Source organism: Quercus robur, chromosome 2 (genome assembly GCF_932294415.1).
Source record: "Quercus robur chromosome 2, dhQueRobu3.1, whole genome shotgun sequence".
NCBI lineage: Eukaryota > Viridiplantae > Streptophyta > Magnoliopsida > Fagales > Fagaceae > Quercus > Quercus robur.
The window spans coordinates 80,642,465-80,709,093 of NC_065535.1; the positions used below are offsets into that span (position 1 = coordinate 80,642,465).

Below are 66,629 nucleotides of genomic sequence, written 5' to 3' on the forward strand. Positions count from 1 at the left end.
ATAAAAGATTGTTATCATATTCTTCCTTTTGTAATGTACATAACATTGTATGAGGTTGTCAAAAGGAGGGCCAGGTGAAGGCAACGAAGGAACCTGTTGCTTCTGGTGACCCGTGATTGTGTGTCCGAAAGAAACCCCTACACATACAATATATGATAGTATTATCTTAAGGACCTTTTCTTTTATATTTACAATAATAATATATGGTTCAGCTTCAGCATTAGAGATTTTATTTTGTGATAGCATGTGCTTCCCTTATATAAATGCCTTTGTTCCTTCTTGTGTGGGAGCTTTTTTTTCCTTTTTTTTATTTATTTATTTTTGTAATTCTTTTTATCTGGCATTCAACTAATCATTATTAAAAATGTCTCAATTATAGTCAATCATTTGATTGTCTCTCTAATAACCGTCCTCTCAATAGAATACAAAGGGGTTGCACGCTTTAAGTATATTAAAGAAAAATAAAATAAAAAAGTGTTTGATTCGTTTTTTTTTTTTTTTTTAAATGTTTTATTATTTTAACTTCTTTATGTGGAAGTCAGGTATGGTAAGTGAGCTGGCATTAACTAGCCTGTGTTTTTGGTAGACTGTTAGGTTCGTAATATTCCCGTTTATAATTGTAACGAATACTTTGTCAGGTTAGGTTCAATGATTTAGAGTTGTTTGTTCTCACGTGCCGACAGTTTCTCAGATAATGAAAAAATAGAATTAAACCCATCTCTTTTATGTTTTTATCTTCTTCTTTCAGAATCCACCTTAAATAACAAGTTAATAACCTTTTTTTTTTTTTTTTTTTAAGAATAAGTTAAGAACTGAAGTTCGAAGATTCCAAAAAAAGTAAGATGCTGGTGGCCTTCAACATCCGCGATAGTTTTTGCTATAAACAACCAATGCAATCTTTTGGAAAGAATATAATCTCTCTGTTGCAAATTGGTCTCCACGCCCCACGGTGCTTTATTGTGTGGCTTTTTTATTGGGGTTTAACATTAGTAACACCCAAATGTTGGACTTGCTTGTCGTTTCCTTGATATCAGTCATTCACCAAAATAGCCTCTACTGTATGTCGGTGAATGCTAATGAAATGAAGAGGAGTTCATGTTTTTGTATTGTGCTTGAGAGAGCACGTAAGACTTGGAAATGGTTCGAAATCTGTAAGGTTATGATGACTGTCACCATACAAGGACCATGGTGGGCTTTTTGTGGGGGACTTTTTGTAGGGAAGAGGAGGATGGTTATATTTTTAAGTGAATGGAATAGTTTGGAGTGTCAAAATCAGTATCTTATAAAGGCCAAATTGGATCGCAATAATAAATAGGGTGTTCGGACACAGAAAACACCAATGGCATCACAGGAAAACCTGGGTCCTTTTAACATAAAGGAAAGGCATTTACCTTATCTCTATTGGTGCCAAGTTCTTGATAAGATGAGACTCCAACGCATGGCACCACACAGGCACTTGAATTAGGGACCACTGGCTCTTTTATCGTCTCATGATTTGATACTCATCTCTTGCCTTTGATGTTTCTTTTGAAATAGGGAATATATATTTTAGTGATGTTGCAAAAGGCACAATAATAATAATCTATTTTTTTGCATCAGCTCGGGGGAGAATGTAATAGAGGTTGGGCGGTTGGGGGGAAAAAGTATTTCTAATACTATTAGAATATGTATTATGCGGTCAAATTTCACTGTGTGGGTGAGGGATTTTGAGATGGGAATTTTCAATGTTTTTCCCCTTGTCAGTTTGGGTAGACAAGAGAGCTAATTTCAAATTTTTTTAAAAAATATTAACATTCAAATTCAATAACAAAATATGTGTAATTATTCAGATATACCAAACAATATTGATCATCGCATACAATCCATAATTACTCTTCACACTATCACCACCATTGTTCTTACAATAATCATTAATGTCACCTCCACGATCACCACCTAGTGTTGCCACCAACACCTACTATTGTAGTAGTTGTTGCCAATATCACCACCACCTTCATCAATAGCACCACCATTGTCATGTCATCACTGTCATGCAACATTACCTTATATCGCTAATCGGCATTACCGCCACAACTAATCACTACTATTACTACTAATAATTACCACCATTATTAGTGCTCACATCACCAAATCATTACGAGTATTATATCCAACATCATTTTAAAATGTAAAATATTATTATTTCTGTGGGGACAATTTTTGCTTCAAAGGCCAAGGGCTAGACCATGTTGGAACCTTAGGCAATTTTTGTTGTCCCACATTGGAAGGAAAGCCTTCCTCTTCATGCCATATAAGGGATGACCAATGGTGATAGAGTAACCAAGCTAGTGGTACTCTTTGAAGCAAAAATTGTCCCCACAATAAAAGGATCCCTTATATGGCATGAAGAGGAAGGCTTTCCTTCCAATGTGGGACAACATAAATTGCCTAAGGTTCCAACATGGTCTAACCCTTGGCCTTTGAAGCAAGAATTGTCCCCACAATTTCTTATTGAAAATTTAAACTAGCAAATTCGTACTATAAAATTTGATCATTTTTGAAGTTATTAAGAATTCCTCAAACTCTCACTAAAAATAAATAAAATAAAATATAAAGATTATAATGATGTACAAATAAATTTTATGTGTAGGTTGTTGGGTATATGTTGACCTTACTCTCTTATTCAAGCATTCACCACTCATCCAAAGTGTCCTTGTCCATCTTGAAGTGGATGACACCAATTGTGATGCACCTCTACAATACAAGAAAGGCACAATCTTCGAATTTGAGAGAAATATCCTTGTGCCACTAATTCAGAATCACAACAATCACATTCCCACGAACACAAATCCCAAAATTTATGGCACGAGCACAAATCCCAAAATTTATGGCTATGATATGTGTGTTATACCTCCCCCACCTTAACTAAAAAAAAAATAGTAAATTTTAATTAGTTCAATAAGTAAAGTATTTAATGGTTCAATTTCTATTTACACTAAAAATTGATTGGTATCTTAGTCGATGATAAAAAGTACAATCATAAAAAATACATACAATATAGGTTGAAACTCTATCCTAAAAAAAATTAAAAATTAGAAAAGGTGGAAGGAATTAATGAGATGATAGTCCGACTTAGGCTCTATATAAGCATTAGGCCACACAAATTACAAGATATGAGAGAAAAGCCTTAATTACTTTACTATTTTTCATTATTTTGGGTTAGGAGAGCTCTAACCTAAGTATTGGAGAAGTTTCGATTGGCAACATACCAATTAACTGATTAAATATTCTTGTCATTTGCAGTGCCGGCTCAATGGGTGAGCTAAATAGGCAACTGCCTAAGGCCCCCAATGAAAAAGGGCCCCCAATGAAAGGGTTTATTACTTGCTCCACGACACTAACTGCCGTATGCAGTTTTGGTGTTGGCGTGTGAGTGTATTCCCTTATCCCATCCCCCTTCCCCTATATGTGTGTGTGTGTGTGTGTGTGTGTGTGTGTGTGTGTGTTTGTTTCTCAAATAAAAAAAGATACTCAGTGTTGTCAAGTTATCCCACATCGGTAAGGTGTGATATTGAAAAAGGGTTTATCACTTGTTCCGCGACACTAACTGCCGCATGCAGTTTTGGTGTTGGCGTGTGAGTGTATTCCCTTATCCCATCCCCCTTCCCCTATGTGTGTGTGTGTGTGTGTGTGTGTGTGTGTGTGTGTGTGTGTTTCTCAAATAAAAAAAGATACTCAATGTTGTCAAGTTATCCCACATCAGTAAGGTGTGATATTGAGAAAGGGTTTATCACTTGCTCCGCGACACTAACTGTCGCATGCAGTTTTGGTATTGGCGTGTGAGTGTATTCCCTTATCTCATCCCCTTCCCCTATATATGTGTGTGTGTGTGTGTCTGTGTGTGTTTCTCAAATAAAAAACGATACTCAGTGTTGTCGAGTTATCCCACATCGGTAAGGTGTGATATTGAGAAATGGTTTATCACTTGCTCCACAACACTAACTGCCACATGCAGTTTTGGTGTTGATGTGTGAGTATATTCCCTTATCTCATCCCCCTTCCCCTATATATGTGTGTTTGTGTGTGTGTGTGTGTTTCTCAAATAAATAAAAAAATAGAAGTATTAATTAAGTCCTAAATATTCACCAAAAAATAAAAAAGTTGTTGTTTTTTTAAAAAAAAAAAAAAAAAAAAAAAAAAAAAAAAAAAAAACTATTTAAAGAAAATATTTTCATTGAATGGGTCAATCAATTAATCTCTCACACATAAATGTTAAAAGAACTCATTAATCTTACACTAGTAAATAAATTTATACTCAAATTCTATTTAGAAATATCAAATATATAACTTTATTAAAATTTTCGATCATAATTTTTTAGTATTTGGTTACTTCATTCAATGAATAGTGTTTATTTTAGTTGTATAGTCATTGAATAATGCGATGAGTTCGTTTTAATTTGTAATTTTATTTCTAAAAAAATAGATTTTAAATGAAAAAAAAAAAAAGCAAAAGTTAAATAAATATTCAATTAATATTGAAAATATAATAATAGACCTCACTTGAAGTTGTTGCCTTAGGCCCCACAATACCTTGAGCCGACCCTGGTCATTTGCAGGTCTTTTAAAGCTTTTTTTTTGATAAGTAACCCATTGTGATCCACAACATCACCATAGATAAAGAAAAAGGAAATTCACATTTAACAACACTAAATAAAAGTTCCAACATGAGGGCTTGGAATTTGGAAGTTTGAAGGGTGTTCATTGTTGTACTTTTCAAATGAGATCATATCTTCTGCAATGGTGAAGGTGGGTAACACGCTCTCAAACAAATACAGCACTTCAAATGTGCTCATTTGTGAAATATGCATTCATTCTTTTCTTAGAAAATTGAGTTTTGTGTTATATTTTTACAAAACCCTCATGTATAAAACAATTTACTTATTCAGATACACAATTTCACACAACTAAATAATAAATAATATGTACTAAGAACTTTATAACTCAATTGATCAGTAATTCTTGATATTTTTATTAAAAAATAATTAGAATTTAAATCTCCCGGTTGTAAGTGTCGAATTATCAAAACAAAAGGCAAATAGTAGGTATTAAGAACAAAAAAAAATGAACACTAACAAATACGATGTGCATATTAACTTCTTTCCTATATATTTTTTTAGTGGTCGTTATTACCAGCTACCCTCTAGTTCCATAATTCAACCATATGCGCGATATGCTATACCCTGGACTGCCTTTTTGTACACACAATTTTTCTAAACTCCTTTATTGCTTTTTGTTTTTTGTTTTTTTTTTTTTTAAATCATGACTTTTTGTTAACAGAAGAAAAGCGAGAGACAGAGAGTATTTATTGACAGTAACAATCCAACACGTAGTGAGCACGAAAACACAAAAACAGAAGCACAGTCAGTACATATATAAATGTTAAAATGTAGAATGAATGGGGCCCACGTTTCATGGGGGAAGCATGGGCCCCACATCTGGAGGTCATATGATTTTCTTATGGTTCTTGATCTGCGTGAGTGTGGGTCCCATCGAATTAAAAAAAATTTGTCCCAAAACCCATTTTAAAAATCTGCCGACGATAATGCAAATGCAACAAGAATACCGTGCATCACTTCCTAAATTCCGGATAATTTCGTCCGTAATTGCCGTGCCTAAGGTGCCTTCTTTTTTTTCTTTTTCACTTCCTTATTTTATTTTTTTTTTTTTTTCCTGAAACTTCTTTATGGGTTAGGACAGCCCATATCAAATTTTACATAGAAAAATGCTAACAAGTGTCCTTAGAGTACTGATTAATAATCCATATAAAGAAAATTTTTATGAAAAATGAAAAAAAAAAGTAATTAATATTTTGACAGTTTTTTTTCATTTCTCATAAAAATAGTATTAAAACTTTCTTAAAGTAGATTATTAATGAATGCTCTAAGGGCACTTGTTAGCAAAAACCCTTTTACCTATTGCTACCCTATTTTGGAGTTTTGTAACAGTAGCTTCCTCTATTTAAGAAGTTCGATTCACTCCCTATTTTATATTTCTTTATTGTTTTGTGTGTGAGAAAAAATATGGTATATTTTGAAAAATGAAATAAATAATACTTAAATAAAATAAGATTTAGAATAGAAAATCAAGTGTGGGTGAAAATGAAAAATAATTTCCTAAATTTTTGTTAAATATAGATTTTTATATTAAAATAATGAAAAAAAAAATTAAGTATTCTAATAGCAGGATGGTTATTTATTCTTTGGCTAAATAAATTTGGAAAAAAATTGTTGCATATTAATATGCAGAAATTATTACATAATAGGTTATGTGACAACCAAAAATAAATAACTTATATCTGAGGATCGTGTGCAGCAATTATTATATACTTACAACGTACTAGTCGTAGTAAAATAAAACATTTCTCAATAAATTTATGGGTGGGTTGTTCTATTTCTCTGTCCACGCGTTTTTCTTTTTCAGCTTTTTACCACTATTCCCTGTTCCCTCTAATACTTCTTCTTCTTTTTCTTTTTCTTTTTCTCTTTTTTTTTGTTTGTTCTTTGTATCTTAAATGCTTTTTGCTTACAATACGTAGCACCCCTGTGATTACAGCTAAAAGTTTCCTACCAACCAAAAAAAGACCACCAGCCTGCCAGAATTGAGTTCTTTTAAACATATAATAGAGATTATTTTTCTTTTGAAGCGACTATTACGGAGATTATTACAAACGTTTATTGCCCTAATGGTGCCTTTAACTCTCCCTAAAGGGGTGTGCTCCCCAAATTTGATTCATTGGCTCTTTCTCCAAGGTGAGTTTGACTTCCGCTAAAAAATGTGAAATAATTCTTGTGCCAAAGTGGCACAACAAATGCCACAATTGACGAGTTATGGTATTTGTCTTTAGGTGGCACAAGATATATTCAAAAATGTGATTATGTTTAGAAAAAGTTAATGAATGCAACAAGGCATTAATTTATAAATTTTTTTATAAAAAATAAAATAAAATAATTAACTTCTTTGACAATTTTTATAAGAGTCATATTAATGGATACCTTTAAGAAAATTGTTAATAAATCAGAATAGAAAATTTTTTACACTAGTTTCATGGGAAATATAAAAAGTTGTCTAAAAGACCCTTGTTGGTATTATTTTTTATAAGAGAAATCCTAACATATACCTTTAGGGCAATGGTTAACAATTTATTTAAAGAAAATTTTTATGAAAAAAAAAAAAACAATTAATATTTTGAAAGTTTTTTTCATTTCTCATAAAAGTGGTATTAAAATTTTCCTAAAATGAATTGTTAATCATTGCCCTAAGGACACTCGTTAGTATGACTTTTTTTTATAAATATGATAAGATTTGAACTTATACTTGCTTCGTAATCAATCATTGTTCTTTATTATCAAATCAAAACACCAAATGATTTGTTGGTCTAAATAGGATTTGAACTTAAGTCTTTATTTAATTGCAAGAGACCTTACCAATTGCACTAAGTCAAACCCTTTTTTTTTTTAGAAGATAGAATTCTACTCTACCCTAATCTAAGTGTATATATGTGTGAAGCTCCCTCCTGGAGACTTAAACCCCAGCCCTTGCCCCCCACACTCCACAAGCACTTATACTTGTGGAGTGACCATCACACCAAGGATGTGTGGTGGTAAACCCATATTGTTATTATTATTGAATACATGTATAATTAAAAATGAATATATGTATATAATACTCCAATTAGTATAAGAATCAGTGATGGCCCTAGGATATATTTTTAGGGGGTTAGTAAGAAGATGCATTTTGGGTAAAAAAAAAAATGAATCTTATCCATAGTAAGTACAACCAAGAGAATAAAGGATAAGAAGTGTTGCGTTCACAACATTTTCACAACATTTTTCCAACAAATCTTAGGTGATAAGTTGTTATTAGTTATAATTTAAACTCACTACTGAAATTATTTTTTTGTCCATCAGTAATAGTCAATAACAATCTGTCACTTAGAATTTGTTATGAAAGTATTGTGAACATAACGTTTCTCATATAAGATAAATTCTAAGTTCATTGTCCACCAAAAAAAAATATATATATATATATATATATATAATTTCATTGCATATTGTTTCTTAGTACAATAAACATACTAATTATTATTGCTAAGATTGAAATTTTGAAATAATCTATTATTTTTAAATACAAAAAATATTTTAATTATTGCTTTTAAGTGAACTCCAAGCGAGATCTAAATGGATTTTTTTTTTTAAAGATTTAAGATGATCAAATTTATACTTTTGTTGTTAGACTTAAAATTTTTTCCCCCATATTTTAGATCAAATTGGTTTGTTGTGGGTTTTTTTTTTTTTTTTTTTTGTATTTAATAAGACCAAGATATTGTCAAGATGGTTGTATTCAAGTTTATTTCAATTAGGCTTAAAAAAAAATTTAGGTTCAAGAAGTTCAAAATTTTATTCTAAGAGGGTCAAATAAAAAAACTTTATATATAAATTTTTTTTTGCCCAACTTAAGGCGTTCATTTGAACCCCCTAGAGTATACTTTGAGCCGCCCATGATAAGAATGTGTATACTCATATATGCCTTCAACTCATATATTTTTTTTATGGATACAATAAAATTTGAATTTATAGTGAGATTCAATTCTAAGTCATTTTTTCAGTAATAATAAATTTTACCAATTAAGCTAATTGAAACATTTCTTAATATTTTTAATAAAAAAAAAAAAGTTACACCAATAACAAATTCAAAGCTCAAAATGGAAATTTCTTTTTCTCTCCATTTTTTTAACCAACTTTGGGGATGCCAAAGCTTCCTAGTTGTTCTTATCTGCTAATGAACAAGATAAAACAAAGATTTCTTTCTTTCTTAAATGAACTAAATTCTAAAGTTTGTATAAGTGAAGAACAAGATAAAACAATTATTTCATTATTTCTTAAATGACCTAAATACTAAATTTTATATAATGGAAATTTTATACTAAAATTTTCTCATATACTACATTTTACAAAAAATTGCAATTGTTAGTGAGCTTTAATTTAAAGTTTTAAACGACATAATGTGAAATAAGTTTGAATCTGTTGAATGCTTATATAAGTGTGTGGATTCAAAGGGATGAATTGCAACAACAATTTCAACTTAAAATTGTGCTTGGATGGACCTACTCAGCCGAATCGATACCCTACTAAGAAAAGGGAATACCTCAGTTCATCCAAATCCAACTTATGGGATTGGCTAAGAAGATTTTAATGGTTAAGTCTAGGATTGTCCAAGCCACCCGAGAACCAAACCCACCTGCCTCACACGCCCGGATCCTAACCGATCACCATCCGAACAACCTACTTTGGTGGTTGGCATCGAGTTCCCACCCTTAGAATCCGAAATTAGCGGCTTGGTTGGCGGGTTTCCTCTTCCAAAACCCAAGCCACACGACCCGACTATAAAAACAAAACATTTTGATGAAATTTGACATTTTTCCAACAATGATTTAATCAAAATTCACTAAATTCAACAAGATCGCTGTCGGATCTTTGCAAATCTGGTGGACATCTGGCCAAATTCAGCCAGTTTTTGCCACTACTCTACTGTTACTGATTTCAACTGACCCAACTACCACCTAATGCATTATCCAACCAATCTGAATCGAATTCCTGGCCAATCAGCTGTGAGTTTGGAAATCATCAACCAGATTTGGTCAAGTCAATTGCACATTGGACACAAACCCGACCCAAACCAACGGCATAATAATAGAGAATATTTTACGCATACCTTTAATGTGTGAGTGACGAGGCATTTATAAAACAAGGGATTATGTGAGTTTTAGTGGTTGGATTGTCAATAGATTATCCCCTTATGTCAATTGAGGGATGCTAATTAAGTCTGCTAGTGAATAAAACAAGTCCAATTGCACTTAATGCAAATGATGGTTGGTGAGACATAATAAATGTTGATGTAAGAGAAACACGATGACATTCAATCCCTCAACCTTGGGAAGGGTCAATCATATCGATTGACTTGGAGATCAATCCTCGTGTTCCCATGGACAAGTCATTGCTAAGGTAGTCGATCAATGTGATCATGGGAGCCACCAACCAAAGGAGGTTGTGGGTGCTAACTTCATAGGCCGAGTCAGAACAATCACATTAGTCCTTAGGGGAGTTTGTTCCATCATGTGCCTTAACTGGCATTTAGGTTAATATTTTGCTAATAAAATCATGTCAACTCAATAGCTTTTAATATTTTGCTAATAATTTTTTTATTTTATTTTATACAAGATAGAAATTTTATTCTAGCCTAATCTAAGTGTATGTGTGTATGAAATTCCTTCCTGGAGACTTGAACTCTGACCATTTCCCTCCAACACCCCACAAGCACTTATACTTAATTATTGTACCAAAAATGTGCGGTAGTGCTAATAAGTTAACACTTAATATTTAATAGAGGGGTTTAATGACATTTAGTCCAAGATAAATATTTAATCCTTAAAAAATGCTTGATTGACAAATTACCTTTCCAATTAATTGACTTAGTACATTGATTCAGATGAGAATCTGAGCCAGATGAATCCAAACAAGGCTAATTGAATATCTGGAAACTATATATTCTTGTAGTTTAGCTTAATTCCACTACTAAATCTCCTTTTCCAAGTATTCAACAAAAATTTAGGCCAAGAATAACTAGATAAAGTCTCCTTCGGGTCCGGGCAACTTTAGTGAGGAATATACCGTGTGTGCATAGAAGAGTTTGCCACATGTCTTGACTCAGAGTCATCACAGGCTAGTGTTTTTACTACACGAATCACATCACCATCTTCTTATTATTATTACTAGTTCAAAACTCATGCGTTGCACAGTTTTATCATAAACTTATAGAATATATATTTTCATATATAAAAATTATGTTTCTTTTGTTTTTAGCTAAATGCTAATTTTAGATTTGGGGGAAGGGGTAGCACATATCTTTACACCCGGGGGAACTTCAATCATAAAATACCGGGTCCTTGTAATATAAGTACACAATTCGTAAAAATTCTCAAAGCTAAAAAAAAGTATCAATATTAAATTTAATGATATAAGCATATTTAATTATTGATTCTCAAACGATAACCATATAAATTGGATAAAACTTAAGGAAATTAGGTTAAATAAAAAACAAAAATACACAAAATCTATTCAATTTGATGGAAAAAATATTAGAGTAAACAAATACATGCCTGCAAAGTTATAGGTAAAAGAAGAGAAGAATAGCCACATTGAAGAAGTTGATATTAACAAAAAGTCTAATGTTAGTCTGATGATAGCTCTTTATCATCAAACCAAGACACCAATCAATTTTTGGTGTAAACAAGGATTGAACCCTAGATCTCTTATTCAACCATCAGAGACTTTACCAGTTAAGTTAATTGGAACTCACAATGTGAAGCTGAAATCTAAATGTTAAAAAATGTGGTGTGTGAATAGGAAATCCAAAGAAAAAAAAGTCATGGTGAGTGAAGAGGAAATCCAAGGAATTAGTTATTTATTTAAACACTAAAAGTAGTTGAATAGAATTTTATAATAGACATTTTTTTACATGTAATTAGTTGTTGTTTTTGAACAAATAGTCGCTAAAATTTCTGTAAAAAAAAAAAAAAAAAAAAAAGAGAAGAAGAAGAAGAAGAAAATGTATGCATGTGTTGAAAACTGAAAAGGAAAATAAGGAACTCACTATTGGCTGCTCAGGTTTAGATTTGTGGTTTTCACTCTATTTCTTGGTTGCAAACCTGTGTAGTTCTTCACTATGTCTCTTTGATGTTTCATGATTGAGATTCGTGGGTTTCATTTCTTTGATTTTTTTTCTTATACGTAGAGTAGTAAAGTGAAAGAATAGTTAAATAAGGACCCTAGAGTCTAGAGTGAGATAAATTTTAGATCTTTGTTTTGACGAGGTTATAACTTCTTAACTCAGATTAGAGGAGCAAATGTGGAAACAAAGAAGTCATGTTCATTGGATGGTATCCGGGGATAGAAACTCAAAATATTTTCACAATCGGGCTTCTCAACAATTCCAACGAAATAATATCTGTGAACTCCGAAACTCTGAGGGTCAACTAGTTTCTGGTGAAGAGAATATCTCAGCCATGGTGACAGATTACTACTCAAGGTTGTTCACTTCATCAGGTCCAGCTGGGATTGAGGAAGTGGTGCAGCTTATTAGACCGGTTGTAACACCTAAGATGAATGACAACCTGACTGGGTCTTTCTCTAGGGAGGAAGTGGAGCTTGCTTTAAGGCAGATGGCTCCCTTAAAGCTCCTAGACCTGATGGCATGCCCCTTATATTTTTCCAAAAATTTTGGAATATTATTGGAGATGATGTGGTTGAAGCAGTCCTCTCATGTTTGAATACTGGAACCATCATGCCAGGTTTGAATCATACCTTTATCTCTCTTATTCCTAAAGTTAAAAACCCTGAGTATGTTACTGAATTTCGCCCTATTGCTCTTTGTAATATTTTTTATAAGCTTGTGTCAAAAGTGCTTGCTAATAGATTGAAAAAGGTTTTGCCTCATATCATATCAGACTTTCAAAGCGCCTTTCAATCAAACAAGGCAATATCTGATAATATCCTTGTGGCCTTTGAATTACTTCATCACATGACGAGGAAGAAATCAGGAAAAATGGGACATATGGCTCTAAAGTTGGATATGAGCAAGGCGTACGATAAGTTGGAATGGAGTTTCCTTCAACAGACTATAGAGAAAATGGGTTTTCACCCAAGATGGGTTGGTGGATTATGGAGTGCATTAAGTCAGTTACCTACTCAGTGTTGATAAATGGTGAGCCTAAGGGCCACATTATTCCGACTAGAGGTATTCGCCAAGGGGATCCCCTATCCCCCTACCTCTTTCTTTTATGCTCGGAAGGTTTGACTAGTCTCATTGAGCAAGCGGTGAATGAAAGACATATTGAGGGTTTCTCTCTTTGTAAGCATGGGCCAAAGATCTCTCACCTTTTCTTTGCTGATGACAACCTCCTGTTTTGTCGAGCAAGGGTGGAAGATGTGATAAAAATTCAAGAGATTCTAGGAAAGTATGAAGTTGCATCGGGTCAAAAAATAAACTCTGATAAAACTACCATCTTTTTTAGCAAGAACGTTCCTATGTCTACCAAGGAACAAGTGCAAAATTTGTTGAGGGTTCCTGAAATCAAAGAGTATGAAAAATATCTAGGTTTGTCAACAGTTGTGGGGCGTAATAAAAGGGCTAGCCAAAATTATATCAAAGACCGAGTGTGGGGAAAGTTACAAGGTTGGAAGGAGAAATTGCTATCACAAGCCGGTAAGAAAGTTTTGTTGAAAGCGGTAGTACAAGCCATTCCGACTTTTGCTATGAGTTGCTTTCGATTACCGGTTGGCCTTTGTCAAGATATTGAAATGCTCATTCGTAAGTTTTGGTGGGGTCAAAAGGGTGATAGGAGGAAAATTCTTTGGAAAAAGTGGGAGGTGTTGTGCAAACCAAAAATAGAAGGAGGGATAGGCTTTAAGGACCTATGCAAGTTCAATGAAGCAATGCTAGCTAAGCACGTGTGGAGGTTGCTGCATGATACGGAATCTTTATTTTTTAAGGTTTTCAAAACAAAGTACTTTCCAAACTGTTCTCTGTTTGAAGCCAAATCTTCCTCGGGCTCCTTCACATGGAAGAGCATTCTATGGGCAAGAAAGTTGGTTCAGAAAGTGGCGCGGTGGAGAGTGGGTGATGGGCAATCAATTAGGATTTTCCAAGATGCTTGGTTACCATCTGACAGTGGCAAGGTTTCCTCTCCTCCATCTGATTTTGGTCCGGATGCAAATGTAGCAATGCTCATAAACCTGGTCACCGGGTGGTGGAATACCCATCTCATTGATCGCCACTTCTACCCACCGGATGCAAAACTCATTAAATCCCTTCCTCTGTGTTCAATCCCTCAGTCTGATTTGTTGATCTGGCCAAAGGAGAAGACAGAGACTTATTCAGTTAAATCAGGTTATAAGTTTCTATGTGAGTGGCAAAATGAGGAGCTGAATCAACCTCGAATTTCTGATATTGACAGGAACTTTTGGAGTAGTATTTGGAAGATAAAAGTCCCAGGAAAGATAAAGCATTTTATTTGGAAAGCATGCTCTAATTCACTACCGACAAAGGAAAATTTGCTGAAGCGGAAAATTGTACAAGATTCAATGTGTCAACATTGCTCAAATGGCTCAGAGGATGTGGTACATTCATTGTGGAGCTGTGATGGTTTAAGGGAGGTTTGGAACGGGGAGTTTGGGTGGGTGTACGGTTCAGGAGTTCAATGGACCTCTTTCTTTGAGATTTTGAAGTTCGTTCAGACAAAGCCACACTTTGTTGCTCTTTTTGCAACTACAACATGGTCCATTTGGTATCATAAAAACAAGCTCCAGTTGGGTGAAGCTTCCATCCCGTTAGGACAGATCAGGAGATTCGCTCGTGATTACATCCGTGATTTTAAAAATCTGACCAGTATGCCTTCTGCATCAGTTCGCACTGCTCCTCGAAGATGGTGTCCACCTGCAGATGATGTGTGGAAGATAAACTTCGATGGCGCAATGTTTGGTGAGTCCGATGAAGTTGGAATTGGTGTGGTTATTCGAGATTGCAGGGGTGAAGTTAAGGCTGCTCTGTCCGAAAAGATAAAAAAGCCTCCAACCCTAGATGTACTAGAATTGATGGCTGCTAAAAGAGCGATGACTTTTTCCCTTGAAACAGAAACTTCTAGAGTTGTGCTCGAAGGAGATTCTGCTTCAGTGATCAAAGCAATTCAGCTCGGTGGCTGGGAGTTCGCACAGGGGGGTCACCTCATCCACGACATCTCTACGTTAAAAAACTCTTTTCAGAGTATTTCTTTCTCTTATGTTGTACGGCAAGGCAATGCAATTGCACATGCCTTAGCCCAAAGAGCTAGACATTCTTTTCCTTTATCTGTCTGGGTGGAGCATGTTCCACAGGACATCGTTTCTTTCTTTTTGCATGACCTTGGGTTTTCTTAATATAAAGCAATGGCATGGTTTTCTTTCTCCAAAAAAAAAAAAAAAAAACTTCTTAATTTGTTAAAGTTTATTAAGTAAAGTTATATGTAAATTTAAAAATATTTAAAAATAAGGATTAGATAAAGAATTTGGGTTGTAATCAAATTAAGATTTTTTTTATCAACTTAGAAATTATAAGATAAGAAGATAAGAACAAAAAAAAGTATATATATATTTTTAATTCTAAAAAATTAAATTTCTGTAATTTGGTGAAATCACTTGGCATAACTATGGCTTCTACGCCCAAATTTTATTATATAGTATATTGTAAGGATTGGAATTTGAACCACAACCCACCAAGAACAATGGATGATGGCCTAACAAGCCCAAAACGATATATTTGTAAGAGAATGAGTTAATTCAGGGAACGATCTTACAAAAAGAGTAGATCACAGTTGACTGGATTAGACAGTAAGACAAATTAATGGAAATAGAGCTCCTCGGTCAAATCTGAGGATGAGATGTTCTTATATTAACTCAAACTTGTTTGAACACAATGTGTTCTTATTTTTTTCTTCCTTCTCTCATTCGATGCCCACTTTTCATGGTGATCCCTTCCTTATATAGTCCTTCCACTCTTCATCTCAGCCGTCCACCTATTGATTTAGCAGAAAATCCCTTGGATGCTTGTCCCATTAGGACCTCCTGGAAGCTTTATTAGTAGTTGTAAGCTGAATTGTCGCTGTTCAAGTGCCATTTCTCCATAAATGCGGCCAGTTCATTAGGTGCAGTGCATTTAATATGGTGGTGACAGCCTTCTTCCTAGATATTTCGTCTATCATGATTGACTGAGTTTTTCGTTACTTTCCCTGAATCTCTCTCGAAGTGGTCTAGGTCTTCGGAAATTAGAGCTGACCCATCATTCTTTTCCTCTATCCTCGACTCATTGGCCTAGGCCCAGCAATCCCATTAACCATCCTTGAGCGCATCATCGTCCTCGGGCATGGGCCATAGCCCAATATGCCTGCTCGGACTTTACAACCCCACATATATGATTATCATTATTATTATTTTGCTAATTGAAAATTGATTAAGATTTTACTATTATTTATTAATTGCATTACATCCAATAAAACAACAATGGTGAGAAAATTAGACCTTTTTCTTTGTTTGAAATATTGCGGAAATTTATTTAGTTTAATGATTATGTAAGAAAAAACAAATAGATTGTATAATCAAGAACACAAACAGACCTAAATTTTGCAAATTGAAAATTTATTAAGATTTTAATTTTATATATCGATTGCATTACATCCAGTAAAACGACAACAGGGAGAAAATCAGGCCTTTTTTGTTGGAAATATTTCATAAATTAATTTATTTTAATGATTATGTAAAAAAAAAAAAAAAAAACTAAATAGATTGTATAATCAAGGAACAAATATGGTATAAACATATACCATGTCATGCTTTAAACTCCCAAAAGGCCTTATAAACGAAATTGAGTCTTTGATTCGAAAATTTTGGTGGGGGTATAGGGGAGAGCAAAGGAAAATCCACTGGGTGAGTTGGGAGAAACTGTGTCTCCCAAAGAATGAAGGAGGTATGGGATTTAGAGAGTTGAGCAAGTTTAATGACTCTCTCCTCGCAAAACAGATTTGGAGATTGGAAACTTGTGAGAATACTTTGCTGTATAAGGTATTTAAAGCAAAAAATTTTCCAAACTGTTCTGTCATGGATTGTGATAGTTTTAACAAGGGTTCTTTTGCCTGGAAAAGCATCATTCAGGCAAGGCATGTGATTGATCTGGGGTTGTGTTGGAGAATTGGGGATGGTAAATCTGTATGTATTAGGGAAGACAAGTGGTTGCCAAAAATACCAAGTGCTAGATTAATATCCCCTACTGGATCTTTGCCACAATCTTGTAAAGTGAGTGAACTTATTGAAGAGGAGGCGCATCTTTGGAGGTCTGATCTTGTTAGGAGTGAGTTCTTGTCCTTTGAGGCATCTATGATTCTCGGAATCCCCCTAAGTTGCCAGGGACAAGCTGACAAGCAGATCTGGCTTCCAACTCAGAATGGAACTTACTCTACCCGGAGTGCTTACAAGTTGTTAGCTGGAGTGGACAGAAGTACAAAGCCAAATTGCTCAAGTTATGAGAAGACTCATAATCTGTGGAGTGGTATTTGGGGCCTGCAGGTCCCTCAAAAAGTTAAGTATTTACTGTGGAGAGCTTCTTACAACTCACTCCCAACCCTTTGTAACTTAAGGAGAAGGAATGTGGTGCAAGTGGCAGTCTGTCCAAGGTGCAAATCTGGCGAGGAAGACACGTTACATGCCCTGTGGTATTGTCCATCCCTGTTTGAAGTCTGGTTTGATGATGCAGAGATTAAAAAAGCACTCAGGTACAAATTTCAGGAGTTCTCGGATTTATGGGGTATGGTTCTCTTGTTGAGAGAAAGGATTGACTTGAACTTATTAGCTATTTGTTTCTAGATGATATGGACAAAAAGAAATTCTGACAGAACTGGAGAGCCCTTTGTTGAGTTCAACATGATCCAAACAAAAGCCAAGTTGTTGCTTCATGATTTTTGCACAGCACAGCAGCCCAAGAATCCAAGTCAAGTGGTGGAATCTCGTGTTGTCAGGTGGATCCCTCCTATTCCTCCATCTCTTAAGATAAATTTTGACGGTGCTTGTTTTAAGGAGTCAGGAACAGCTGGGTTGGGCGTGGTCATTCGGGACTGTGCAGGGAGTGTGCTTGGAGCTTTATCTCAACGGATTCAGCTCCCTTCTTCAGCTATAATTGTTGAGCTCTTGGCCTGCCGTAGGGCAATGCTGTTTGCAAAGGAAATGAGGTTCACGCACTGCACTTTTGAGGGTGATGCTGAGGTTGTTCTTAAAGCAATTGGGAGACAAGACTCGTCGCATCCAGTATATGGTCATGTCATCTCTGATGTACTGTCACTAGCTACAGATTTCCAGTTTTGTAGTTTCTCTTTTGTAAAACGTATAGGCAATGTAGTTGCCCACTATTTAGCCAGAAGTTCTAAGTCTGGTAATGAGCTTCAGGTTTGGTTTAATTTCATTCCTGTGGATATAGCTCCTCTAGTTGCTCGGGATTCTTTGTAATTTCTTTGTTTTTCCCATTCAATAATACAGGGCCTTTAGGTCCGGTTTCTCAAAAAAAAAAAAAAAATATGGTATAAACAATAACAATAATAGAATCTGTATACAAATACAATAAATTGAAGTTTGTGAAATTAATTAAAAAAACTCATAGACTAGAATCTGGATGTGTATAAAAATGAACAATGTAAATTATGATGAAGGCTTGTGTTTGATACAATTTCATTTAAACGTATTTCGTTCATCACAATCAGTGCTTTGAGCCTATTCAACATTTCTCTTCCAAGATGCAACAATATCATCAAACAAAAGAAGCATAACAATCTAAATACTCAACACACAAAACTCAGTATGTGCATCTCTCTCTCTCTCTCTCTCTCTCTCTCTATGAATATGAATACAAATTTTTTTTTTTTTTTTTTTTTTTGGAAATAAATAAGAGACTCACTATTTATAATGGTGCAACATGGACAGTCACATTGTTCTAAATAAAATTATTGTGCAATAAACAAATACCCAAATAAAATAATAAGTAACTATTTAATACTAAACAACCAACTTGGACTTATGCCTACAACTACAAGTATACAAATTTATAAAATGTCCAATTTTGTTTCCTATGCAAGACTCACAGATTTTACCACTTTAGACCATGTTCAAGTGGGTAATTTAGGAGTCAATTTTTCATTCACTCCTTAAATGATTTTGGGCAAGTAACCACATAACATTAATCTCCTCTCGAAGAAGAATAAGTTCCAATTTGGGCCTATCTCAAAGGGCATGTGGACCCCACTTTTATTTTGCCTAGAATGTAGTCACCCAAACACCTTTTAATATCCCTTTTTCCCCAAAAAAAAAAAAATAATAATAATAATCCATCCAATTTTGTTCTTAAGTCTTAGTCTTACCTTAACGAGAAATACTATAATTTCTCCAATCATAAAAGTTCAGTATGGATAGGTTATAATATAGTATAATACCTATAAAAAATAGTTAGTTTAGTAAAATATGATTTTTTTTTTCTCTCTTTTATTATGGTTATAGACATTTATTATGTTGTGTATGTATATGAAACAATATTCCACCATTTAAAGAAACTACGATGGGTAAGATTCTAATTAAGATTTCAAATTTAAATATAGAATTTGATTTAAAATCAATTAATATATATAAAAGAATAATTATGTAAAAAATTGCGAGGTATGAAAAGCTTATGTAGCACAATATTAAAGTGACAATTAAAAGTCAAACATTTTCGGTTTTATTTATATTACTATAAAATTATAGATTTTTTTTTTTTTTTACAAGAAAGAATTCTACTCTAACATAATCTATGTGTATATGTGTGTGAAACTCCCTCCTGGAGACTTGAACCCTGGCCCTTGCCCCCCACACCCGACAAGCACTTATACTTGTGAAGTGACAACGCACCAAGGGTGTGTTATTGTACAAGATAGAAATTTTACTATAACCTAATCTAAGTGTATATGTGTGTAAAGCTCCCTCCTAGAAACTTGAACTCTGGCTCTTACCCCCCCCCCCCACATCCCACAAGCACTTATACTTAGAGAATGACCATTGCCCCAAGGGTGTGCAATAGTAAAATTATAGATTTTTAAATACTTGTGGCCATTTGACATTAGAGCGCTCACAATGGTGGTACCAAAAAGCTAAATTGCTATTTTTAGAACCAAAATACTAAAAAAACATGCTGCAATGATGATGCTAAGTTAAAAATTTTGACATTTAAGCTACAGTAGCTATAAAGTTATAAAAATTATATATATATATATATATATATATTCCCATTCTTTCTCTTCTTTCCCAACTGCTTCTCTCTCTTTTTTTAAAAATTTTTTTTTCTCTCTTTTTTCTCCTCAAACTCAAATCCCAATCACTTCTCTCTCTTTCTTTTATCTTTTTTTCTCTCTTTTCTCCTCTCTTCTTCTCCTCATACTCAAATCCCAAACGCTTCTCTCTCTTTATTTTTTTTCTCTCTTTTTCTCCTTTCTCCTTCTCCTCAGACTGTAATCTTTTTTTTTTTTGGCTCTCTCTTTTGTGGTGGGGATGGGTTTTGCGGTCAATTGTGGGTGTGGTGATGATGTGTTTTGTGACTGGTTATGAATGTGGTTGTGACTATGGTTTTGTTTGGGTTGTGTGTGTGTGTGTGTGTGTGTTTTTAATTTCTCCCAGTGGTGGGCAATGGGTTCTTGTTTGTGGTTGAATTTTTTTTTTTTTTTTTCACGGTCATGGTGGTGGTGGTGGTGGCTAGCAGTGGGTTGTGGGTTCTTGTTTATGTTTTTTTTCAATCGGTGGTGGTGGTGGTGGTTGGTGGCAGTGGGTGTGGGTGGCAGAGAAGAAAGAGATGTTGGTAGTGAGTATGGGTGAGAAGAGAAAGAGACGGAGAAGATGATAGAGAAAGAGGAGAGAGTAAGAATAAAAAAAAAATTAAATGAAATGCCCAAAAAAATAGAACTATTGATGTTGGGTGTGTTATAAAATGATGTGTTAAAATAGATAAAGTGAGTTTTTGATATGCTAAAAGCTAAAAAATTTAGTTCCACCATTATGAATACTCATAGGGCTGTAATAATGCCAACTATAGAGCCAAGTATTAAAAGTCCATAATTTTACATTTAATTTTATTTTGAATATGAGTTGAGTTCAAACTCATCACCAAAATAAATTACATGCTAAAGTTTGATTCATTTTCTTTTCGAACAAGTTCATGGCTACTTGATTAAATTCATCTCTTTCCATATATAGTAAGGGGCTACAACTAGAATTTATTATCCCTTTACAAATTAATGCTAATAATGGATAATTATATTTTAGTTAAAACTATATTATTTTAGTTATTTTAGTTAAATACTTAATTGCATATAACAATTTTAGTTTATAAACTTATAAAAAATAGATCCACCAAATTTGTATTGTTGAGAATTATATATAATTTTAACCACAAAGTTAATTACTTATATTATCAGTAAATTACAAAATAATAATTTGAAATCTAATAAATTTATTTACAAAATTCCACAATTAAATGTAAGTCTTATAAGTATATTTTTCAACATATATACATATAAATATATAATATTATATATATTTAAATCGAGTCACATACTCATAAGCTTGTTCATGATCCTATTATTGTGTTTGGAGTTTGATTGGTTTAATAATTGATTTATATATAAGATAAATAAGTATAAACAAGTTTTTTTGTTTTTGTCCAATCAAACCCAAATTGTTCACTATCAAATTGATTCATTTACGATCCTATTTGACATAAAAACTAACGTTACAGTAAGTAAGCCTCATTTCAATATCTATCTTGGACTTTTACCAAAGATAAAAATGCACCGTGACATGGAGAACATGATTTGATTTATGGTGGGTGCAAATTTTTGTAGATGATAAAGAAAGTTTTATATGCTTTGAGTTAAACATGTTACAATTCCTTTTCCTGAGTTGGGCTTAAAATGTACATGATCAGCTCAATTTATTTTCATAATTACCTTCCTATTTAACATTAAAACTAGATTCCTTTCAAAGTCTCTATCACGGACTTTTAATAAAGATAAAAATGCATTGTGGCATGGAGAACATGATTGATTGGCGAAAATGGCAAACTAGCCTTAAAATTGTAACTATCTAGTTAGTAAGCGCTGTTTAGAAACATATTTTGTTTATAGCATCTCGAGTCTTAAAAACTCGATTTTGGGCTTCAAAATCGACTCTTTAAGGCTCGATTTGTATGCTTAGACCAGTTCTGATCTGGCACTTTGTCCACATGGGTGTCCACCTGGAAATCGAGTCTTAGAGACTCGATTTCCAACCCAAATTTTTTTAAAAAAAATGCTAAGTTTTACATGCCGAAATACCCAAAACAAATTTCACCGCTACGCAGATCAGATCAGATCAGAGGGAGAGAAAGAGAATCACACAACTACTCAGATCAGATCAGAGGGAGAGAAACAGAGAACCTCACCGCTAAACCTCACCAGCGCGGCCTGGGGCTAGCGCCGGCCAGCGTCGCGCGCGGCCAGGGGCTCGCACTGGCCTGGGGCTCGCGCTGGCCTCAGGCCACGCGCAACCCAGGCTCGCGCGAGCCCCAGGCCGCGCGCGACCCTGGCTCGCGCGAGCCCCTGGCCGCGCTCGACGCTGGCCGACGCGAGCCCCAGGCCGCCTGGGTCGCTGGTCAGTTTCTGGTCATGCCGCGCGCGCTTGGGTCTCCGATCTCGATCTTCTCTCCCTCTCTGTTTCTAGTTTTCTTTTCTTTTTTCTTTTTTTTTTTCTCTGGGTTTTTCCTCTGATGCTCTGGTGTTTGGTTTGGTCTGAGTGTTATATATAGGGCTTAGAAATCGAGTCTTAGAGACTCGATTTCCATGTAAATGCCATGTGGCAGTTCTGCCACATCAGAGTTGGTCTAAGCATACAAATCGAGCCCCAAAGACTCGATTTTGAAGCCAAAATCGAGTCTTTGGAACTCGAGATGCTATAAACAAAATATGTTTCTAAACAGCGCCTACTAACTAAATAGTTATGATTTTAAGGCCAGTTGGCCATTTTCGCCTGATTGATTTATGGTGAGTGCAATTTTGTAAAATAAGAAATAAAGTTTTGTACTTCACATACTAAGAGCATTCCTTTTAGGAGAATGTAAAAGCAATTAAAATGCAAAATACATATTCAAATACATAAAATTACACCCACATCCAGTTCTTCATCGTTATTCAAATTCTTACAACAAGCTACAGTAACATCTAAAAATATATTACCAATGTAGTACGTGCAAATATTTTGCCCTCTTATTTTAGTCACCCCCTTTCTCTCTCCTCTCAAAAACCCAAACACTTCCTCGCTCTCTCTTTGCATCCACGGTTGTGTATGTGGGTTGTGATGGCAATTGGTCATTGAGTTTTGGTCTTGGGTTGTGATTTGGATCAGTGAAGCAATGTTGAGTTTTGGGTTGTTGCAGAGGCCACAGCTTGGCTATGATGGTCATTGTGGATGAGGTGGGTCATCAATGCTGGTGTTGGTAGGTTTAGTGTAGGTTTAATAGATTATTTAAATGGGATAAATTGTAAAATAAAGAATAAGATGTAGAATATGTTGTTAAAGTGGATATGTAAAATAAATAAAGTTACTTTTTGACGATACAAAATGTTTTTTATTTCCCATTTCTGGATGTGGATGCTCTAAGGATATAAACATTTTGCATTTCACTTATTCTATTTCATAATCACAAAGTTTGATTTTAATAATTGACTCCTTAATTAAAGTACACATTTTAGTTTTTTTTTTTTTTTTTTTTTTTTTTTTTTTTTTTTTTTTTGAGAACAACATTTTAGAGTCATAATATAACAAAATCAATCAAGATAAAAGGTTAGTAGATTATGCATGAAAATATAAATCATTAAATACATTAGTTGTAGGGACTCAATTTGTAACGACCCCAAATTGGTTTATTGGGTTCGAACGTTAAAGGCTCAAACAATAAATTTGTAGAGAGTGGGCTAAAAGGCTAGGCCTTGGTTATCGGACAGTAGTTAGTCATGATGTTCATGATTATTGCACGGGGGTGAACTAAGTGTATCCAAGAAGACTTTCTCCTCGGCATGGCCTGAGTGGCTCCAGTCCTTGGACCTCGTCCAAGGAGCTTGATGTTCTTATTATTCCTTTTACACTAGGTTACAATGGTCCAAGAGACGATACATAATGCTCTTTTTTTTCGTCCCCCCCCCCCCCACTTTGGCGTGGATGAATTCTTACATTATATAGCCCCTCTCAGTTGATCTTGACCTTCCATCTGTTGATCAGGCAGATAACTACTCGAGTGCTTATCCCATCAGCCGCCTTCCCCCACTTTCTGTTAGTTGCAATAACCGAAACCACATTGTTCAGGGGTCTTTTCCGATCAATGTGGCCAGGACGTTTGTTGGCGCATTCAATGCGAAGGTGACAGCTTTTCCTTGAACCGCTCCCACACTGTACCCTCATGCGAGTTCTATCATACTCGTCTTTTCTTCTAGGAGCACTTTGAGGGCTGCCTTTGATGAAGTGTCGTTCTTCCCTTCTAAGTTTTGGGATGCCGAGGACAGGATCGTCCTCGGCTATATCTCTTGGCCATTTGGATTTCTATTGCATGTCCTCAGCAACGCCTCTCCTCGGCGCGGGCCTTAGGCCCTAATGTAAAGTGAGCCAAGATCACAAATTCTCTGGCCCCACATTAGTCAATCATAATAACAATATTACCTAAATGAATGAATGTAACCTAATCATTGTTTTTTTCCCCTGGCTTAATTGCTTGATTTTCACCATTGAGATTTTTGTTTACCCTCTCACTGTCTCACATACATGATAAGTACTAGAGATGTTAACAATTGGTGATAAACAAACCTTTAGTTAAAAATACAATGCCATTTGTTTTACAGATTGTTGCTTTTTTTTTACTACGTTATTTACTTATTGCTTCTACACCTTTTAACCACAACGTAATCAGTTTCATTATGCCTCCTTCAAAATACCAAACAAGGCACTGAATCATACATGTCTATCATAAAAGCGATGAAAATTTCGAAACTCATATGATTCCCATTTTTCTTTGTTTCTCATGGTTGAGAACATAATTTCCAAACCATTTTTCCATCGATCATAACTTATCCTTTCTTATATCTTTGTTTTTGAGCCTTTACCTCAACAAGTTTTTACCATTTGCAATACTTCAATCCCAATGGACCTTTATATTATTGGCAATAGTAGCCGATGTTGGTCATAGTTGCCAATGTGCATTTGAAGCACCCCAATTGGTTCATATCAGGTCTCAAATTTGTTGGCTCATTCTTGTATTAAAAAACTGTATAAACTACTTTGGAAGATGTACTTTCAAAAATTAGATTAGTTTTTGCAAGTTGCCCACTAAATTGAGGCTTACATTACATGTACAAAAATAAGTTAAATTGATTTAATAGGCAAATACTAAGTCCAAACTTAAATTGATTGGACACAAATCTTTTTACTTTTTAAATGTTCTTGATCTTTTCAAGTTCTCAACTGTTAATTTAACAACTTCTATAATTCGAAAATATATCTTAATTTTTTTTTTTTTTTGATGCAATGTCCTAATTTGAATAAATTAAAAAAAAAAATGAAAGGAAACAGAGGTTGCTTCCACCTCCAACCTTTGATTAGAACACATGTTACAAGTAACATCACATCTAATGGAACACAGCAGTGATTATCAGTATCACAACAACCGCAACAAAAAAAAATATAAAAAATAAAAAATAAAAAAGAAAGAAAGAGAGCAAGGAAGGAACACAGCAGTGCCAGCATGGAAAGTAGCCATCACTCCATCTACTCTTTTTTATTTTTTTCCAAATGATTAGCAAAGCAAAAGCGCGTAAATCGATGGTTTAGTACAGAAGATACTAGTACTTAACAGTAGGAAATGGGCATTTTAGTCTTTTTACCCAGAAAACTGTCCAAGCATTGCTGCGCGTTCACACTGATGCGGACGCGGACGCGGACGCGGTGCACCACACTAGAGTGGGCCCTTTACTCTCTCTCTCTCTCTCTCACTCTAAACGCAGACGATCCAGCCGGGCCGGACGTGACGCGTGGGACCCCCACACATTGGTATCGTTTTCTTGCCCCTGGGACAGTTTTTGCGGCAACGTTTTTTTGGGGGACCCACCGCCGCGCTCAAAAGGCTCGAAGAGTAAAATCCGCTGATTCATCATTACGATGTTGACGAGGGAAAAATCAGCATCGACTCTGATGCGGATGCGTAACATACATGCATGCATGCATTACTGGAGGGTCTTATCTTACTTTTGCTATAAATGTTATGATCGTTTTTTAGGATTACTTATGATGTAACGCATGTCTTAAATCCATGCAATATGTTAACATTAAGAGCATTAGCATTTTTCATTAGCATTGGAAAATGCTAATGCCATCCTATTTTACCATTCTAAAAACTCACTTTATCATTATACCATCTTATTTTACAATACCTTCACATCCTAAAACTCTATTCTTATTAAAATATTATTTTTTAATCTTTCTCTATTATTACTTTCCAACCGTCACTTTTTTCCAGATTCCAACGGCTCCACCATCATCAATCACCACACCACCACCTCCACGGCTCCACCATCATCAATCACCACACCACCACCAAAATGCTTCAGCCTCTCATCATACACATTACACAATTAGAAAACCCAAACCTATTTCAACAGGCCCGCAACCATTGATGAACACAGAGGAACTCATGAACCCAGATTCCGCCGATCAACCCTGATCACAATAGGACCAAAAAAAAAAACCCAGATCAACCCCGATCAAAACCCAGACACCACCGCATTGATCAACCCAAATCAACCACCAAAATCCCACCGGAACAAAAACCCAGACACCGCCGATCAACCCTGATCACAACAGGAAAAAAAAAAAACCAGATCAACCCGATCAAAACCCAAACACCGCCGCGTTGATCAACCCAAATCAACCACCAAAATCCCACCGGAACAAAAACCCAGACACCACCGATCAACCCCGATCACAACAGGAAAAAAAAAACCCATATCAAATCCGATCAAAACCCAGAAACCGCTGCCACTGCCGCCGCTAGATCAACGTTTCCTCCATCATTGATCAACGTTTCCTCCACTGTGATGTGTTATGTTGATGGTGGGAGGAGGAGGATGTTCGGTTCTGAAGAGAGGAGAGAGCAGATGAGAAAGAGAGAGAGAAGATAACAGAGTTACAGAAATAATGAGGGACGAGAGAGAAATTTCGGGGGAAAATGAGATTTAGAATTGCACTGTAGCAAGTATTGTAAAAAATTTACAATACTTGCCTTTAGCATTCCGGGATGAGCATTAGCATTGGAAAATTCCAATGCTATTCTATTTTACCATTCTAAAACACCATTTTATCAATATACTATACCATTTTACAATACCTCCACATCCCAAAACTCTATTTTTATTAAAATATTATTTTTTAACCCATTCTTTATTATTTCTTCCCAACCGTTCAGCCTCATTTTCCTGGGCTTTTCAACAGCCATTTTTATTCCTCTCTCCCAGCACCGGTTCAACACACAACACACACCTATTATACAACGATCAACCTATCCAAACCCATCACCACACCCACACACACAAACACAAACATCAAACCAGCAACAAAGCCACGCACAAACACAACCCAGCAACAAAGCCACACACAAACACAACCCAGCAACAAAGCCAAGCCACACACACAAACACAAACCCATTCAAAAACTAGGCCACCGATCAAAAACCCAAGCCAGGCCACCGATCCACACCGCTGATCAACCAATCCACGCCGCCAATTTGAAACCCAGGCCACCGATCAAAAACCGGAGCAAACCCATTCAAAAAATAAATCATCACCGGAGCAAACCCATTCAAACTCATTCAAAAAACATCATCACCGAAGCCACCGAAGCAAACCCATTCAAAAAAATCATCACCGGAGCAAACCCATTCAAAAAAAATCATCACTGGAGCAAACCCATTCAAACCCATTCAAAAAACATCATCACCGGAGCAAACCCATTCAATAAAATCATCACCGGAGCCATCGGAGCAAATCCATTCAAAAAAATGAGAGAGATGAGAGAGCAAAGATGAGAGAGAAGATGGAGAGCAGAGACGAGAGAGCAAACCCATTCAAAAAACATCATCACCAGAGCCACCGGAGCAAACCCATTAAAAAAAAAACATCACTGGAGCCATTGGACCAAATCCATTCAAAAAAATGAGAGAGATGAGAGAGCAGATCGAGAGCAGAAACGAGAGAGAAGATGGAGAGCAGAGATGAGAGAGAGAGAAGAGCACAGACAAAATGAGAGAGATGAGAGACAGAGGAGAGAGAGTAGAGATAAAATATTTTTTTTTTATACAATACTGCTACAATGCAATTCTAAAGATAGAATTGCACGATAGCAAGTATTGCAAAAAATTTACAATACTTGCCTTTACAATTTTCTGATGTAGATGATTTTAAGGTTGCAAATGCTAAATTTCCCTTAGATATGACATTAACATTTTCCAGTGCTAATGCACATGTTTTGAAGCTTAAAATGCTAAATACACCTTACATATAGCATTAGCATTCTCCAATGCTAATGCTCTTATAAGGAGTAAGGACACCCCCAAATTGTTTCATTTTTTTCGTAATAATTGTGTTGTTGATTTCTCATAAATAAAAATAATAAAATATTAAATTGCAACATACAACAATTGAAAATCAAAATGTTACAAAAATATTATAGCATTTTGTTGTGTTTCGATCTTTTTTTTCTTTTCTTTTTTGTCATCGCCTTTAATGTTGGTATGAATTCTCAAGTCAATATTACCCATTTTTTCTGCCAATATGTGTCATATAATTTTACATAATTTTATTCTTTCTCTTGTGACATGGTTACCTTCTCCTACATCATGTGTAGATGTATCTAGGCTGTAAATGAATCAATTGTTTATGAATAGTTCAATCTCAATCTCAATCTCAATTTCAAGAAAAGAAAAGAAAAGAAAATATTTATGTTTGTTCATTTAATAAATATGTCAACCTCAACTCTAAGTTTAAATTCGACTATTAAACGAGCAAAACTTAAATATAATAATATGTTTGGGAACAAATTATGCATTACACTTGATTTTGGTATATATAATATTATATATTTATATGTATGCAAGCAAAGACACTATACTTATATGGACTTGAGATTAAAATGTGAAAGTATTAGTTTTAATAAATTGATAATACAAATCATCCATTCTAAGTAAAAACCATATATAATTTGTAGCTATGCAAGGTTGGTAAATCAGATTTTTATTAGTTCATAAACAGAAATATTCTATCTATTTAACTTAAATTATAATTAGTTGTTAATTATTAGCATAAATTTGTGAACATTGAAAAAAAAAATAGTCTTGATATTTTATTATATTATGTAAAAAGATTAAGTAATTAATTAAGTAGTTTGTAAACAACCTATAACTTGATGTCGGAAGTTATAAATTTGGTGAGATGAGATATAATCTAAAGGTTGCTGATTGAGTAGGACTAAAATAGAGTGCGTATAGAGATAGCATGCATATATATAGTTTTATATTTTTCTGTTTTGTCGATATTGTTGATTACAATTTTACATGCCGAAATGTTAAGTAGGTTGATATTTGCAATATACGACAGTCTGTCTAATACAAAGCACTGAAATTAGTAGTGAATAGAAACAAGCAATGCTAGTTGGATTTTTTTTTTTCCTCCTTTAAAAAGATTGACTGAAAATTGTGATTGCTTAGTGTGTGGTGTAATTGAGACAGCAAATTAATTCATAAAATAAAATTTAACCAAAAAAAAAAAAAAAAAAAAAGATTTCAACAAGTTGTATTTTACTACATATTTTTAACAAATCGTTAATATGGTCTCTCCAACGATATTGAACTCGCTTGATTACGCAATCTAACAAGGAAAGCCATATGAAACACAACTCTTTTCAACAATTACAAAACATAAACGTCGTGAAAACCACTTGCATGTATTGACAATGTCTTTGATAGAAGACAGTACCACGTACCAACAAAGAGACAATAATAAGAAACTCTTTGGTCAAATGCTTTACGCAAAATATAAAAATAGTGCTTGAAATCATCTCACTTAATCCTCATTATTAATTCCATTTCTTTTGCCCCCACCCTTAACAAAACAAATCAATGGAAAAGAAATGTTAGAGTAGCCGTCCTTTACACTCTTATTTTAGAAATATTATTTTGGACTCTTTAATAACAAGCTAACCAAAAATAAAAATAAAGGTGCAATTGGTCAAACAAACACTACATTCATGAGAAAGGACAGACGAGTAACGGTGGCTCGAGGTCTAGTTGAATCTTATGGGTTCATCATCTTTGTAAGATTTTAACTCAATCTAGAATTTTAGTAAGACATTTCAAAGACACGGTGTCATACATGCATGCATACAAGTGTGCAAATCAAAATGAAAGCCCTCAAGAGAATTAGATGAATTAAATAAACTTAGCAAATAATCCAATAACCATAAATTTTGGTGCGGCTTGTTCAATACGGCGCATCAATTAGTGCTAGTAATACGGTGTTAATACTTAAACTTAGCAAATAATCCAATAACCATAAATTTTGGTTGGGCTTGTTCAATACTACACATCAATTAGTGCTAGTAATAAGGTGTTAATAATACTTATGATTACTTATGGTAAGTATTATGTTTGGCTATATCTTATAAGTTCAACTTTTAGTTTTGGTGTACAATTTTTTCAAATTTTAACATATTTTCGATAAAAAAAACTATATAAATTATTGGATAAAATTTAGCTACAAAATTTGTTGCAGTCTAAAGCTATAACCTTACTCAAATAAAATAAATATTAATATATATTTTGAAAATCTAATTGTTGAATTACACGTTCTTTATGCTTTTAATATATATGTCAAATTTTGTATCAATCGAATGTTTTTTACTATATGCTTATATTTTCTGCATAATTTTAAACTACAAAAACTTGCAATTTAAACAATTTATTGATGATATAACTATTGATTTTTAATTTTCTAAAAATTTTGCAAGTATGAAAGATATAAGAAAAAAAATGTAATTTAACAATAAATTTGTCAAAATTCACTTTTAATAAAAAAAAATTATTGAGTAGACATTGAAGCAAACGAGAGTTAATTAAATTCCTAGCTGATATTAAAAAATTATACTATTAATCTTTGGCCCAAAAGTTATTGATTATTGAGTGAGGACTAATCAAACAAACCCACATTGATTTTCCTCACCATTAATTACACCGCACACAAGTTCACGCTCGAGTTTAGACCATAGTTAATGTGAACCGATGAAAAAAAGTATGGTCCAGAAGGACAATCCGGTAATTTCGGAAAACGTTACTGGCAGTTCATTTACTCCAATAGTCATCTGATTTGACAATGCACACAAAAACAAACAAAACCACTTCACCCCGAAGCTTTAAAAAGTAGTAATTAAATCCTTTTTTTTTTCTTTTTTCTTTTTCAGGTCCCCCTGCCCTTCTCTCTTTCACATTCATAAAAAAAACTCAAAATCTCGTGTACTTTTTCATAAAATTCTCGTGAGATCAACCAATTACCGGCTACCTGCCGGACCTACTTTTTGTCAGTCAACTTTAAGCCGGAGTTCGGCACCACATACTACTGTATTTAACAACTTTGCATTATAACAACTTCTAACTTTTAAAAGCAGATAAACAATGATTATAATTAATTAATTTTTGATTTGGTAAAATATTTTATTGAAGTCTTTTTTTTTTATTTTTTTGGATAGAAACCCAACTATTAAAGTCTTATTCCAAGCTTTGGCTTGGGGAAGTTGTAGGGGAATGTGATTCAAAAGAATAAAGTCAGCTTTCCTATTCCTATGAGAGAGAAAATTAACAAAAAAGTAGGTAATGAGAATGGAAGAAAAAATAAAAAAATAAAGTGGAAAAAAGGGAGAGAGAGAAAGTGGTGGGCTTTGAGCTGTGATTTAGCTGTCTTTTGATGCATTATTTCAATCTCAACACACATCTCCAAAATCCCTAGAAAAAAACCCTTCTTCCCCTCTCAACTCATTTCTCTCTCTTCTCAACACAACACCAATTACTCCATAACCAAACTCCCAACTCTTTATTCCTTCAAATTCATTCTCTCTCTCTTTCTCTCTCTCTCACAGATCTCAAAGTGACCATTTTTTTGAAGGCCGCCCCAAAACCCCATTTGCATTCCCTTCCTAACTGAGAAAAGAGAGTGAAATATCATAGAGAGAGAGCCAAACAAAGGAAAGAAAAAGTGGCATTTGGGAACTCAGATGTCTCATGTGAGATGAAGAAGAAGACCCCCTTAAACCTCTACTTTGATCTCTCACTCCTCATTGTCTTGTTTCTAGGCACAGTCTCACTCTGTGCTGCTGAACAAGCCGTTATCACTCCCCATGGAGGCCTCACCGACACTGAAGCCTTGTACATCAGGCAACGCCAGCTTCTCTATTACAGGGATGAGTTTGGTGACAGAGGCGAGAATGTGAGTGTAGACCCATCTCTGGTTTTTGAGAACCCAAGAATAAAAAATGCTTACATAGCATTACAAGCTTGGAAGCAAGCTATTCTCTCTGACCCTTTGAATCTCACTGGGAATTGGGTTGGATCTAATGTCTGTAACTACACTGGGGTTTTCTGTGCTCCAGCACTAGACAACCCCAAGATCCAAACCGTTGCGGGCATTGATCTTAACCACGGTGACATTGCTGGGTACTTGCCAGAGGAGCTTGGTTTACTCGTTGATCTTGCATTGTTCCACATAAACTCAAACAGGTTTTGTGGTACTGTGCCACACAAGTTCAAGGATCTGATACTTTTGTTCGAATTGGATCTCAGTAACAACCGCTTCGCTGGCAAGTTCCCAGCAGTGGTGTTGAAGCTCCCTCAGCTCAAATTCTTGGATCTGAGATTCAACGAATTCGAAGGTACGGTGCCCAAGGAACTGTTCGACAAGCCACTAGACGCAATCTTCATCAACCACAACAGGTTCAGGTTCGATCTACCAGACAACTTCGGCAACTCACCAGTGTCGGTCATTGTCGTAGCCAACAACAAGTTCCATGGGTGTGTCCCATCCAGCATAGGAAACATGTCTAACCTCAACGAGATTATCTTGATGAACAATGGGTTAAGATCTTGCATACCTTCGGAGATTGGGTTGCTGCAGAATTTAACGGTGCTTGATGTGAGCTTTAACGAGCTTTTGGGTCCACTGCCTGACTCATTCGGTAACCTAGTGAGTATTGAACAGCTAGACGTGGCGCACAACCTGCTATCTGGGACCATACCAGCTAGTATATGTAAACTGAAGAATCTTCAGAACTTTACCTATTCGTATAACTTCTTCACGGGTGAGCCACCGGTTTGTTTGTCTCTACCGGATTTCAGTGACAGGAGGAACTGTTTGCCAAACAGACCGGAACAAAGGTCCGCTCAAAGATGTAAGTCGTTCTTGTCTCGCCCTGTGGATTGTAATTCATTTAGATGCAAACCTTTCGTTCCTGCTTTGCCTCCACCTCCTCCGCCTTCGCCACCTCTTCCTTCACCTCCGCCACCTGTTCTCTCATCTCCACCACCTTCACCTGTTATCAAGCCACTTCCACCACCACCACCTCCACCTTCGCCTCCACCGCCAGTTTATTCACCACCTCCACCTTCACCGCCACCACCAGTTTATTTGCCACCTCCACCACCACCACCACCACCTCCTCCTCCTCCACCTTCACCACCACCTCCAGTTTACTCTCCACCGCCACCTCCACCATCACCACCACCTCCTTCTCCACCTCCACCATCACCCCCACCACCTTCTCCATCACCACCTCCACCTCCCTCACCGCCACCGCCTATTCCATACTGTGTCCGCTCACCACCGCCCCCACCGCCAAATTCACCACCCCCACCGCCACCTCTGTTCTCCCCACCCCCTCCAATACCATACTACTATAATTCACCACCTCCACCACAACACTCACCACCACCACCTCAACATTCGCCACCTCCACCGCCTCACTCACCGCCCCCTCCTCCACATTCTCCCCCACCACCAATTTATCCCTATTTATCACCGCCACCACCTCCAACGCCTGTATATTCTCCACCTCCTCCAGTCCATTCACCACCTCCACCATCCCCACCTCCTTGTATAGAACCACCACCACCTCCTCCACCTCCTTGTATAGAACCACCTCCACCACCTTCACCACCACCACCATGTGAAGAGCATTCGCCACCACCTCCTCCACCAGTTCACCACTTGCCACCACCATCACCTTCACCACCATCACCTCCACCACCACCACCCCAAGTTCACTATAGCTCTCCCCCACCACCACCCGAAATTCACTACAGTTCACCACCACCGCCACCCGCTCCAGTACCATGTGAACATCCTCCACCCGCTTCATCACCACCACCACCAATTGTTTATGAAAGCCCACCGCCTCCGACTCCAGTATACGAGGGGCCATTGCCACCAATCTTCGGAGTTTCATACGCATCTCCTCCACCCCCACCTTTCTATTGATTCTTTTGAGAATTTTCTTCCTCTAACCTTTCCTCAACCACAAACAAACCCAAAAATTATTAAAATATCACAATTTATATTTGCGGCCATTGTTTCTTTTTCCTCTTTCTGTGCTCTACCTCCAACCATTTTTCTTTCACTATGGGCAATTCTCGTCGCTCATAGAGAAAGGATAAAGTAGAGAATGTAAAAGGGTCTCAGTGCAACTCTAGCAATCATCATCTCCAGCAATGTGGGCATTATAGTATTATATTTGTTAAAGAAGAAGCAGAGAAGAGGAGAAAGATAAACAGTGAGAGAGAGGTAAGAGGATAAAAGTCTCTCCGTATTTATTTGAATTGTTATGGATATTTGAGTTGTGAAATAAAATTTGGCAGAGAAAGAGTAGGTTGCAGAGAAAGTTGTATGTATAGGGATGAATTGGAGACCATAATTCAGGGCTACAAAGGCAGCAGTGCTTTCTGCTGCTATTACTGGTTCGTTGGGGGGTTTCATTGTTATTGTCTCTCTCTTTTTATATCATACTTTTGTTTATTTTTCTTTTATCTGATTTTATAGTATAATCATGAACATTTTTACTTGTACTATTTGATTTTCAGAATTCAGCAGATCATTCCTTTCTCTTCTCATTGTGTCATATAATTGATATAATTCTCTGGTGTCAGATTGATAGAGATGTATGTTTTATTTCTGAATCCATGTTTTTGATTGGATATAATGGCTAGAAATGTGCCAAATTAGCTTCGTTTCTCTTAAGATTTCTGGGTTGTCTTTGATGGTCCTTTTGCCTCATCATATTATTACTGCATCAAAACTGAGGTTTTTAGAGAATGGGGTTCGATCCATCCTCTATATTAGAAAGAACCACGTGCAGCATTGAAGTTTTCAGGATGTTTGACATTGTGGAACAACCAATTTCCAGTTATGGAGGAAAAGTTCAATATTAATTGAGAGTATGATTTTGAGGCTATAAATTTGTGTGCAATATCTGATATGAGGGGGTGATTAAGGCTTTAGCCCTACCATGCTGTTGTTTTCATGTGTCAGAGATTTTCAGCCCCTCCAAAAAAAAAAAAAAAAAATGAGTACTGAAATTTCAATCAATTTTGCAGGTCCCAACTAAGATTTCTGTGGGACCTGAAATTCCTTGATTGGTGCTACATCAAATTCCTTAGCTTAGATTTCTCATTAAATTAATAAGGTTGGGATAAGTAGCATGTGCAACCACTAATACTGGTTTGAAAAATTGAATTCAAGCCTGTTTTACTTCACGCTCACACTTTCCCGTTGGAATTTGGAATGTTCACCTGATTACGCTTACAAAAAGCTCAAAAAGTTTCTAAGCAGGCTGGGAAAAAAACACTCTTTTCACATTGTTCTCCTCAGGAATCTCTCTTTTTGCCTTATTCTTTTACCCCTCACATGCATCATTGACATCCCTCCGTTCTTGTTGTTGACTGTTATCATTACTCTTGTGCTTTTCCTATAGAAAAGCTTTTTGGGTTTGGTTTCCCCCTCTCAATAGGCCCTTTTTAGATTTTTATTTTAAAAAAAAATTAAATGGGATTTATTTATGACATCCAACCCATCTTGGTTGTTCTTCACCATCAAGTTAATTTATCAATAAATTTCTAATCTTTTACATGACAAAAAAATACTTTACTCAATTGAAGTAATTGGAATCCATAATCTTAATTACCCAACATTAGTTTCAAATATAATAACTTCGGTTGGCGATGTGCTGAAATTTTCAATTTTCAAATGACCTTTTTAAAGGGGACAGGGGGACAGTTGCGGATGCTCAATTTTAAAGAGAATCTAGAAAAATCGAATTAATAGCAAACACCACCATGCCATTGTTGCATTGTTCCCTCCACTTTCAACTCCATCATGACATTAAAACCGTACCATCATAACAAACCTAAATTCGCCAAAGCATTAAAATGCAATTACTAGGGCCTGCCATTGTCACCCAACCATAGTTGCTACACATGGCTAACTTTTGCTATCACCACCAAACCCTTTTTTATTGCTTCTGCAAAGCCAAATTGATAGTCATGTTGGTCTAACTCGTCCTCTTTGAGGCACAAACGTTTTCACCTCAATCAACTTGGCTGATTCCTCAAAGACCAAGTGATAGCAGGCCCTACAATCCAGCAATTTAGTTCGGTATATTTCCTTCAATGCCTATGAAATTGACAACGCATATACGTAGACTGTTGGTTTCAGTGTAGTAGTCCTTTTCTGGCAAGCAATTCAATTCTGGATTTTTCGAAAGCTGTTAATGTAATACAAGAGAAGAAACTTTTCATGGGCGATCCCTGTCAAAAAGTATGTACTAGTTACCATTCTTAACAAATTCTCTTTCGAATAATTGGTGAATGTAAAGGAAAGAATAAATGAACAAGTTGTGTCCGCTGATCTTGTTTGCATCTATCAGGGACCTGCCCATCATCAGAAACTGTTTCTTTTTGCCTCCATTTGTGCATTGTGATTCAGCAAAAAAAATTAAAATAATCTGCACGGAGAATATCTAATAATTGAAATTAGTATAATAATAATAATAACGTCAACAACAACACAGCTGTAGGCTGTAGGATGCCAATTATAGCTTGTTCCATACACCTCCGCTTAGGTTACTCTTTTTTTTTTTTTTTTTTTTTTTTTTTTGCTATGATGTGAGATGCCCCAAAATATGGACAACAGATGTTGAACAGAAAGGAGTGGCTGACTTACCTTTTGCTCAAAAAAGAAAGAAAGGAGTGGCTGTGGCTGTGGCAAAAATCCCCCCAATAGATAGAAATAGAAAGCGTTTTGGGTCATTTCAATTTCATTACAATACATTTTTTTTTTTTATTGTTTTACTTTTTTTTTGGGGGGGGGGGGGGGGGGGGTGGGAAGGGGGTAAATAAGAATATTATAATTAAGAGAAAAAATGAGGGGTCCTAGAACCATCTTTAAGACATGGAGAGAAGACCCACTCGGGAAGAAAAGAGATGTCACTTACAATAAGTAACCTAAGAGACAATATTATGGGCAAAGAAATTAACGTCTTACAAAACAAAAATACCAACAAGCCAAAGAACCTGAAGAAGTCAACACATTAGAAACTAATGGCCTGTTTGGAAGTTTAAAAAATGAGGGGGAGTAGAGTAGAGGGAGGAAGAGTAATTCAATAATTTTGTTTGGAAGTTTTTTAAGGAAGGAGAGTGAGGATTTTGGAGGGGTTTCAACCACCTCTAATCCCTCATTTTTAATTCCCTAAATTGGAGAGTTTTGAAGGGAGAGTAGAGTAGATAAATTATTGACTAGATAAATTTTCCAATTTACCATTTCTAATTTAATAATAGACCAATGTTGCAAGTCCATTTTCAAATAGAGCTAAATTTGTCTATTTTAATAATTTCCTCTCCTCTCCATCCTAATTTTTAAAACATACAAACAAGGGGAAAGGCTAATTACTCCCTTCCCCCTTACTAATTTTAAAAACATCCAAACAAGGTAGAGGGGAACCATTCCCCTCTACTCTCCTCCCTCTCTAAACTTCCAAACAGGCCATAAGTCCTTCATCCAAGCATTCCTGACAAAACTCAAAAGGGAAATGTTATTGCAACAGACATAATAATTAGCGGAGTTCAAGTATGAGCTACTTCATTTGCCTCTCTTTTAACGAATTAAAAAGCATAGTTAGGAAACAACTTGCTCAATTCTAACGCAATACTAAACAAGGTAAAAACAAGCCACAAACCATCATCTTTAGCATTGTATGAATGTAGTTTCACATTGTTACTATTAATATTTTTGGCACACTTTTATTAGAACCACAAAATATAGGAAAAACTATAGAATATTCTAAGAGTATCATAAATGTATACTCTTTATCTCACATGAATTGTGAGTTCTACTGTAAATTTAATTAATGAAACTCACTATTATGTGAGAAGGAGAAGTATACATTTATGGTACTTCCGAAACATTCTATAATTACTCAAAATATAGATACACTTTTTTTTAAGTGTTATACATGTAATTTCTCAATTAACTTTAAATATGTAATTTATTGGTCAATGCAGCACAATTATGTAACGTATTGGTTTATGGGTTTGGCTTTCCTTCGATAGTATTTCAGTTGGATATTTCATTAGTTTCTATTTAAGATAGAATGATGTGGTATTAAGTTTTAATCTCCACTACCAAAGTTTTAGTAAGTGGATAATGTGACAAATTCTCATTAAAAAAAAACGAGATGTCTAGTTAAAAAAATACTGAAGATAAACCAAACCCTTGGTTTATTGGCCGATATTCTTCTTATTGTAGGATTACAACTTATCATGATTTTTTAGTGGAGTTTGTGGTGTGTCTTTGTGTTAGAACATTTTTCTCTCTCCCTTGTGTGTATTTGTTTCAAAAAAAAAAAAATCTAGTGACTAATTCAATCAGTGAATCTAAGTTATAGCAGCTAATGAACCGAAAAATGTATAATAAAAATAAGCGGAATTTGTGGCCGTTATATTTTCTCTCATTCCCATTATTCGGCTTCTTCTTGTCCTTTTCTTCCCTAGAATGAATAATAAAATGCAAAGACATCCCACCAAGGATGTTGATGTCGATAAAAAGGGTCCTCCTTATTGATGCTCACATGGGCTGGGTAACACTTTCCCACTTTCCCCATCAAATACGAAACAAAATTTTAATGTAACAAAGTTAGTTGACTTGTTTTCATTATCTCAATTGTGACATAACTATCATTTACTTAATGCTCTAGGGACAGGCTGTGAGTAGGTCAAATACATTAAATATACATCCTAAAGTGATGCTCATGATACTGACCCCATCAGCAAATTGAAAAATCTAACAAAAAATCTAACAAATACAAAGGAATGCCTTAAACTATTAGAGTACTATTTCACTATCAAATTCAAATCCCCAATTATTTGAAGCCTTCCCTCAACAATCTGTTCTGGGTTATTTTAGTAATCAAAGAATATTCAGGAAGTAATTGTTGATACGGATAGAAGACACGTATATGGATACAAATATATGTGCAAAGCATTTGTTGTTTTTTTTAACCGAGAGGGAGAGAGAGAGATTGAAAATAGTATATACACTAATGTCTAATGCCACATGGAGAAGTAATCATCTAGGTAGAGGTAATGGATGATGATATGCATAAAAGATAACACTAGAATTTTATGGGTATTATTTTTCCCCCACAATTAGGAAAGAGAACTCAGGGGGACAAGGTAGAGTCATCTCATGGTCCCCTTAGTAATATATATATTAATTATTTGAGAGGCCAAGCAATTCGGCCGACGACGCTAACTACTCATGTATTTTTTTTTCTTTTCTTTTTCTTTTTTTAGAAAGAACCACTCGTGTAGTCATGTGTGCGCAGTGCGCCTACTATTCTACTTAACTTAGTTATAGGCATTGTCTTTTTCTCTTGCAACAAAGGGTGTTTGGTAAGATGAAAGAGGAGGGAAAATAAGGAAATATATATATATATATATATATAAAAGAGAAGTGAACAGAAAAATAAAAACGAAAATATGCGTTTGAATGTAAAAAGAAGAGAAAAGAAAAAAATAGAATGTATTTTACACTTTTATAATTTTAAATTAAACCGTATAAGAGTAATTTTATCAATTTGGTGGGAAAGTACGTAAATGATGTAACAGTATCACATGACATTTAAAAATAAAAAGAAAAAGAAAAAGAAAAAAGAGGAGTATTGATCAGATATTCGCATTTGCCTTTTTTGATAATCTTCAATGATATTCGCATTTGCCTAGAGCTGGCTTACCAGTGCAGTTTTATTCAACTACCATTTTGTCTGTTACCATTTTTTTCCTCAACAAATATAGTTGTTCTACTACGGCTTCTTTTCAATTTTTTTTTTTTTTATATGCTGATATGCACAACATTGCAGATTATAGTTGTATACTTGTATGCCTTTCCATATAGAGTACTACACACATACACCACAAAAAGGCACAAACAGTTGAATCCGAAATTTCACACTTCATTTCTAGGTCTTTGTGAAAATGAAAGTTACACATAGATTATATTCTTCGTTTGTATATTCAGCACCGGATAACGGAAAGGCTTGAAAGACTTCGCATTTGTTGTTGTTTTTGTTTTTTGTAATTTATTTACTTATTTTATAAATACTAATTTGATAGAATGATAAGAAGTTAGCAGTAGGTAAGCATTATAAACTGAAATTACGGGAGTGATTCCGGGGGACCATTTCTTAACCCATGGGCGGACCAAATCATAACAATTTGTTTATCAAAAAAACCTTGAAGCTTTTTATTATTATTATTATTATTTTGGTGTGGCAAGTAAGTTAGCTTTTTGTTGCATTTACAGTAAAAGCTATCAAAAACTGTATGTTTTGTATCATATTTACCATTTAAGCTACTAGAAACTATGGTACACCCAAGCAGACACAATAGTTTTATTCAATAATATAAAGTTAAAACTTCAGTATAGTTCTTTAAATTTTGTAAATTTAACTATGTGACTACATTGACTAATGCAACACGAAATGTGTTATCTTCCCCAAAAAATTTTAATTGAATTATGTTGTTCAATCATCAATGCAATCATAATGCCATATAGTTAAATTTAATTGAAAAACTTAAGATATAACAAATAAAAAGTTGTACCTAAGTTTTTCCTCAAAGAAAAATAACAATGGTAAGAAGAGTATAAAAAAATGATAATTAACTATTTTGATGTTGTACCTTATAAGAAACTATAATCATCTTTTTTTCAAAAAAAAGAAGAGGAAATCCCACTTTTTAAGTATGCATTTGGCTCCAAATTAAAAAGTCGGCTTATTTTACAATTCAGTTTATTTTTGCTACTATTCATGGGTCCTACTGCACTTTTTGGTACTATTCATGAGTCTGACTGTACTATTTTAGCTAATTTTTACATTTATCTATAGTACTTTGGATCTGTTTGAATACTGTTTATTGCTGAAAACTGAAAACACTGTAAAAAATAATTTTTTAATGTGTGAATAGTGCCGTAGGATCCAGTTTTAAAGAAAAATTTACTGAAATCCATACTTGCAAGTCCTGTACCCACACATTTAAAACGCAAACATAGACGTGGTTGGATTTCATTGCAATCCAAACTCACACTTTATCTGCTACACTTTTTGGTACTATTCATGAAGAGAAATGATTTGAGCATGTTTACAACTAATGCCACTAAATTACAAGGCTTTGATCCACGCATTAACATTATTAACATTCTTATGAGTTATGATTGAAATGTGAACTCAACTTGCAATAGGTTCCATTTAATTTATAGGAAAAAGGGAATTATCATTTTTTTTTTTTAATGTTAATAATTCAATAGTTGAGATAAAGGGATTTGAACTTTGGAACAAAAACTAAGTGTCAACCGGTTGAATTACAAGACTTTTAGCGGAAGCACCATTTGATGAAGAGAAATTCTGTGTACACAACTTTGATGAATTCTAGTTGGGAGAAATGTTATTACTAATTCTGCATTCAGATGCCATGACATTTTTTAGGAATAAATAAAAGAGCATTCCCATAAGGTGTATCAAATGCCAAATTTTTGGCATTTGGCACACCAAATACCAAAAAAACCATTCACATCAGGTGTTCTAAATGCCAAAATATTTTGTATGAGTGAACAATACAATCTCAAAATTGAAAGTAGCGACAAAAGGGGGAAAACACTCACATCAGGGGTTTTTATTTTGTATTTTTATATATTGTTGGCTTTTTAATGTTATTTTAATATTTGTATATATTATTTTAATGTATAGAATTGAAGAATAGAAGATGTGATGAATGGTGAATTGTAAAATGGTGTGTTAAAATAATAAAGTAGTTTTTTTTTATATGTTAAAATGACATTTTTATAGAACACCTGATGAAAATGCTCTAAGGATTGAGAAGCACTGATCTTTCTGGTCATAATGGTGTATGACACAGCACAAAGATCCACTTACAATACATCTGGGCCTCAAGCCCAAATTATGTGGACCTAGAAACTCATTTGACGCTTGCAATTGGAAATCCATGTTCATCCACAGAGAGGGCACAATGCTGCCCACCTTCTAGCTAGACACTCCAAAGTCATACCTGATTGTACAATTTGGGTGGAGGACTCTCCCCCTATAAGTGCTTCGCAAGTCATTAGTGATGTAGCTGTTTTGGGTCTTGACCCAGTTCAAAGAAATTTAATCTATGTTCCCATAAATAAATAAATAAAGAAAAGAGAAGAAACTCATTTGACTATTTCATTTTTTTTTTTTTAATTATCAGTAATAATAGAATTTATTGCAAGGGAAATACTGCTGCAACAAGGCCTGGGAATGCTCCGACACAATAACATCACATCTCTTTTGCATCTTTATTTCAAGGTCAGAAATCAGAAAAATTATCTGATGATGCAAAAATGGGACTGAAAGAAACCCCCCCCCCCCCCCCCCCCCCCCCCCCCCCCCCCCCCACTTTTTCTGATTTAACTTTCATTATTTCAAGGATGGGTATCATTATTTTATAAAAAACAATTTTCTCAAGGTCATCGTGGTTTAATTGTCAGTGTCTGAACCAAATGCAATAAGAAACACTGTATGACCCATGATAAGGTTGGACAGACTTATGCATGGAACCCATTTTTACTATAGTTCAAATTGGACCAGATCACCTGGCTGATATGCAGATTGGGCTTCGAAAAGGGTCTAATACGGGCTAAGCACCGTTGAGCTTAGCTTGAACAATCATTTGAGAGGCCCAGCCATTTCTTTTTTTGTTTCTGGTAAGTTTTACGGATCTATATTTTGTTTCGGCTAAAGACCCATTTCTGAGTGAGGTCCACAAGTCAGCCCAATTAATAAGCTAGAAGTTCTAGAACACAAACTCTATTCCATTTTCTTACTTAGCTTTTATTTTGGACTGATCTTCAATCAGATAGTGTGAGACTTTGAGGCTAGTTTAGCAGTTCAATTGGTAGATGTTTGCAGCACCCTCCAAAATCACTTGAGTCCTTCGTTAGGCTCCATTTGCTTCAAAGAAACTTTTATTTGAAAAAAAAAAAAAACAAAGCCTCCAATTAACGTATTGTGAAAAAAATATAGTTTATATGCTTTTATTATGAATACAACAAAATTATTAATTAATTATAGCTTTACCTTAATTAATTATAGTAAAAAAAAGTCATACTCAGTGCACAAAGTTTTCACTTTTTTGCAGGATATGAGAGATGTAATTGATAGGTAGTCGTTCTCATAAAAAAATAAATAAATAAATAGAGATTGGTAGATGGTCTTAAATCCCCCACCCCCTCCCCAAAAAAAAATTTGATTCTTTGACCGAACCCATGACCTGTCACTTTGGTGGAAGACACCTATTATTGCATCAAGGTTCAACCTCTTTTACCTCAGTTAGTTATCCACAAGATTAGTGTTATTTACCACAATTCATAAAATTCACTAAATCATAAAACAAAAAACATTAGCACATTTTTTAAAGGAAAAAAACCATAACAGAGATAACATACTCCAACAAGGAAATTTACTATCAAAGAAGAAGTTTATAGACACTCACAAAGCCTTTGTGATTGGTCTCTACGACTCAATAGATGACTCACTAATGCCATCACAGCAGCTTCAAAAACTTCGTCTATGTGAATCTCGTTATTTTCATGAATGACATATTCGCTTCACAAACAAGAACCTCCGGTGCAATCAAAGGCACCTCCTTGAAGATTTTTCTATAGTGAACTCATTTGGAAAAACAACTTTGTGGTTTCAAATTGATAACCTCTTTGGATCACAATTATGGATGGTAAACTAGCATACTTTTCTCATTAAAGCTCAATGGAAGAAGGCATGAATTTTTCTCTCATAAGCTCTGCATTAAGCTTCTCAATCTTTGAAAAAATCGTGTGTAAGATGCTTTATATAGGTGGTTCAAAAGCAGGATTTGAATGAAGGCTAAACTAGGGTTAAACATGACAAGATTATGTAATTTGCGATCTTGCTTGAACCAGGATCAAAAGACAATTTGGTTCTTTAGTAATTCATTGGAGCGGGTATTCTCTTCACTGAAACCAACTTCTTGTATCTCGCTTAAGCTCCACTCTCACTCAAACGAGTTTTTTCAACTTGAAAATTTCCAAGCTCTTCCAGAACATATGTTTTAACCCACTTTTAGGGTCGGTTTGGGATCCGCTTATTTTATTGAAACTGAATTTTTTTTACTGAAAATACTGTATATAAAGATAAAAGTTACTGAAATAGTATAGTGGAGCCTCATGAATAGTATCAAAAAGGACAATAGGACTCATGAATAGTAACAAAAATAAGCTAAATAGTAGCAAAAATAAGCTGAATAGTAAAATAAGTTGACAAAAATAATCCATGCCAAACACACACTTAAATTATAAGAAATACATTAAAAAAATTGTTTTTTTTTTTTTTTTTGATGAAAAAAAAATTGTGCTTACAAGTAAAGAGAATACCCGCTCCAGTGATTACAGGATCAGGTGAACATTTTTTTTTTTTTTTGAGAAACTGCCAGGTGAACATAAGCTGCTTTTATAAGCGTCTTTGGTGCACAAATTTCTCCTTCATTCATGCCATATGCCATAACCCTCGATTCGACTGACTTCATGACCTGACATACATAGATTGAATTATCTAGTTGGCAAGGAGTCGTGTTTATGAACTATTTCTTATCTTAACAATAACGACTATTTTATAGTCAGTAGTACTGTAGCTTAATAACATTGCATTGTGTTTGTATAAAAGAAGGGAAATGTTAAAAGATTTTTGTAAGAGTGTCAATTCGGGTTAGTGTGTCAAGTTTATGTTGTGACGAGGTAAAAGTATTTGACTAAATGACTCAATCCTAACCCAACCCATTTAATAATCATGTTGTAATCCTTCAATCCTAACCCGACCTATTAATAAGGCGGGTTGACCTGACTCAACCTATTTGACACGCTTAATAAATAAGTCGTGTTGGGTTGACATGAATGTAACATAACTCATTTCAACTTGCATAAAATTAAATATAACATCCATCTAGAAATTTTTTTTTTTATTACATTTCAAAAGCAATATGTGCATACATTTCAAGTTTTCAACCCACATCCAAAATAATATAATTCAACAAAAATATAAGATGACGTCAAGTAGTCTTATCATTCAAAGAAACTAAAACAAGTGGGCCATATCATGCAATCATTAAACTGTTCATATGATATCAAAAGGGAGTATTACAACATTACACATAGTTGTAACCTTTAAAAGCAATACCCATCAGATCTAGTGTATAAACTATCTCAATAAACCCACTTGCAAGATATGCAAATGGTGTTCAACACTAATACAAACACAACCAAAAAAAAAAAAAAAAAATACACACACACATAGAGAGCACAAGACAAAAGCTACAACCGTGGCCTTAATCAACAATTAATATGTCTCATATATTTATAATGGCACATGGGTTCAAAGTTTATAGAACAAAAATATTATGCATAAAAAATTATTGCAGAATTTTGAAACACCAAGAAAATGGTTTTCTTTGAGAATTGAGTGTAAGACTATATGATAGAAGAGTGAGTACTGAGTAGTACAACTGAAATAAAAAATAGATATTTATAAGAAGGTTTAGAGATTTAGGGTTTGTAGGGTTTAGAGATCTAGGGTTTGTAAAGTTTCAATTTTCGATTATATCCCTTGTAAGTTTTTGTAATTAATCACTTTTCTTTTTAAATTTAAAATATATGTTGGATATAGAAGGTATTTGATAAATCTAAAATAAAATAAATATTTATTTGTTATACGAGTTAAAAGGGTTGTGTTAAGTGGGTCATTTCGGGTTTACACAAATAAATTGGTGTGTCAAATGTGTCTATTGCGAGTTACGCGGGTTGACCCGATTATGACACGTTTCTTATCGTATCGCTTTCCGGTCGACCCGTTTATGACCCAAACCCATTAAGGCCCAGCCTAACCCGCAAAAACTCATGTTGGGTTCGTGTCATGTTCATAGGTTGGGTTGAACATTGACACCCTTATGTAAGAGTAGGTTTATGAACTATTTTTAGAAAAAAAAAAAAAAAAACATTTAGTTTTGTTGACAACTTTTTTATATTTCCTATCAAAATGAAGTCAAAACTTTTCTAATATAGTTTATAAACAATTGTCTTTCCTAAGGATACCTATTAACATGATCTTAAAAGAAATATACATGGTTTGAATTGCCTTTCTCTCCCTAAAAATATATTTCAAGAAAATAAATAAAAATATTATATTTTTAGTTTTTCCATAGGAAAAATTTCTGCATACCAACAAAAATGTTCCAGATTTCATAACAATGGATGAGTAATAATGAGGTTAAAACTTTCATGATAATGTTTAATCTTTGATTTAAGAGCGCAGCGGATCCTTGATTGACGCTAATGGAGTAAAATCAAACCTTTCACTTGCGCGTTAAAAGAAAAGCAACAATAATAAAAGAAAAATAAAAATAAAAATAAAAGAACTATATCCAATATTGTATTGGGCATTTGGGCTTGGCAACAGCAGTAAGCACGTGCACGCACATGACCGAAATGTAGATTTTTCGTAATTAAGAGAACCAATAGTTTCATTATCTTATGGATTTAATTAAAGTTTCCAACTTTTGACGACATTCTTGGTATTCTATTAATTCAAGTAGCTGAAAAAGAGAGTGTTTTGTCAAAAACAATACCAAAGATTCCACCCTTAATTTTGTCTCTTGCTACCTCTTTTGGCGTGTGGGTCTCCGCTGAGTACAACAGGGAATCATTGAGAATGTTCTTTCTTTCATACTAATATTGGACATCATCGATCGACCATCTGATCAGTGATTTGTAAAGATATCATCAATCTTCACGTCTCTCAGTGTAAAAAGCATGGAATTTGATTTGCACGCAAGTATGATGGAGTCTTATAAGCTTTGCTTTTGCAAAAGGACCTGCGAGCTATCGTTTCTTAACAGCATCTTTATCAGTGTTTTGTACGGCTAGTCAATGGTTGTATTTTTTTTTTTTTTGTACGGCTACGTCGATGGTTGTTCATCAGCTTAGAGCATTCCCATCAGGTCTCTCATAAAAAATGTCATTTTGACACTTCAAAATTCTACTTTATTATTTTAACACATCATTTTACAACATACCATTTATCAGATGTTCTATACTTCAATTCTATACATTAAAATAATATTTACAACACATTAAAATAATATATTAATTCCTCCCATTATCAACAGCAACAACACCAGCAACAACGGCACAACCATCACCACCACTGCCGCAACAACGGCCACCAACCATCGCCGCAACAACAACGGCAGCCACCACCGGCATAAACTCATCCACCAACGCCACCAGAAAAAAAAAACCCCACCACATTCACCAACGCCACCAAAAAAAAAAAAAAACCCACCACATTCACAACCCACCACATTCACCAACGCCACCAAGAAAAAAAAAAAAAAAAAAAAAAAAAACCCCACCACATTCACCAACGCCACTAGAAAAAAAAAAAACCCAACCAGAAAAAAAAAATCCATAAAAACCCACCACATTCACAAACCTCAAAACCCATCCCAAATCAAACTATCCAATCCCAAATCATTGTTATCCTCCAATCCAATTTCTCAAACCAGATCCAATCCCCAAAATCAACCATAAACAATCCAAACAAATAAGGGGAATCGGATCTTAGTGAGATCGGGCAGATTTCGGCAACATCGATGGAGGTGAAGCAAGTTGCTTGGCGAGCGGCATCGGCAGAGTCGAGCGGCGTTGGCACCGGAGGAGAGGCGAGCTGCTTGGCGAGTGGATGAGGTGAGCTGCTGGCGAGTGGAGGAGGTGAATCGGATCTTAGTGAGATCGGGCAGATTCCGGCGGAGGCAAGTTGCTTGGAGTGGCATCGGCGGAGGCGAGCGGCGTTGGCGCCAGAGGAGAGGCGAGCTGCTTGGCAGATTGTGAGAGAGGCTGAGATAGAGAGAGAGAGAAGAGAAGAGGGCTGAGAGAAAAATGAGGGAGGCAAACGAGAGAGAGAAAGAGAAAAAAGAAAAAAAGAAAACACGACAGAGGAGAGAGAAAACCATTAAAAAATTAATTTTTATAAATAGCATGGCTGACCGTACCGTTCTATTTTTAGAACGGAACTGTTCATATGTGCCAAATGTTTTGGCATTTGGCACACCTCATGAGAGAGGATTTTTGGTGTTTGGTGTGCCAAATGCCAAATATTTGGCATTTGGCACACCTGATGAGAGTGCTCTTAGAAGTGTAGGAAAAAAAACAAATGCTTGATCCAGAAAAGTTAGATTAACTAATTTGTAACTTTCACTAGTGGATGAATTTGGACCAAGTTTCCAAGCCTCCTCATTCTCACTAGTGTATGTGATTCTTCCAAATTGTCCAGCATGTGTGATTCAAAGCAACACCATCACTTTTCGTTTTGAATAAAAAAGAAAGCATAGCTTACTGCGATTAAGTCTTCATTTGGATACAAATGAAAAATTAAAATTTATTTTACTATTTAGTTTATTTTTGCTTTATTTATAGATCTCATTGTACCTTTTGGTATTATTCATGGACCCTGTTATACTATTTCAACTAACTTTTACATTTATCTACAGTACTTTCAACAATAAATTTTCAGTTTCAGCTTCAGCAAAATAAGCTGTATCCAATCAGACCTTAAGCTTTAGCCGAATTATTCCAATACTCATTGGTCATTGGATATATATCATGTGTGTGTAGAGAGGGATATATACTACTTGATATAATTTCTACATTTATCATGTGTGTGTAGAGAGGGATAACTTTTACATTTATCTACAGTACTTTCAACAATAAATTTTCAGTTTCAGTTTCAGCAAAATAAGCTGTATCCAATCAGACCTTAAGCTTTAGCCAAATTATTCCAATACTCATTGGTCATTGGATATATATCATGTGTGTGTAGAGAGGGATATATACTACTTGATATAATTTCTACTTACATTATACCAATTATTAATTTTATATTAGATAGATTATTGACATATATAGTTATTGTTGGATTACATTGAAAGAGCACTTGCATCTAACTTGTTAAGAGCATTAGCATTTGGGGATGCAAAAAAATGTTTATTATACATTCTCAAAACCTACTTTATTTATTTTACCATTCCATTTTACAACTCATTCAACATCCCAGTTTCGAAAAAGACTGAATGGCAAGCCTAGCAGAAATGATGGAGAGAGAAAGCTTGAAACGTTTTGATAAGGAAGCAAATAATTTGGCCCATAGTACTAAGAAGTTTAAGGATAGTCATCAGGTGGAAGGGGATAAAGGAGATAAGACTCACGCTAAGATAGGAAGCTACAAAGACAAGTTGGTGGGATGTATTCCTGGGGCTTTTGAGAGAGCTTTTGGGTTTGATAGTGATATGCAAGAGGATGTTGAATCAGATAATGAGGATGAATTTGCTCAGGATGGCAATCTGAGAGTGTGCTTCTCCAGGAAAGAAAAAACCCGTATGAGAGCACCTTGGTATCAAGGTTTAATCATCAAACCTTTTGGAAGGAAGGTGGGTTACCCGTATCTGGTATCTAAGATTTGAAGCATGTGGAATTTGAAAGGAGGCATGGATTGTATAGATTTGGGATTTGATTTCTTTCTAATCAAGTTTGAGCTTAGAGAAGATGTGGATTACATACTAAAAGGAGGGTCTTGGTTTATAGGTCAGCATTTCCTTGCCATTAGACAGTGGGAGCCTGAATTCCAAGCATCCACAGCAACTCTCTCCTCAGTTGCAGTTTGGATAAGGTTGCCAGAGTTACCTATTGAGTTCTATGAACATAATGCTTTGTTAAAAATAGGTAGAGCTATTGGCCCTGTTTTACGTATTGATGCTAATACTACTAACGGGGTTTGAGGGCGGTTTGCCCATTTGTGCTTGCAGGTAAATCTTGATAAGCCGCTCGTTAAAACCATATTTCTTGAGAAGCTTAAGCAAGTCATTCAGTATGGGGGTATTGGCACTCTTTGCTTTGAGTGTGGCCGAATTGGGCAGAATAGGGAAGTTTGTCCTTTTTTGGTCCGTGAGAATGGTAAGAGCACTCAGGAAGGTCAGGGTAGTGGAAGTCATGATGAGCAGAGAGATGGTGCCATAAAATCTGCAACGAAGAAGACTCCAGTTTGCCAACAAGAAGCTTATGGTGACTGGATGTTAGTGACTCGGCGTAAGCCACTGAACAAAGCCCGAGAGAAGCCAAATGACTCTAGTTCGAGCCCAATGGACGAGTCTTCTCACACGTCCTATGATAGGAGACTGTCTAGTGCAGGGGATGGTGTTAGGGCGGTTGGGAAAAGAAAGGCGTCGTTCTTTCAGCTGGATAGAGTGCGTAGAGATGAGTCTAAGGGCAATAAGTCCTATCAAAACAAGACAAGTGATGGGAAGAGTATTTTTAGGAGGGAAACTCGTGCCAGCACTAAATAGAAAGCTAAAGGAGTCGTTGACATCCAAAGTAGTTATATGGGCCTGAATAAAGAGAAGGGTCTTTTTGTATTTGGGGCTAACTCAAGCCCACCTAAGGAAGCTGGGCCAGTTCATTCACTTGGTTATGTGTCACAAACAACATGGACTGATTTAAAGCCAAGTATACGAAATAAAGTCAAGGATTCAAAAACTTTGAGTTTCATCAAACATGGAGAGAACAAAGAGGTGGGCGTTGCACTACAAGGGAAAAACAGTCCCAATCGGGGACGAGACGATCAAGTGGATCAAGCAGGACCCAATGGAGATCTGGGGGTGGTTCGACTTGGAGCTGATGCTGGGATGGAAAAATTTATTTCTGTTGACGGGGGAGAGCAGAGTGCTGGGTTACCTTCCATTGATGAGCATGGCCTGGGAGTTGACCTCGAATTCGTGGTGGAGGTTTGTAACGGACAACCTAACTGTTCTGCCACTTCCACCAACAAGCTTAACCTCGTCTGGGACAAGTTCAAGTAGGAATGGTAATTTAAATCCAACCCGCGGATATCCAACCCGGTCCGACCCTAATGGGTCGGATTTTACCCAGCCCGATAAATTATAGGGTCGGGTATGGATTTAAAAAAAAAAAACCCGAAGCGGGTCTAGGTCGGGTCCAGGATTTAACAAAAACCTGGCCCGAACCTGGACCCGAACCCGACCCGTTTACATGTAACTTAAAAATACTAAAATACCCCCATCTCTATATATTAAATCCAAGTTCCAAAAATGATTCAATGGCAAGATGTTAAACTTCCTAAGGATTGGTTGTTAGAACAAGAAACCCCTCCTGCTAAACCCATTTTTGATGAGCTTGATCTCACCCATATTCAACAATATCTTGATGGTACTGTTAAAATAAGTTTTCAAAACAATCCACCTTTGAGGATCAACAAAGGAAGACATTCCTTTGCTGGATCTGAAAGTATTTCAAAAAGAGATCGCGAGATCAATGAATTTTTGAAAAAGAATTTGGAAACATCCTCTAATTTAAAGCTAAAAGGTATTTCAAGTGATAAATCCCAATTTAGCTCTGTTTACTATTCAACTAAACCTGAAACTTCCACTCCATTTAGTATGGCTCTGATACCATAAAGGGGAAGGGGACACGCTGCTGAAGAGAAGGAGACGGAAGCACAGTAATATTGTAAATGGAAATAATGTAAAGAACTTGAAAGTAAATAGCTTGAAAATAAATAACTTGAATGTAAGAACAATAATAAGGCGGTAGAACCAGCCAAGCAGTATATATCAAAATAATTCAAAGTAAATAAGAACAATAGTTCAAAATAAATGAAAGCAATTTAAAACCATCCGGTATGGCGGTAATCCGTCCAAGGTGGTGGTAGCAACAAGTAAAGTAATGAACATAGAACTGAAAATACTTCTTATTGAAAGTAGGATAAACACTTACAGTAGTAGTGGTGAATACAAGATTTGAACAGTTACAAAGCTTGAACTAGTCCTAGTTACAAGGTTTGTAGGATTACAAGGCTTGTAGTGAACAAGGATGAACAAGGTTGTAAACAAGGTAGTAGAAGTAGGGTGAGTTCTCTCTCTAAGAAGGCTAGTTCTAAGGGAAGAGAAATCAAAAGTAAACTTGACTTGAAAAACCCTGAAATTTAAGGGACAACCCCCCTTAAATAGGCAAAATTTCAGAGTGAACAGTGTCATGAACAGTAAAAGTGAACAGTAATCTGTGAGCAGTGATCCGTGAACAGTAATCAGTGAACAGTAATCTGTGAATAGTGTTTTTTCCACTTTTTGAAATAAAAACTTCTGAACTTTTGTCATTTATTTGGTCCAACATGTCAGGAGAAGCATGGCAAAAGGCAAAAGGAGAAGCATGCATGCCTCCTCCAAGTACGTAGATGCTCCTTTCTTTTCTAAAAAGACTTCAAAGGTGACATCTTGTGTTGGCCAAAAGGAAGCTTTTGTCAGAGCATCATCTCTTCACAACCATCATGGCGTGTGCCTTTCAAACTATTTTGAATATTGTAATAGATCTGGCCGTTGTGCATGCTAGACAAATAGTGGCCGTTGTGCAGGCTAGACAAATAGGGGAATCAAAATCTTCCGCAAAATCCGTAGTATTGTGAACCAGTACCGGATTTTCCGCAACATATTTGTGAAGGAAAATATTTTATCTTGGCTGTTGTGCAAGCCAGACAAATAAAGTAACACCAGTCTCGAAATAGTAGTGACCTCATCAATCAGTAGAGGGAGCATCGGAGGGATAACCATCAAAAGAATCACATACATGCTCATGGTAAATAGCATACTTATTACAGAATCCACAATATAAAATTGGCTCAAACTTTGGAGTTTTTCCTGGGATAAGGAGACTGTTTAGATTAGGATGATCTTTTGTTTGTAGGTGAACAAAGGCATTAGCATAGGGTTTGGGGCCAAAAACAGCAATTCTACCTGTGCTTCCTATGAAATGATAATTTTTCCATAGATCATGAGCAACTTCACGAATTTGGTTATTAAAATAATTTCTCCAGCATTTTGCAAGACCAAAAGGATCTTTAAAGGACAGTTGAGAATTTCTCTTGAACCATGGCTCTTGGTGAGTATATTAATGAGAATGAGATGCTTTGAGGGGTTAACATTCATCCAGTTATTTTTCTCCCATTTTGGTAGAGTGCTCTAGCATCTAATAGTAACAAAAGGTCTAGTGGAAGAGTTTTCAAACCCTTTAATAGCATTCTGAATGATCTGTGGAAGTTGGCTAGCCTGTTTATGACTTGTCAACTTTACAAACCTAACAAAGCCATATTCAAACATTTGGGAAAGCCAGCTAGAATTAGGATCATCATCATCACTATCATTTGAATCTTCATCAGTGAAATATGAACCATCATCAAAATTAATAAGGAGACCAGGAAATGGATGTTTCTTTTCATATACTCTGAGACTACTCCCAAAGTGATCCTCCCATTCAAGCTGAATAAAGACATTATCACCTTCGTCTATTTCATTAGGGTCAGGAATAGTAGCAGTAACAAGTTTTCTGAAATACTTGGACCATAGGTCAAAAGACCTAGACATAGCCTTGCTATCCAGAATACGAGATTGTAAATCTGAAGGCAAGTTGGCAACAACACTTCTTAACATGGATCGGGTCTTAAGACTCAATCTAGCATAATCAGTGCCCATTATAGTCTTTTTATCCATCGAATGGATTTCCTCTTTGCCAAAGAGTTGACTAATGTAGGCTTTAAGACGGCTCACAAGAGCCTCATTTTTTGAAACAAGGTTATTTTCTGGAACAAAGTCAATATTTGAAGCAAGGTCATTATTTGGAATAAGGTTACTATAATGGCTCATATAAATCTCGTTTTGAGCAGTAAGGTTAACAAGGTGGATTTCAAGGGCTCTAAGGGTTTTGTGAAAAACATTACTGTGGTTTTTGGTAAAAGCAAACTGAAGGTTATCAAGAATGAATTTAATAGAATCTGGTAATTCTGAATAGGTACCATTGTGGAATTGTAGATTTTTTGACAAAACTTCCTGTAAAGCAATTAATATATCACCATTGGAGTATGTCACCTCCGCCGGGACATCTCCTTGAAGGGATGTTTATCCACTGGGTTTTACACCAGAAGATGCGCCTTCATGCATTTTAAAAGGTCGTCCCGCTGGGAACCTTATGCTTTGGGAATAGTCCTGTGCAGGAGCTTTTCCCTTGTTTTTCCTTTCCATGATAATCCACTTACTAGTGGTATAAATATGAATATTATTATTATCCCACTTATTAGTGGTATTTATCCACGCATCATTATCCGATTCCTGCAAAGAATCATTAATATTGTTAGGATAATGGATAGTTTTTAACATTTTGGTGTTATGAAAATTACCTTTAAAATCATCAGAATTCATTATCAGTTCTTGAACAAGGTCATTCATGGGAGAGTCTTTCTTATAAGACAGATTATCAATATCAATTTCAAACTTTGAAGCAAATTTGAATTTTACTTTCTGTCCAAATGGATCAGTAGTAATTCCATCATGTTCAACAAGAAAGGGATACAAAGAGTTAATAAATGGCAGACCAAGAATCACATTATCAGTCATATTTTTGACAAGAACAGAAGGAATCTTGAAACAAACATTATCATGGCACACCTGAGCATTATTCAATTCATACTTAATTTTCATTTGAGAACCATTAGCAGAAACCAATCCTTCAATAGATTTCTCAAAATATTTTGAGGGAATTAATCCTTCTTAGATATAGTTCATATCTGCACCAGAATCAATCATAGCAATAACAGTGAAATGATAATCAGGAGAAACAACAATTTTAACTTCTGTAAACCATTTTGGAGGAAATAATTTATTAACAAAAGCAAGTTGGGGATTAGTGAAAGTATCAGGAGTACCTTTATTAGAAAGAAGAGTCTGTTGACTGGAATCATTTCCATCACTGTGCTCATTTTGTTCGTTACTGGATTTATTAAGATCTTTATCAAGTTTTAGCATTGTCAATTCTTGTTTGAGATTATGGTTATCACTTTTCATGCTTTTAAATTCATGTTTTAATTCATTTATCTCTTGTTTAACAATATGAATTTCATTTTGGAGATCATTAACAGTTAGTTCTTTAGATTTCTTTTTATTAAATCTTTCCAAAGTTTCTTCAAAACTTATGGTTGATTTTGGTTTTTTACCAATTTCATCTCTTATCAAGTTTCTCTTAAACCTATCCAAATATTCTTTCTGGAGTTCAGGGTTTTGAATTTGATTTATTAGCTGGATTATCAATTTTTCATCTTCTTCACTCTTGGTGAGAGCATTAATAACATTGCAACAGGAATCTCTACAACCAATTTTAATATTAGGAGAATCAGAAGAATCATCAGCAGATTGATAGCAAGAATCAGATGAAGAAGAAAAATCATCTTCCAAAGAATCAGACGGGGTGTTTGATTCAAGGATTCTGAATAATTCTTCTTGCACATTATCATCAATGTTTAACATGTTGAACTTGTTTTTTAACTTACCAGGTTTTTCTTTACAGTCTTTACTAAAGTGTCCAGGTTTACCACAGTTAAAGCATTTACCTTTACTTGGTCTTTGTTTAACATGTTTTTTAGAAACATTTTTCTTTTTAGCATAGAAATCATTAGGTTTAATAAAGTTATTTCTGTATTTTTTATGGCTTTTATCATGTTTTTTACTTTTTTGCCTAGAAGGAGCAATAGGAGGCAGACCATATTGTTCACAAAAATTTCCCATTTCATATTTAGCTTTTCTTTTATTCTTTAATTGGTGTTTTAACAATTTTTCATCATTGCACATATTAATACCAAGTTTTTTAATAGTACTGAAAATATCACCATAAGTTAAATTATCATAATCAATAGAATCATTTTTTTCCCATTAATTCTTGTTTTACCTTATGAGCAAAGATAGGAGGCAGACTGTCAATAAACTTTTCTTTCTAATAAGGCTTATGGCAATCTTTCCGGAGCATCACCCTGGAAGTAAAAACATCTTGATACCATCTGTAATCAGACATAGTTGGACAACTCAAATTATTCAAATAATCAGAAACATGGGATGAAATATTGGATGGAGTACCAACAAAATGTTTGAGAATGGTATAGATCAAGGTATTAACACCATCAGGAATACCACGACCAATACTTTCATCAAAAATAGGCAAACCTTCATCATTCTTTTTAACAGCATGTTTAATAGACTCTTTGGATTCTTCAGTGATGTATGAATCCCACCATCCACGAAGAGTACCAGAAAAACCAGTAAGAAGCAAGTTAACAATTTCAGGTTGATCAAGATCATGGTTGTTTTGATAAGCAATACTAACCATAGACATGTGACTCATTTTATTAATGATTTCCTGTTCAGACAAACCATCAATATTCCATTCATAGAGCTTATCAGCAGAGACAGAAAACTGTGTTTGAAAAGATCTTTCTTCAAACTGCATATCAGGAGGAGTAGGTTTTGGATACCAATTTTTTGTAAAAGACACAGGTTTGGAGTTCCCAACAAATCTTTTAATTTCTGGGAAATCATCATCAAAGATTCTTTTTGTAGGAACAGAAGAAACAGAAGAAACAGTATCAGAATCTGTATTTTCTTCAGAAACAATTTCTTTTTTAGAAATAGTTTGAACAATTGGAGTACTTGTAGAAGTACTAGTACCCTCAGTTTTAATCTTTAGATTAGAAAGCATTTTGTCAACAATTTCAAGAGTCTTGGACTGAGAAGTTTTGAACATAACTTTTTCTCTTTGACTGGATAAATCAATCAAAGGTTTCTCAGTTTTAACAGGAACAGGTTTTTCAGAAACAGAAACAGATTTTTCAACAAATTTTTCTTCAATACGGTCAAGCTGTTGACCAATAATATGCAAAGATTGATTAGTAAAATTGTTTTGTTCAATAAGGCTAACAATAGGAGTTTGATCATCAGCAATTTTGAAAGGAGAGGCCTTCACTTCCTCTTTTGTCACTTCATCTTTTTTTGTAGTTATCAAAATTGAATCAAGAGGAGGATGACTAGACCTAACAATGGTTTTATCAATCTTAACAAAATTTGATATCTTTATCACATTCAAATGTTGTTTTGAAACCTCATTATTTGGAACATAATGGTTTTCAAGAAAATCAAAAAACAAAATATGTTTTTTCAATTGATTCATCATTTCCAACCATTTTCTTTTAACACAGTCTTTATTAGACTGAAAAAAATTATTTTGGAAATATTTTCTCTTGGTTTTGTTTGATGCAAGCATAAACTCATTGTACAAAGAATCCCAATCAATTTCAAAATCATCATTTAAAACAGTCAAAACTCTTAATTGATTTTGGTAAACAGGAGGATTTTCAATATATATATATATATATATATATAAGTTAAAAAAAAAAAAACCCTAACACCATGTTCTCATTTCACTCACTCTCACTCAGCCGCATGTCTCTTTCCCCTCTCCCACTCTCTCGGTCACTCCCTCTCACTCAGCCCCAACCCCTGATCTATCACCGCCGGCCTGAGCATATGTCACCGCCAGCCTGATTAGCCTGAAGCCCTTCACCACCGGCCATCACTTGTGCCTCCAGCCGCCTCGCTTCCTCCATGTGTCTCCACCAGACCACCTCGTTCTCTATCCTTTTTTTTTTCCTGGGTTCATTTCGTCTCAATCATGTGAGTTGTTTGTGTTTGTGTTAGGATTTGTGTTTGTGATTTTGAATGGGAAAATCATAAATCTGAATTTGTGTTTGTGTTTGTGATTTTGAATGGGAAAATTATAAATTTGAAATATTTGTGTTTGTGTTTGTGTTAGGATTTGTGTTTGTTTTTGTGATTTTGAAAGGGAAAATCATAAATCTTTGGTGATTGTTCATCCATGATTTCCTGGTGGGTCTTTTTATTTTTCAAGTTTTCAATTTCATTCTTTGATTTTCTCTGCCGATCCTCAAATCTTTATTATTTTTCAACAATTTTTGTATGTGGGTATTTTATTCTTTGATTTCTTTGATTTTCTCTACCTAAGTATACTCCTGCTAGTATAAAAAAAAAAAAAAAAAAAAAATTATGTTTGCCCAGATTCATGATTCAAGCCTTGAATCTGCCAAACACATTTTCAAAAATAACAAATCTGGGCAAACAATTTTTTTTTTTTTTTTTAAATTATTGGGCCATGGTATGAAGGCTTTAATCAAATTTTTTTTTTTTTTTTTTTGGATTGGGCCACGATTTAGGCCCAAATCGTGGCATGGCTGGCGGGGCTCGTAGGGCTCGTGGGTACCCGACAGGTCGAGTTTGGGGTTAAGAAAAAAATCCCATTTAATAAACGGACCAGGTTCAGGTTTTTAGGATAGACCCGCGGGTCAGGTCCGGGTATGAAAAAACCCGACCTGAACCCGACCAGTTGCCATTCCTAAGTTCAAGGGAGCTGCTTTCGGAAAAATCATTAACCAAGATAGAGAAAGAAGAGATGGTAATGGCGATTTCAATGAGGAAGATTCTCATAGACAAGCCTATGGAATGCTTTATGATGGGGAGTCTGAACAGGGTAAAGATGATACAAAGTGCAGAAGCCAAGATACAAGGTACCATTCTCACTAAAATGTCAGTAGGGGAGAGGGGCATAGTTCACCACTCGGTCACTCTGTTCCAGGAGAGGTTGGTGAGCAAGGCAAAGGTGATGGAAGCATGGAAATTGAGAATCATTCAGGATTTATCTTCCTCAGTGCTTTTTGATCCTACTAATTTTCCTTTTAAGATGATGAATACACTGATATGGAATTGTAGGGGTGCTATGAAACCCTAGTTCAGAAAAACGGTTTTGGATTTGGTGGAGTGGCATGCTCCAATGTTGATGGTAATCACAGAAACTAGATTGAGTGGTGCTAGAGCTGTGGAGATGATTGAGTCCCTGCCGTTTGATGGGTCGGTGGTAGCTGATACTATTGGCTTCGCGGGTGGCATTTGGCTTCTCTAGAGGACTGATATGGTGCATGTGGAGGTCTTGGCTTCAACTGAGCAGGAGATACATGCAATTATCCGGGTAAGGTCTCAATCCCTTAGCTAGATTATTAGTGCCATTTATACTGGTCCTAGATTTGTAGAAAGATGCATGTTATGGGATAACCTTAAATTGATTGCTACTTTGCATGATCTGCCTTGGGCTCTTATGCGTGACTTTAATAAGGTTATTGCTAAGGGAGAAAAGGCTGGGGGTAATCCAATCTGTCAAAGGAGGGTGCGAGCTATTGTGGATTGTATGAATGAGTGTCAAATGATGGATTTGGGGTTCTCTGGGCCCAAATTTACTTGGACTAACAAGAGAGAAGTGGGAGGTCTTATACAGTGTAGGCTGGATAGGGTTTGGGCTAACCCCGACTAGAAAGCTGCCTTCCCTGAAGCTACTGTTTCTCATCTGGCCAGAGTTAATTCTGATCACTGCCCTTTTCTTCTTAGTTTGTGCCCGAATATACCTAATGCCTCCAATCGGCCATTTAGATTCCATCCTATATGGCTGAGTCACAATGATTTTCCTGCCATTGTCAGAGATTCTTGGGCTGGCATGGAATATGATCTTATGGGTGCAGTCACTAGATTCACTCACAAAGCTCAAAGTTGGAATAAAGAAGTATTTGGGAATATTTTTGCAAGAAAGAGACTAATCATGGGAGGTTGAGGGAGCTTATTGAGGGCCCCTTAACCCGAGGAGAAGATGATTTAACTGTTAGACAATGTTTTGATGAGAATCATGTGTGGATGCCTTCAAGCATTTCTTTTGAGCTCCTAGGTAATGTGCTTAATTCCATTTTGGACACTCCATTCTCTTGTGAGCCTCAAAATAGTGATAGTCTCATGTGGGCCTATTCCAAAAATGGCTCATTTTCTATTCAAGCAGCCTATCTTATAGAAAGAGGTTTAAACCCCCAGAACCCGATTTCTTTGTCTTTCAAGTGCATTTGGAAAACTGACACTTTTCCAAAGATTCAATTCCTAATTTGGCTATGCCTCCATAACAGTCTTCCCACGGCTTATGTGCTGGGTTCAAGAGGTTTAAACCTCGATACAATGTGTAAAGTGTGTAACAAGATTTTTGAAACCATAGAGCACTTGTTCAGAGGATGTGAGTTTACCCTTCAGTTCTAGATGCAAGTTCAGGTTCCCCATTGTTATAGACACTCTTTCAATCTTCCCTTTAATGAGTGGCTGGAATACAATTGTAAGGATGTGATGAATACAGCAGTCAAAGGGATGCCTTGGAAGGTGTTATTTCCTATGGGTCTGTGGCACTTGTGGATTCACAGGAATGACTTTTTGTTCAGGACAAGAACAATTAATTCTCAGGTTTGGAGAAAATGTATTCAAGGCAATGCTGAATTCTTTTCAATTGGGCTGGTGACTAAGACCAAACAATTGAAAACAGTGGTTCTTGTGGGTTGGGAGAAGCCACCGAGAGGCTGGTTGAAGCTCAACACAGAGGGTTCAGCTATGAAAAATCCGGATAGAGCTGGTGGAGGGGGTTTGATTTGGGATCATGATGGGGCTTGGCTAAAAGGCTTTGCAAGGGGGCTCAGGTACACTAGCAGCGCCTTGGCTGAACTATGGGCGCTTAGAGATAGGTTGATTCTTGCTAAGGAGATGGGGATTCAGCAGCTAATAATTGAACTTGATGCTTTGAGTGTTGTGGTCCTTTTGAACAATGACACTGAAAATTCATTAATGGAACCACTTCTAATTGATTGCAGGAACCTTTTGAAGGAGTTTCCCTGCAAGCGCGTGATCCATGCTTTTCGGGAAGCAAACCAATGCGCTGATGCATTGGCTAAAATGGGAGCGCAATCATTGTATAGTTTTGATATTTTTTGTAACTCATCGTCTGTGGTTGAGGCTATTTTAGCTGCTGATAAAGCTAATATGTATTGTAATAGACTTGTAAATTCTTAGTTTTTTATTAAATCATGGTTTACCAAAAAAAAAATCCCAATTTCTATTTTTACATACAACTCATTAAAATAATATAAATTATACCAACAAATAATATAAGCAAATCAATTCTCTCTCTTCTCTCCCATCTCTTTCTCCCCACTTTTCCTCTCTCCATTAAAATATTAATTTTTTTTTTTTTTTTACAACCCATGAATGGTAGGGTTGTATATATACAACCTTACTATTCACAAATGATATAAATTTGTAGATACCCACCCTCGGATGTAGCATGTTTTTAAAGATCTAGGTTGTAAAATAGCAACTGAGAGGTTTTTACACCCCCAGTGCTAGTGTTCTAAAGAAACATTTCAACAAATCCATAACCAAAGACGCCTTACTTCCATGCATCAAACTCAACATTTTATCTAGCAAACTTAGCAAATGAACAGTGTCTTGATAACTCTATCAATAAATTGTTCATCTCCAAAGTTATGAAAATTATTATTATTTATTCTAAACTCTCTCTCTCTCTCTCTCTCTCTCTCTCTCTCTCTCTCTCTCTCTCTCTCTCTCTCTCTCTCATAACGATTCATTTCTCAAGATTCTTTGCCAACAACAATCCAACCACCACTCTCTCACCATATACCACCTTCAACTACCACACAGAAATAGATTTGACCGCTAGTGCCCTAAATCACCTCTCAAGACCATCCACACGTTTGTGAACTGACCTTCCTTTCTTAAATCTGTGGTTGTCACTTGACCTAGTTCCTAAAGACAAACGCCATTGCGACCACAAACTTGACCTCACCACAACCAAAGACCCATTTTGGAGTTGATGCAGATTTTAATTTGGGTTGGTTGGGAGTGTTTTCTAGGTTGATGTAGGGTCAATCTAGGCTAGGTGATGTAGGTTCAAATTTTGGTTGGTGTGGATTTTTTTTTGGATTGCTGTGGGTTCAATTAATGGACTTTGTTTTAGATTTTTTTGGGTTGATGTTGGTTGTGGATTTTCTAGGTTGATAGTTGAATGGGTTGTAAAAAAAAAAAAAAAAAAATCTTTTGTATTGATGCAGGTTCGATCTATGTTGTGGATTTTCGGTGCTTGACATGTAGGGGTGGCAATTCATGTTCGCGAGTCAGGTTCGCATTGTGTCAAGCCATGAGTATTCGGTTATATGTGTTGACCCAAACCCAGCCTATTTAGTAAACGTGTCAGGAATCCTCAACCCGAACATGACTTGTTTATTAAACAAATCAACCCAACCTGACTGTTTAACTCATTTAATTAACAAGTCATGTAAAGGTCAATACAAATAACCCATTTAAAAATCTATTTGATTAATAGGTCATACCTAACCTATATAATTTTTATCAATTCCCATATATCTAAAATTAAAGTACAATTACAACTATAAATATAGTAATAAACATATAAAAACAACCACTTATTAAGCAATAATATCAAAATAATTAATAACTTTATAAGCTAAACGGGTCAAATGGGTTCGCATCTTAAATACATACACGACCCATTTGTTAAACGGGTTAGTCATGTCAACCCGAATATGACCCGAACTCATTTAGCCTCAACACATGACCTGTTTATAAATGGGTTAGTCATGTCGAGTTCGCAAGTCGTATCAAATTTTGCCACTCCTATTGATATGGTTGAATTGGAGGAGAGGTTATATATATATGGGAGAGAAAAAAAAAATAGAATAGAAATAGAGTACTAAGACTTATGTAGTTATTTGGGAATAAATAATTAGGTAAAGTAAAAAAAGTGGATTTTTAGATCAAATTTGACTAAAGATATGTTAAGCCTTATGTGAATTCTCTAATCTCATACATTCTCTATTTGCATAATATCATGATAATTAGAGATTAATAACTATATCATTTATAAAAGGTATAACTTAAAAAAAAAAAATTTAACTTCAAAATTATACATAGAACAAGATTTATTGATTAACTTTGTGTACATGTTAACAAATTATTTTATTAAAAAAATTAAATAATGTAATATTAATAAAAAGTTATGTGGAACTGTATATTTATATTTATTTTTTTGATGGGGTCGAATTGTTATTAAAATTTTCATAATTTTGGAGAATGACAGTATTCATCTCTATATATTAATTATTGTGACTACTAATTGGGATACAACTTTTTATAATGACAGTATTCATCTCTATATATTAATTATTGTGACTACTAATTGGGATACAACTTTTTATAAGGAAGAATAAAGGTTAAGAGTGGGCAGCTCTAGTCTTCACTCTTCAGTGGATTCTCTCTCAATGTTTACTTAATTTGTTGCTGACATGTCTTGTCGATGATCATTCTAGGCTCTAGCTTACTAGTGTCTCTTTGTTGACATATTGGTTTGTTTGTTTCATTTTGATTCAAGTTTACTGTCTCTTTAGTTGACATATGGTTTGTTGGTTTCATACTTTCATATTGTTTGTTTGAATCAAGCTGTAGTGGGGAAATTAGTGGGGGGGAAAAATTATGTATTGGCGGGCGGTCGGACCAAATGTATAGGAGAAATCACAACAACATTTTTCAATGTTTGGGGAAATGTCAGAAATCTACTCCTACTTTTGTAGACGAGCCCTTGGATTTTTAATTCATGTAACAAATTATTCCCACAAATATTATTTGAGTCAACATATATATATTTTTTAAATAAATTTTTCATCCAAAATCTTGTTTATTAACCAGACAAGTTAAATGATAAGAAAAAATTGAATAAAAAATAACAAGCTTAGTGAGATAAGTTTTATTTTTTAAAATAGGATCAAAATTTCTGATATTTTTCTAAATTTTAAGGGAAGTTAGCATGATTTACCCAAATTTAAATATCAAATGAGTATAAAGAAAAATCTACTAGAAGAGGTTTTATGAGGAGGTTTCACTACCTTTGCTTGACTATTAGATACTATCTAACACAGTAAATTTAATATTCTATATAAACTATATTGATGAGACTATACTATTAGACATAGTATTAGATAGAATATTGTATAAGGCTATAAGCATTCTCCTCCCCTGCATGTTGCTAGTAAAAAATATATATCAACGGCTTTCATTAGAGATTTCCATAGTATGACAGAGACTGTCCAACTTTGACCACTACTGTCTACATACGCTTTCATTAGACTAAAAGTTTAAATATGTTCAAACTATTTATTATGGGTTCAGGTGATAATTTAATGATAATAATATCTTTTGTGATGTCTTATATATGTGATTTGAATCTTACCTTTCTTTCTCTACTAAGTACTTATTTAAAAAGAAAAGGGAAGTTCATTATTAGAAGTTCATTGCCGTGGGTTGGGTTTCAGTTAACTCAACTAGTAAAGTTTTTTACGGTTGAATAAGAGATTTGAGGATCAATCCCTACCTATACCAAAAATCGATTTATTTCTTAATCTAATGATAAAAAACGGACGTCATTATTTGAAACTCCCTTTTTAAAAAACAAATAGATCGAAATTTTAGGATTAATTATGGCCAAATAAATGAAATGACACTCTTTTTGAGTAGGAGATGTCTAGATAATTGTGTATCTTTAGTATTATTAATTATCCAAATAAAGCAACAGCCGATAACAAAGTCCATTAAAATCTTCTTCTTCTTTTTTCTTCTTTCTTCCTCACTTTTTTTTTTTTTTTCGATCGAAGTAAGGACACCCTGAGTAACATTGCTCCTTTTTAAAATTATGTATTCAAACTACTTGTTAAGACTTAAAATGGCAAGAGCCTTATATCAAAATTTTAAAAGTACTTGTTAAATTAACTAGATCCGACCAATTCGATTTACCATGAGATTACTTACTATTTCTTATTTTACTCTATTTTTTAATTTTGGCAGAATGCTTTCCAAGCTCACCATGCGCTATCAATTGCGTTCATATAAACATGCATAATGCATTGCACGCTCGACTATATGATTTCTTCCTGTTCATCAAAAAAAAAAAAAAAATGATTTCTTCCCCTTTTGTGTGTTAATGCCTCCTGCCTCCTGGCATGCAGGTTTTTAGTGGGCCCATTAACATATCATAAGCATTTTAAAAATAATAAATAAATAAGTGATATTTAGTAATTTTTAGTGGGCTTACTAATCTGATATTTAGTGATTTTCTGTTTGCTATTCCACTACTTGCCATCAAGCAAAGTCTAACTTTGATTTTGCAAAATTGTGAATCTTAAGTTCATAACTATAAGTGACACTAATTTTGTGAATTCTATCGAATTTCCATAGTTAAAAAAGGAAAAAAGAAAATGAAAATTCAATTGCTATGCTAAAACTGAAGGTTTAATGAAAAGCCTTTCAAAACAAGGATTTGGAATTTAATTTAAGCATTCTTTAAAATTAGGAAAATACTATGTCCAAAATATTTTTACAACAAATTCTAAATGTCAAGTTGTTACTGATTGTTATTGTTGAGGGAAAAAAGTAATCTTAGTGTTAGGTTCAAATTTGAACAATTAACAACTATCCACTTATAATTTTTTGTAAAAATATTATGAAAATGTTGTGAATGTAGTATTTTTTTAAAGACTAGAATTGCATGCAAGGCATGCTAAAATCATAACCATTATACTGGTAGAAATATCTGCCCACCATTATTTCTAAAAACATCATTATGCTAAGCATTGTACCAAATTATCTTTGGTGGGAAACATCAATAAACATCGATCTATACCACCCAAGTAACACCTACAGTGTGATACAACCCCCGAATTAATTGTCACCCCCACCATCCCATCTATTATACATTTTTTTCATCTCTCTCTTTTGGACTCCTGCTCATTTGGTAGTACTCTTCATGCTGTCTCCTGTTTGATTTTTTAAAGAAAGCAAAGTAAAAGACGCGCCATGTTTTACTGAAAATAGGAAAACATAAAAGGTAGAGAGAGAGATAGTAATTGGCTAGCCAAGTAGCCAACAATGCTGCCCATGAGTCAGCCAAGTGGACGGCCAAATCTATTTATGTTGGTACCTTTGTCCTTTTGGAAATTCCGGCTTGTGTGCACTACTCCAAGCTTCAAACCAGTAAGATCCTAATGTCCTTTGTTGTTCTTTGCCGCTAATAAAAGTTACATCTTTTTAATATAAGCAAGAATCTAATGTTCTGTGTTGATCTTTGCTGTTAATAAAAGTTAAGTCTTTTTAATAATGAAAAAAATGGGAGAGGATATGAATAATTCATGTAAAAGAAAAAAGTTTTTGATGCACTCCAACGCAGACACAACTAATCATTTATGTGGAGCCAAATTACAGTATTGTGATACCCAAAATCTCTAAGTTCCAAACTTTTAATTTTTGGGCCCTAAATGCTAAGAGTCATGTTATTCAT

General features: G+C 35.1%; 1 protein-coding gene across 2 annotated transcripts; it reads left to right on the plus strand.

The window, feature by feature from the left end:
* The first annotated feature begins 31,715 nt into the window (after window positions 1-31,715).
* LOC126715260 (leucine-rich repeat extensin-like protein 4) lies at window positions 31,716-34,896 on the plus strand. Of its 2 annotated transcripts, XM_050415772.1 has the most exons (2): window positions 31,716-33,360; window positions 33,397-34,896. In XM_050415772.1, the coding sequence occupies exons 1-2, from the start codon at window positions 32,034-32,036 to the stop codon at window positions 34,272-34,274; spliced, it is 2,205 nt and encodes a 734-aa protein (XP_050271729.1). In that variant the 5' UTR covers window positions 31,716-32,033; the 3' UTR covers window positions 34,275-34,896. The 2 variants fall into 2 exon arrangements, with proteins under 2 accessions (XP_050271729.1, XP_050271728.1); XM_050415771.1 differs by having other exon boundaries at window positions 31,716-34,896.
* The last annotated feature ends 31,733 nt before the right edge of the window (window positions 34,897-66,629 follow it).

Excerpts from the sequence above, each read along its gene's own strand:
- LOC126715260 (XM_050415771.1), top strand. The coding sequence starts at position 32,034 with ATGAAGAAGAAGACCCCCTTAAACCTCTACTTTGATCTCTCACTCCTC.